This window comes from Oryx dammah, unplaced genomic scaffold, assembly GCF_014754425.2.
Source record: "Oryx dammah isolate SB20612 unplaced genomic scaffold, SCBI_Odam_1.1 HiC_scaffold_26, whole genome shotgun sequence".
NCBI classification, from domain to species: domain Eukaryota; kingdom Metazoa; phylum Chordata; class Mammalia; order Artiodactyla; family Bovidae; genus Oryx; species Oryx dammah.
In genome coordinates this window covers 43112128-43180566 of record NW_024070210.1, presented here as the reverse complement: position 1 = coordinate 43180566, position 68439 = coordinate 43112128, and the positions used below count along the sequence as shown (strand labels likewise).

At 38.8% G+C, this 68439-nt stretch overlaps 1 pseudogene; it reads right to left on the bottom strand.

Annotated features, from left to right (window-relative positions):
- Positions 1-17016: 17016 nt before the first annotated feature.
- Positions 17017-67893, bottom strand: LOC120853640 (annotated as a pseudogene).
- Between the last annotated feature and the right edge of the window lie 546 nt (positions 67894-68439).

Below are 68439 nucleotides of genomic sequence, written 5' to 3'. Positions count from 1 at the left end.
ATTTATCAAATATCTATTATATACTTGGCTGTAAAATATGACTGAGACTTTCTAGATTCTTTGACACTTTATTATCCAAGGTAAATCTGGTTACTACTAACTCTGTAGGTGGGAGAGAGCTTACTGTAGATATTTGTACTTCAAAAGAGCTGTCATCTTCTGAATGCTTCGTAAGTTACCTTCATATCCTGCCTAACATTTGGCTAACAAATGACAATAACAAGAAATAAAATGAGATTTTTCTGTTTTCTCAGAATTTCCCTTAAGGGCATAAAGTTGAAAACAAGGGGTAATAAATACTCCATACTGAAAGGAAAGTGCTAGATACATCTCTGCAGGATTATGAAAAGATAAAACCCTTATCCACACATACTCTAAATATGAGGGGAAAATGTTCGTTAGAAAAAAGTCATTGAAAGGAATTCATAGAATCAAAGGTTTCTATTCTTGGGAACACTCCCTACAGCTGTGCTAAGTGTATACTGCACAACCACAGGAGGCACCATTCACCTCACAGTCAATAGAGATTTGTATAGTACTACACCAGTTTACCAGCAGATGGCAGTAAAGTATCTTGAGGAGTAAGATATTTTTCCTAATTTTCACAAGGGCATATGTGCTAGCAAAGGCGGTATTTCTTTTCCTTCTTCTCTATACCCTCCCCTAAGCCAGTTCAAAGAAAATTTCACAGAAGTCAGGATAGCCTGCAACAGGAGAGACTAACATATCAGTCCTTGAATGAATACTGGCTAAGTTACAGAAACTCTCAGGCCTGCACCAAGCTGTTTACTATCAGAGCAGAGCCTGGGAGTCCTGGGAGAGTCTGATAAGTGTCCCAGGAGTCTTAGGCTTAATGCTTGCTCTCTGTCTGGAGAGGTCTGAAGGCAGGAGACTGGCTAGAGCTACCATGATAGAAAGTCAAGGGGAGGGAGTCAGAACTTGTCAAAAACTGCTCTTCTGCCACATGGCATGGCAAGAATACAGGAATTCACCAGGCCAAACGGACACCTGGGTACAGGTAGCCAGGTGTGAGCTATCTGAAAGAACCTGTCTGAGAGAAGTGGCAGATCTCTGAGTGACAGTCCCCACCTCACCAAAAAGAGGGAATGCACAACAAGAAAAACAGAAAAGTTGAGGGGAGATCACCAAAGGTCACCCAGAGAGATCACCTTTGGCACAGAAAAGTGTGAGGAGGTCCTCCGCAGGTGTGCCAAAGAACCCATAAAAGTGCCTGAAAATATTTGGTCACCTGCTGTTATAGAAGGCATTCCACAGCCAAGAGAAAACTATAAACAGCACCAGCCTTTGCTCACTGACCTGTCACCCATTCATTACCCCCTGTTCTGGAGAAGTCAGAAACTGCAAGAGTAGGAGCAAGAAAAGTGAAAAATAAACCATGTCCCACCTCCCCTTCCTCAGTGTGGGTTCCCATGACACCAATCAAAGCCTAAGAACTACTCACTGTATAACCTTTTGTTCTGTCTGAAGAGAATCTAGATTTTTATTTGTTAGTCTCCTTTCCCCCATGCAACTCATGTGCATTAGGGGAAGCTAAAGATCTTACTACTAGCAACAACCTACATTCCACCAACCTAGCACTAGTTCTCATACTCTGAAAACTACAAAACACTGTTAAAATAGATTTTTTTAAAGATCTGACTAAATGGAAAAACATCTTATGTCCATGAATAGAAGACTTAATATTGTTATCAGTAAGCAACCCTCAGGACTTCCCTGGTGGTCCAGGGTCTCCCAGTATAAGGGGCCTGGGTTCGATCTCTGGTCAGGGAACTAGATCCTACCTGCTGCAACTAAGAATTCATCCCCAATGCCACACTAAAGATTCCACATGCCACAACTAAAAGACCCAGTGCAGCCAAATAAATAAATTTAAAAAAAAAATTTTTTTTTAAGAGTAAGCTATTCTCATACTGATCTACAGATGCAACACAATCCCTGTCAAATCAAAGTTGGTTTTTTTGCAGAAATTGACAAGTTGATCCTAATTTTCATATAGAAATATAACGACCTGAAATCACTAATCTTTGTTAAAAAAACAAACTTGGGGGACTTCACTGGTAGTCCAGTAGTTAAGACTTGTCACTTCCACCACAAGGTAGGTGTGGGTTTGATCCCTGGTCTGGAACTAAGATTCCCACATGCTGCCAGGTGTGGTCAAAATGTAAAAAAAAAAGAAGTTGGAGGACTCACATCCTGATTTCAAAACTTACTACAAAGTTATAGTAATCAGACAGTGTGGTACTTAGAACAGACATAAAGATGAATGGGATAGACTTGAAAGCCCAGAAATAAATAATCTCATTTACAGTCAATTGATTTGGTATAGGATGACAAAACAATTCAATGAGGAAAAGATAGTCTCTTCAACAAATGGGGCCAGGACAACTGGATATCCACATGCCAAGAGTTAAATTGGACCTCTTCCTTATACCATATGTTAAAAATAACTGAAGATGAACCATAGACATAATTATAAGAGCCAAAATGATAAAAACTATTAGAAGAAAATAAAAGAATAAATCTTTGTGACCTCAGATTTTGCAAAGCTTTCTTTGATATGACACCAAAGCACATGTGGCAGAAGAAATGGATAAAATTGGACTTCATCAAGATTAAAAATCTTTATGTTTCAAAGGATAACAACAAGAAAGTGAAAAGACAACTGACAATATAGGAGAAAATATTTGCAAGTCATATATATGATAAGAGACTTGTATCTAAAATATATAAAGAACCTTTACAACTCAGTGAAAAGAAAACCACCCAATCTTAAAATGAGAAAAATCTGATGTAAACAGACATTTTTATAGACATAAAAATGGTCTATAAATACATGAAAAGTTGCTCAATATCATTAGCCACCAGGGAAATGCAAATCAAAACCACAAAGAAATATCACTTTACAGCCACTAGGAATCGGACACGACTGAGCGACTTCACTTTCACTTTTCACTTTCATGCATTGGAGAAGGAAATGGCAACCCACTCTAGTGTTCTTGCCTGGAGAATCCGAGGGACGGGGGAACCTGGTGGGCTGCCGTCTCTGGGGTCGCACAGAATCGGACACGACTGAAGCGACTTAGCAGCAGCAGCAGGATGACTACAATTAAAAAAAAAAAAAAGACATAATTATTGACAAGGATGTAGAGAAATTCAGAGCACTCGTATATTGCTGGTGGAAATACTAACTGGTTCTGGCACTTTGGAAAACAGTCTGGAAGTTCCCCAGAAGGTTAGGACTAGAGTTATCACATGACCCACCAATTCTATTCCTAGATATACACCCAAGAGAAATGAAAAATATGTCCACATGAAAGCTCATACACAAATGTTCATAGAATCATACATAATAACCAAAAAGCAGAAACAACCCAACTGTCCATTAACTGATGAATAAATAAAATGTAGCATTCCACACAATGTAATATTATTCAGTCATAGAAAGGAATGAACTACTGATATATGCTACAACATGGATGAATCTTGAAAATGTTATGCTACGTGAAGAAGCCAATTACAAAAGCCCACATGTTGAATAACTTCATTTTTATGAAATGTCCAGAATAGACAAATCTACATAGAAAGAAAGATTAGTGATTGCCTAGGACTGACGGCTTAGGGGAAATGGGGAATGACTATTAATGAGACCTTTTGGAAGTGATGAAAATGCTGTAAAATTAAACCATGGTGATGGTTGCACAACTCTGTAAATATACTACTAGGAATCACTCAATTGTTCACTTTAAATTTTATATCTCCATAAAGCTACTATGAATATATCTATGTGTGTATATGAATTGTTGGATCCATCCCCAGAGACTGGAATTTAATTGGATTGGGGCATATTAGAATTTTTAAAAACTTGTTAGGTGATCCAAATGTGCAGTGAAGCTTTAAAACCATTGAGCTGAGCTAATCATAGTTAGTTTTCCAGGGATTGGTTTAGGCATGGGCACCTCTGGCCAATAAGATGTATGAAATTTGCCTGGGATTTCTGGGACAGCTTTCTATGAGTTACAGGAAAAGAAACCTCTTCTTCCTTTGACCATTATATCTGGAATTGCAGCAGCTGCCTTGCAATCATGAAAGGAGTTAGTCCAAGGACAAAGTTAACAAACTAAGGATGGCAGAGAAGAAGAAATATATAAAAGAATCTGGGACTTCAGTTACTTAATTGAGCCACTAAATTAAGCAACCCTTAAATCACCTGAATTCTGAAACTCCTTATTTTTCAAATTTCTTCATGGGTTTTCTGTTGCTTGTAGTCCAAAGTATTCTCACACACTGAGGCACATTTAAGTGGAAATTGAAGAAGACCAGCCTATGAAAAAGAATGAGAAGGAATGGACAAAGAAGCAGAGAGAAAACCAGAAGAGTGTAGTATCATGAGAGCCAAATACAGAGGACAGTTTAAGAAAGAAGGAATAGTCAACAGTGTAAAATGTTTCAAAGTAGTTAAGATGAGGTTGAGAATACTGTGAAATCTAATTCATTTTGGCCTTTATCCAGCTGCAACAGTACATTGGCATAGTTGGCCTCCACATATAGACCTGCACCATCCAATACAGTCTCTAGAAGCCACAAATATCTCTTTAAGTTTAAATTAATTAGAATTAAATAAACTTTAAAATTAACATACTCAGTAACATCAGCGAGGATTTCCATTTGGGCAACAATCATGTGTTAATCACTTAGTCGTGTTCAACTCTTCTGTGACCCCATGGACTGTAGCCTGCCAGGTTCCTCTGTCCACAGGATTTCCCAGGCAAGCATACTGGAGTGGGTTGCCGTTTCCTTCTCCAGGGGATCTTCCCGACCCAGGTATTGAATCCAGGTCTCCTGCATTGCAAGCAGATCCTTCATCATCTAAGCCACCAGAGAAGAAACAGTCATAGAACTGGGCAAATACAGAACATTTCTATCATCACAGAAAACTTTCCTAGATGGCCCTGAATTAACAGTTTGGAGCTTTTGACTTCTAGCCATTTTGAATCCCAAGGTCAAGCTTGTTATTCCTTCCATTCACATTTCTTTCTCTAAAGCCTAATCTTTGGAGAGCAACCACTGTACTATCCACCTTAATTTTCAGAGATAAACATAATTATTCATTCTTTCTTTCTGTGTCAGATAGTTTTTATTTTTCCTTCAAATGTACCCTCCACTCTTTTTCACCCTGCTCTGTAACCAGGAGGCAGATCAACAGCTTCCTTCCTTCTAATTTCTGGTAAGTTTTGGCCAAATGGGAAGCACCCACAGAAGATCAGAGGGAGGAGAGAGAATGACACCAGGATATTTATGCCCTGGCCCACTCCCTGAAGGATTGTTATGCATCAGGTATGTCCCTCCATTTAAGGTCTCAACCTCAGTCAAGTGGCTCTCTTCATTTATCCCTCTATCTCTAGCATCCATCTAGCTCCAGATACTCTCACTCTCTTCTTGAAGCCTTCAAGTACTACTGAACAAGTAGTACTGCTGTAATCAGTCCTAAGGTACTACACTCTCCCTTGTGATTTTCCTGCAACATGCCCACACCTTTTAAAATACTTTATTATACTCTCCTATCATTATTATGGGCTTCCCTTGGGGCTCAGCTGGTAAAAAATCCACCTGCAATGCGGGAGACCTGGGTTCGATCCCTGGCTTGGGAAGATCCCTGGAGAAGGGAAAGGCTATCCACTCCAGTATTCTGGCCTAGAGAATTCCATGGACTGTATAGTCCATGGGATCACAAAGAGTCGGACACAACTGAGCAACTGTCACTTTCACATTTCAACATTATTATAATTTGAGTGTACAGTGGGACCCTGCCTCACAGACTTTCTTATATTCATTAATTCTCCAAGAAGATGGACCTATAGGTAAGGTGACCTACTCTCTCATTTTTGCTCAAGATTAAGTACTTTCTCAATACAAGAGATGTTCAGTGTTAAAATCAGGACAGTTAACAGAGATGGCTGATTATTCTACCTGCAAATATCTTTTAATATGATATTTATCCACATACTAGTATTTAAAAATTCCTGGCTACAAATAATTATCACTCCTTTATAGAACTACCTGTTTAATTTTTGCTCCTTTCTATCCTGATTTTAAATTGAGAGCTATGGGTTACTGTCAGATTTTTTTCCATCTGCTTATATTCAGTGCCTTTGTTTCTTGCTGTGTTGTGCTTTGATACCCCAGTGTTATCTTCTTTCCAATGTGAGTAGAAGTCATACACGGTAACTATTTGGAGATACAAACCATGTAACATTTTAAGATGTTTTCTTAATTCTATAATGTTAATGGAAGTAAAATTTAGATTACTTTCTTGCTAACCTCCTTCTTAGGATCAGTGAGTGACCATTAATCCAGGATGATCAGTGTCTAAAAGTTGCTTGATTACTTCTTGTATAGATAAAGAGAATACCAAACTTGCTCTAAAGGTCACCGTAAGTATAAAGTGGCTTCAGCCCACTCAACCTTTATCCTCCAGGGTGCTAGCTCCTGCTGTTGTTCAGCCACTAAGTCATATCCGACTCTTTGCAACCCTATGGACTGCAGTACGCCAGGCTTCTCTGTCCTGCACTCCTCCCTGAGTTTGCTCAAACTTATGTCAAATGAGTCGGTGATGCCATCCAACCATGTCATCCTCTGTCTCCCCCTTCTCCTGCCCTCAATCTTTCCCAACATCAGGATCTTTTCCAGTGAATAGACTCTTTGGATCAGATGGCCAAAGTATTGAAGCTTCAGCTTCAGCATAAGTTCTTCCAATGAATATTCAGGGTTGATTTCCTTTAGGATTGACTGGTTTGATCTCCTTGCTCTCCAACGGACTCTCGAGGGTCTTCTCCAATACCACAGTTCAAAAGCATCAATTCTTTGGTGCTCAACCTTTCTTATGGTCCAACTCTCATACCTGTACATGTCTACTAGAAAAACCATAGCTTTGACTATACAGGCCTTTGTCAGCAAAGTGATGTCTCTGCTTTTTAATATGCCGTCTAGATTGGTTCCTAGTTAGAAGATAAATATCCCCCTAAATGGGTACCATGTTTTCTAGGGACTATTCTCATTTTTGATTATTCTATATTTGACCCCAGGGTCCAAGACCCCAGAACTATAAACAGGAACTGAAATGGGATGCATTACTGCTTTAGCCCTGAAGGTGAACATGGGGTTAAATAGGACTTGGGGAGGCCCTGGGAATGACAAGTTCCCCCTTTTCTGGAAAGATTGCACAACAACCTTCTGACTCTTCCTGACACTCCTGGGTATTGTCTACTCAAAAGATCAGGCCACACTACTTTATGAAATTTCCCTTAGGAAGAAAATCTTGATTTTCCACTCTATGATACTTCCTGTTCATTTTATTTTATTTTTTTCCCTTTCCCCAGATAGAGGCTTTGTTTCCTGTCTTTTCTCTTTGCTGAGAGCTAGAATTTCTACCTATCAGACCAATTGATCAACCAAACTCTAAGTATATGCTCCTCTGCTGGAAGAATGTAAAAATTCAAGGAGTTGGAAACCCTTATGGGGCACACTTGCAGGGAAGGAAGAAAAAGTTTCTTCCCAGAAGCTTAGTAGGGCTTAACTCACAGTTCAGGCTGTCCTCCCACTCCATGGTTCTTGATTGCATATTTAGAATCACCTGAAAAGATTTCCACTTCCAGACAAGTGAGTCAGACTACCTGGTGTTGATAAACCCAGGGTGGTTGTTTTTTAATCACTCTCCAAGTGATTCCAGTGTGAAGACAAGGTTAATAATCCCAGCCTTACATGTAAGAATATAAGTTCATATGCATACTATGACTGTCTCTATGCGTAAGCAAACGTCATTGTTCAACTTAAGAAACACACGGAAAGACTTTAATTCTCTTTGTTTCTCACCATATTAAAAAAAAAACCAACACTGCTCAGCACGGCACCAGGGGACTGACACAGCACGTTCCTGACAACCATATGCTGAGGTCCCTGTGAGTCATGCACTGGTTTCTTTCATCAGTCCTATTTTCTTCCCACAAGTGGGCACAGGAGCAGCTGTCTACGTTGTAATAAACAGTGGATTTAGGAAACAAAAGGTGTGGATTCTGACCTCACTCTGCCCCTAACTAGTTGTGACACCTGAGGCAGGGCATTTAATATTTCTGAGACTTTATTAAATAGCATCATTTAACTATCTGGCCTATCTACTTCACACACTTGTATGAAGATTAAATGAAATGTCAAAATGATGCATTTTTGCAGTGTTTACAAAGGAATACCATGTACTCACTGCAAAAATGAGATAACTCTATACAACAAACATGGGATGATGCTAATGATATATTGTTAGGTGAATAAACTAAGTTGCAGCACAGTATACAGGGTATGATCTATCTAAAAAATATATAAGGAGATGTTTGTTAGTGCATAAATAATGTCTAGAAGGATACATTCCAATTTGTTAACAGCAGGATTGACTGGGGAGACTTTTATTTTTCATTTGTACATTTTGGTAATATTGGAGTAGTTTAATGATAAACATATATCATTTCCATAATTTTAAAATACATACTAAAGTACCAATCAAAGGGAAGAAGAGGTGGTCAGGGTATTACATGCTACAGTTAGTAAAGAGTCAGAGAAAATGTAATTGCCTTAAGGCCATTCTGATGCCTGCACCCAGACAAAGCAAGCAACAAAGTGAGGAACAGTCCAGATATGTTTAGTTCTCACTGTCTGTTATCAACAACCTTAAGAATTCACAAAAATAAGAGTTGGCAGAGCTGAAAATAGTCAAGGGCTCTGGTTTCCAGAAAGAAGGAAAGAATAGCTTCTGAAAATTGCAAACCACAAAGCTTCAGACTGATCAGTAAAAGTCTAGAATTGGTTATTAAGCAGTTGGTTTGTGAACATTTGAAAAAGGCATGTGGTGATTATCAGCAGCCTATGTGGATTCACTAAGAACAAACCATGACAAAATAATTCATTTTCTTTTTGGTAGAGTAACTAGATTAGTAGCTCAGGGGAATATCACAGATTTCAGCAAAGCTTTTCACATATATTTGGACATTGTATCCAACAGAGAGCCAGATGCATGAAAGAGAATAGGTCATTTCAGGATGTCATAAAGCATGGAAGCAGGACTAACATGGCAATTTCAGAGTCAGAAACTGACCGACCTGGCTAAGGCTTTGGTGAGTAAGAAAAAATAGGTGGAGGTGGGATCACAGAGGATACGAAACCAGGAAAGTTTATATGCTTTGTATGATAGAGAAGGAATCAGTCAGGTTCTGCCTGCAAGCATCAGAAACCAACTCTTGCAAACTTCAAGAGAGTGGTTCATTGGAAAGATACCAGGAGTGCCTAGAATCAATGCGATGGCTAGAAAACAGAGTTTGGAAACATTAGAAAGCAGTGTGGGCTCCAAGGGCTAAAAAGCAGGAAATAGAAGAGTGGTCTTAAAGCAGACTAAAAGTAGGCTTCCCTTGCGGCTCAGCTGGTAAAGAATCTGTCCGCAATGCGGTAGACCTGGCTTCAATCCCTGGGTTGGGAAGATCCCCTGGAGAAGGGAAAGACTACCAGCTCCACTATTCTGGCCTAGAGAATTCCATGGACTAAAGTTCATGGGTTCACAAAGAGTCGAATACGACTGAGCGACTTTCACTTTCTTAAAGTAAGCCAGAGCTACTTGCTAGTGTGAATGAATACACAGCCTTGTTTGATCTCTTTGTCACATTGCTAACGATTCAAACAGAGGGATAGACTGGTCCGTAGCCCCAGTAGGTAACTTGGGTCACATACCCTTCTCATAGCTGAAGAAGGTGAGAACTAGATTAACAGTTTTTCCAAACTATAGCCAATGGGAAGAGATAATTCCTCAAAGGGAGTTGAGGTGTGAAAGAGAAATAAATGCTGAGCAGCCAAAAGACAACATATTGGCACCACTGGGGGTTTTAAGCAAGGTAGCAATATGATGAAAACAGTGCTAAAGATAGATTTGGCAATTTGCAAATGGACCACAGGGATGAAAACCTAAAGGTGGTGGGTGGAGGGTGAAAAGGTGAAGCACTGAGAATTTTTAAGGTAGTGAAATACTCTTGCATGATACCATAATAATGAAGACATGTCATTATGCACTCATCCAAACCTATAAAATGTACACCAACAAGAGTGAACCCTAATGTAAACTATGGACTTTCAGTGATCGTGATGTGTCAGTGTAGGTTCATTAATTGTAAAAAACATACCACTCTAGTAGGAGATGCTGATAATAGGGGAGGCTACTCATATGTTGGGCAGCGGGTTATATGGGAAATCTCTTACCTTCCTCTCAACTTTGCTTTGAACCTAAAGCTACTCTTTAAAAAAAAAAAAATTGTCTTAAAACAACCTAATGACAGATGGTGAGTTCTCCGGGTATAGAGTGTTGCAATGAGAAAAAGATAGCACTGATAATCAAGGTAAAAGCAGCAAGTCTTGATAACTGCTGAGATATTAAGGAAAAGGAGAGGAGAGAATCAAAGATGACTATAAATGTTCCTCTCAGAGACTGAAGGAATGATGGTGATAGAAGCAAGTAATCTTAGAAAGATCAGTATCTAGGTTGAAGGTGAAGATAATGCTCATGGTGTTAAGTTTAGCTAATAGTAAAAACGTGCAGTGGGAGGTGAGAAGATTAAGTAGTACAAGAGAATCTTGTTGGAGATATAGATGTAGGAAGATTTGGCATAGAGAAGACTATTGAAGCAGATAAGGCTGTCTTAGAGAATAAAGTGGTGAGCAGGAATGGTGAAAACTCTCGTCCAAATTACAAGAAAAAAAAAAAAGAGAACTTCCCAAAAGGAATCAGTAGAAGAGGTTTGGGGAATTTAGAATGAGGACTTCTATACTGTGAACTTTTTTTTTACCATAAGCAGTATTATATTTTTCCATTTTTATTCCTGATCTGTTTTCTCCCCTCTACCTCAGATATCCACTCTCATCATATGTCCTTAAATATGTATATATTCCTGTAAAATGTGTGGGGGTTTGTAGAATTGTGTGTCTGAATGTAAATAAATGGTATTGTGCTATAAAATTCATGTTATTTTTTCTCTCACTGCATCATGTTGCTGTAAGCACAAAAATTGACATGTAATGAAGTGTAAAATATGCACCGAATATTAAAAACACATGCAAAAGCAATGTAAAATATCTCCTTGGTTATGTGTTGAAATGTGAAAGTATTTTAGATAAACTGCTTTAAACAAAATATATTGTCAAAATTAATTTTACCTGTTCATTTTTACTTTTCATAATATGGCTATTAGAAAAATTAAAATTTCATAAGTGGCTCACATTTGTGGCTCATATTACTACTGGGCATACTGTTATAAAGATAAATTCTTTTTTTTATTTTTATTTTTACTTTATTTTACTTTACAATACTGTATTGGTTTTGCCATAAAGATAAATTCTTAGTTGGTTTCAAACATTGGAAATATTGTCTTTCACTCTGTGTTCCATTTTGTTTATAGTGTCTTTTAAGAAATCCATCCGTTTTCCACCAGACTACCACATTGTACAACTCTGGGAGAAGCATTCACATCAAGATCTAGGTAAATGGTCCCCCTGGAGTTGTGCAGTAAATAACATATACAGCCATACATAGCCCTGATTTTTTTTTGTTTACCTTGTGGATTGCACTTTGTGTACCTTGTTTAAAAAGTCCTTCCCCACAACCAGATCACAATGATATTTTCCTGGTATTATTTTTACAGTTAAAAAAGAAAAACAGGATGATGTTGTACCATAAAGAAACCATCGAGAGAGTGGATTTTTTGGCATCATGAAGATGACTATAGCAGAAATCATTTATATTAGATTTTATAATTTGACAGCAATGTTATCTTTCTAGTTCTGTTTTGGATAGGCAAATGTTAAAATTTGAATTTCAAAGAGCATGTTAACAGATGATGAGGAAGGAAGGCCACAAGCATGCTGAATGACAGGCTGATTCCAGTTTTTAGTCTAAATATCTACTGAAGTTAATTCTCACGATAGGTAGATAACTTTGATATAGATCATAAAAAAAAAAACCCTGGCAGTAACTGCGAAGATCCTAAGATAATGTTTGGATTTATACTTATGTCACTCTGAAACATCATTTTGGCACATCACTTGCTTCCTCTGGCAAGTCACAGGTCTCCATTCCCTATCAGATCAAATCCAATTGCTCAAGTCTGTCAGTGGAGACACCTGTAAACTTACCTCATTCGGTTTCCCATTTCTCTTATCTCCCCAGCAGATTGTATATTCCACATAGATAGGTGTATGTACCTATCTATGTGGTGAGGATACCTCCTCACCAATATCCTGGGAGATGTCATGATTAAAAACTGCAGCACCAAGTATTTAGGACACTCTATTTCTTTTCTTTTCTTTTTTTTAATTTTTATTTATTTTAAATTTAAATTTATTTATTTTAATTGGAGACTAATTATTTACAATATTGTATTGGTTTTGCCATACATCAACATGAATCTGCCATGGGTATACACATGTTCCCCATCCTGAACCCCCCTCCCACCTCCCTCCCCATACCATCCCTCTGGGTCATCCCAGTGCACCAGCCCTGAGCATCCTGTATCATGCATCGAACCTGGACTGGCAATTCATTTCATATATGATATTATACATATTTCAATGCCATTCTCCCAAATCATCCCACCCTCTCCCTCTCCCACAGAGTCCAAAAGACTGTTCTATACATCTGTGTCTCTTTTGCTGTCTCACATACAGGGTTATTGTTACCATCTTTCTAAATTCCATATATATGCGTTAGTATACTGTATTGGTGTTTTTCTTTCTGGCTTACTTCTCTCTGTATAATAGGCTCCAGTTTCATCCACCTCATTAGAACTGATTCAAATGTATTTTTTTAATGGCTGAGTAATACTCCATTGTGTATATGTACCACAGCTTTCTTATCCATTCATCTGCCAGTGGACATCTAGGTTGCTTCCATGTCCTGGCTATTATAAACAGTGCTGCGATGAACATTGGGGTACACGTGTCTCTTTCAATTCTGGTTTCCTCAGAGTGTATGCCCAGCAGTGGGATTGCTGGGTCATATGGCAGTTCTATTTCCAGTTTTTTAAGGAATCTCCACACTATTCTCCATAGTGGCTGTACTAGTTTGCATTCCTACCAACAGTGTAAGAGGGTTCCCTTTTTTCCACACTCTCTCCAGCATTTATTGCTTGTAGACTTTTGGATAGCAGCCATTCTGACTGGTGTGAAATGGTACCCCATTGTGGTTTTGATTTGCATTTCTCTGATAATGAGTGATGTTGAGCATCTTTTCATGTGCTTGTTAGCCATCTGAATGTCTTCTTTGGAGAAATGTCTATTTAGTTCTTTGGCCCATTTTTTGATTGGGTTGTTTAGCTTTCTGGAATTGAGCTGTAGGAGTTCCTTGTATATTTTTGAGATTAGTTCTTTGTCAGTTGCTTCATTTGCTATTATTTTCTCCCATTCTGAAGGCTGTCTTTTCACCTTGCTTATTGTTTCCTTTGTTGTACAGAAGCTTTTAATTTTGATTAGGTCCCATTTGTTTATTTTTGCTTTTATTTCCAATATTCTGGGAGGTGGGTCATAGAGGATCCTGCTGTGATTTATGTCGGAGAGTGTTTTGCCTATGTTCTCCTCTAAGAGTTTTATAGTTCCTGGTCTTATGTTTAGATCTTTAATCCATTTTGACTTTATTTTTGTCTATGGTGTTAGAAAGTGTTCTAGTTTCATTCTTTTACAAGTGGTTAACCAGTTTTCCCAGCACTTGTTAAAGAGATTGTCTTTTCTCCAATGTATATTCTTGCCTCCTTTGTAGAACACTCTATTTCTTAAGTCAACTAAAATTTACTCAGTTGTTTGAGTGCTCTATGCTCTGTGCTTTGCATGAAATAACTAAAATTCACTTGAGCAACTATTTTCACCTTTAACTAACTCACCTGACCTCATACGAAGAAAAATACTAATGGCAGAAGCAAGTAGAAAATAACATGTTCAAAATGAGATATCAAATGATAAGGTATTTAAAAGTTGAGGTCAACCTCAGAACTGCTAATATGCCCGTTACAACCACAGAAATATAGGTTTCCAGTAGTAAGTATTGTAGTCTTCTTCAAACCCTTTAATTCAAGAAAGAAGTTGAAAGTTTACAAAAAGTCAAACGTAATGAGGATAGGCTCACCTTGGACCAAGTTTAGGACATTTAGAGATTGACGTCATTTATTCTTGATTAATACTGGGAATTCTATCTCACTTTAGGTATTAACACTTACTAGAATTTATAACAGTTAAGTCCAAAATAAAAGCTGACCCTTCTTTTTTTCTCAGCCTCTAGCTATACACTTAATTATGACTGTGTAAATGTATAATTTTCATTTTTAAGAGTTTGTGATACTCGTAGTACAAGTCTGGGCATTATGTTAAGAAAAAAAGATGTTTTTGATCCATCTGATGACAGCTATAACTTCAGTGTTTACTGGAAAAATTTGCAGAAGCAAGAATTTGTCTTTCAACATTATATTTGACATTGAATAGAAATGCACTTCCCAAGGCAAAATGGAAAGTTACACACTTTTTAAAGTTTAGCTGTGATTTTTCCCAAATTCAGTGCTTATATAGGTCCACTCTTCCTTTTGTATTCATTCTCCTTGCAAAGCACATTCTTCCATAGTTCTTTTATCCAGTATCTGTAGATATGGGACTTCCCTACTGGTCCAGTGATTAGGACTCCATGCTTCCATTGCAAGAGGTGTGCATTTGATCCCTGGGGTTCAGGAAACTAAGGTCCCATATGCTGTGTGGTACAGCCAAAATTTTTTAAAGAAAGGATCTATGGATGACAAACTCTCTTAGTATTTGTACATATGAAAAAGTCTTTTGTGTTTATTCTTCAGTGATAGGCCTGGTACAGATTTTAAATTTGATAATTATAAAAAATGAAATTATACAGTCACACAATCATATTGAAATCTCAGCACATTGAAGATATTATTCTACTGTTTTCTAGCATTTATTTGCTGATGAGCAATCTGATTGTTTTTCCTCTCTAGTCAATCTCCTTTTAGTTTTAGGTTACACACATTTTTATGTTTGTTTCTTGATTTGGGCCATCCAAATTTAGGGTAACTCTCACTCTGAACAGTACCCCAGGTCTCCATCCCTTGGGTGTCATCTTGTTTTCATCCATGGCGAGTTGGATCACGTTTACAAGGGTTTCCTGGTCCCCATTCTTGGACAGTGTAGTAGTTTCACAGCTCCCTGAAGGTGCAGGACCAACAGCCTCAGCTTCCATGCCTAGATGTGCCCAGCCCAAAGGCATAGGTCAGTTGGGTCGCTCCCATGGGCGGCAAAGTGTCAACTCCTTCTCCCTGCTATGTCTACAGACTTCTGGAGAATTTTTTTTCTCCAATTTTGAACTTGGATATGTATTTCTTAAGTTATTATTTAACCTAACATTCTGTGTGCTGAATAGGGTAAAATGTTTCTATTTCAGTTCACTATCTTGGCTGAATTCCTCCACATTACTTCTTTTAGTTTGGTTCAGATGATCTTGAGAAACCAGAGAGTAGGTCCAGAAGCAGATATTAACTGGTGCTTTCTGTCTGTTTGCCTTTCCATGCTGGAAGTTCTTAGTTAACTATCAAAACCATTGAAACAAAATTGAAAGAGTTTTTCTTTTTTTTTATTCAGAGTAGGTAACTTAAGGACCACAATGAAATCTAAAGTGACAACTATATGACAGTAGAAGTACATGAAAGCATTGGCAGTTATACATGAGTTCAAGTGGAAGATTGATCTGGGGACACAAAAATTTCTGAGCTCCATATACTGTCTGAGCCACCAGGGAAGCCCAATAATTCCTGTTAGTTAAGACCAAATCAGAAGGGAATAAAAGCCAATCCTCACATCAAAATTAATGCAATGAATAATCATCTTTTCTGAAGCACTGCTCAGAGGTTAAAGCGTCTGCCTCTAATGCGGGAAACCTGGGTTTGATCCCTGGGTCGGGAAGATCCCCTGGAGAAGGAAATGGCAACCCACTCCAGTATTCTTGCCTGGAGAATCCCATGGACCGAGGAGCCTGGTAGGCTACGGTCCACGCAAAGAGTCGGACACAACTGAGCGACTTCATCTTTCTTTCTGAAGCACTGATGACAGGCTAGTCCAAACAGAAAACTGTCAATCTCATATTGTGGTCTATATTTAATAAAATCTTTGTTTTCAAGTGCACAAATTCTAGAATTCAGTCTATGATTTACACATTGCTGACTCAAGTATCATCAACTTGTAGCTTTGAAGTTTTGTCTGCTGGTCCATAGGGCATGTGGACATGCGGGTCTACACAAAAGTTCACCAAAATTTTATCAACAGTATTTTGAATATAAATCAAAGAAATACAAACTAAGAAAGCTTTGAGATACTATTTTATATCTATAAAATTAAACACAAAATCAATACTTAAGACTAGAGTAAATTCCATATTCAAATCTTACTGATAAAACCCTATAATACTTTTGAAAAGTAATATAGCAACATAGGAAGAAAAACCCATAATGTTTATTTCTTGAAACATTAAGACCACTTCTGGGAGTTTATACTATGGAAAATAATTTAACCAAAGATTAAAATTATAAGCATGAAGCTGTTTATATGGAATAGTGAAAAACCAGAAACAAATGGTAAGTTATGCTCTTCTAAGTTTCAAGTCATGTTAAATAATGGAAATTTATTGAAAGATAATAGCATGGCTTATAGCAACATCACAGTTTCAGAACTGCAAAGTCTTAAAGTATAAGACATTAAGTTGTATTGTCATCAGGAAGCAATATTAACATCTCAATCCCAATTTTGGTATTCTGCTTTTAAGGAGATTTAGATACTCTGTAACTTTGCTTCTATTATTTCTACTACTACCAAACTATTTCTCTTATGTCTCAAGCTCACATGCCCTCAAAAAGAGTGTCTGATAGGTTTGGACAGTCACTATGTCATATTGGGGTGAGGGGGTCTTTGTTCAGCAGAGCTCTTATACAAGACTGTATCTGAGATCTCTGACCGGGATCCAATGTCCACAGCCCTAGTCCAATTAATAGTAGCAAGGACAGCAAGTTTGTACCAGATGCTTTTTTTCTTTAATCTTGAAGTTACATTATTTTTGCAACCTGAAAGACAAAATTAGAAGTTTGTTAATGAGTAATATTTAGTTATGCACTTAACACAAGTTGCCCTTAAGTGTTCATTTTTTAAATAAAAACAAGACCATACTTGGTTTATCATAATTCATATTTGCAGAGAGACTTATGAAATAAGAAAAGGTCATAGGCCAGCAGGGAGAGATTTCATTATGTAACAATTATTGTGATTTTATGGTAAGAAAATATAGTATATTTATTTCTCATTTCATAGGTCTTAATCTGTTCCTAATAATAGACTTTTGCAAAAGTAATTGTGGTTTTGCATTGTTGAACTTTGCTATTTGGTATTGAAATACATTCTTAAATAAATGTGGTTATGTTATACACCAGGCTTCATTTTAATACACATGTCTCACTTTATTATTTTTTTTCTTGCTAATGACTTATTACTTGCTGTTTATTTATGTATTTTAGACTATAGAAATTATGTGAAACAGAAAGCAAATTTGAGCATTTTTTAAAATTCAAGTTCAAAATGGATAGTAAAACAGCAGAGACAATTCACAACATCCACAAAGCATTTGGCCCTGCTAATGAATGTACAGTGCAGTGGTGGGTCAAGAAGTTTTGAAAAGGAGAGAAGAGCCTTGAGGGGCATAGTGGCCAGCCATTAGCAGTTGACAACGACCAATTGAGAGCCATCAGTGAAGCTGATCCTCTGACAACTACATGAGAAGTTGCCGAAGAACTCAGTGGTGACTATTCTACAGTGATTCAGCATTTGAAGCAACTTGGAAAGGTGAAATAGCTCGATAAGCGGGTCCCTCATGAGCTGACTGCAAATCAAAAGAATTATCATTTTGAACTATTGTCTTCTCTTATTCTATACAACAACAACAAGCCATTTCTCAATCGGATTGTGATGTGCGATAAAAAGTAGATTTTGTATGACAACCAGTGACAACTGGCTCAGCAGTTGGACCAAAAAGAAGGTGCCAAAGCACTTCCCAAAGCCAAACTTGCACCAAAAAAAAGATCATGGTCACTGTTTGGTGGTCTGCTGCCCGTCTGAACCACTATAGCCTTCTGAATCCTGGCAAAACCATTACATCTAGGGGTGGGATGGGGAGGAAGATGGGAGGGAGTTTCACAAGGAAGGGGATATATGTATACCTATGGCTGATTTATGTTGAGGGTTGGCAGAAAACAGCAAAATTCTGTAAAGCAATTATCCTTCAATAAAAAATAAATAAAATTTTAAAAATACATCTGAGAAGTATGCAGAGCAAATCAGTGAGATGCACCAAAAACTGCAACGCCTGCAGTCAGCATTGGTCAACAGAAAGGGCCCAATTCTTCTCCACAACAATGCCCCACTACAAGTCACACAACCAACACTTCAAAAGTTGAACAAATTGGGCTACAAAGTTTTGTTTCATCCACCATTTCACCTGATCTCTGGCCAGTCAACTACCACTTCTTCAAGCATCTCAACAACTTTTTACAGGGAAAATGTTTCCACAACCAGCAGGAAGCAGAAAATGCTTTCCAAGAGTTCAACGAATCCCGAAGCACAGACTTTTACAGCACAAGAATAAACCAACTTATCTCTCATTGGCAAAAATATGTTGATCATAATGGTTCTTATTTTGATTAATAAAGATGTGTTTGAGCCTAATTACAATGATTTAAAATTGACGATCCAAAAACACAATTACTTTTTTACCAACCTAGTATAAATTCTCAAACTACAGCTACAGGAAAAGACAAACACTTGTCAGATAGGAAGAAAGGCTGCCAAGAGAGAATCACCCAAACAGTATCAGAGCAAAACATGTCTAGAAAAGAGTTCCCATGTTATGCATGGGCAAGATGAAAGAAAACACATAACAGCTAGGCAAATATACTCATTAAAAATAAAAGCCCCCCAAAACAAACAAACAAAAAACCCCAGTAACAAGGAAAGGAACATGGCAAACCAAATGCAATCTGGAAACTGTAACTCAAAGTATAGGAAAAATGTAAGAATTCTTTTTGCTGGCATGTTTATTATAAAATTAACACCTATCATAAAATGATAAAATAACAAAATGAGTTTTGTAAAAGAGAGAGAATAGAATTTAGGAACAAATTAAGACAGTTTTAGTCAGGATCCAATCAGGAGCCAAAAACCATACTAGCTATTTTAACCATGATAATTAAAGAACTATTGACTAAGTACTGAAGAACTGAAAAGGGAAAAAGAGAACACTAGGATTATAGACAGGTAAAGATAGATATAGACATAGGTATAGACATATAACAAGAAGGAGCTTCCACGCTTGTGGCTGGGGAACAAAGGGAACAGGTTAGAGTAATTAAAACTTAGAGGCTTTGAGGAGGAAACCCAAGAAACTGAGCACCAGACTTGTGAGAAGGGAGCATTGCTTAGCTGGTTCTAATGTTCAGGAGAGGAGTTCAACAAAACCATGACCCAAATATCTAAGGAAGGGGTGTTGACCAGCTGGTGCTAAGGTCTTTGAGGAGCTGCAATGAGGCTAGTTCTGCAAGGTTAAACAGTAACTGTAAATGGGACTCTGTAACTCTGCATCTCCTGGATCTAAGCAACACTGCCATAGTGAAGAAGTAAGGCCAGGGTGCCACTGAAAAGAGCAGGAAACAACCAGAAGGGAGGAAATCCATTCTGCAGTCTTTAAGTCTCTTTCTGACACTCCCTATTATAAGCACCTAATAAAGAGAAATGGGCAAAGTAGGAGTGTGGTTTGCATGTTCCCAGCTCCAGCATCACAAAACAGGAGTATTAAAAGGTGGTATGGAGGGGAGAGGGACTTCCCATATGACTCAGTGGTAAAGAATTCACCTGCCAATGTAGAAGACTGAGGCTCAATCCCTGGGTCAGGAAGATCCCCTGGAGAAGGAAATGGCAACCCACGCCAGTATTCTTGCCCGGAGAATCCCATGGACAGAGGAGTCCAGTGGGCTACAGTGCATGGGGTTGCAAAGAGTCAGATACAATTTAGCAACTGAGTACAGCACAGCATGGAGGTGGAAGATGATATTTATTAACTGGCACAAGAGCCGAAACAGTATCATTATGGAATTAATAAATAAATTTGGAATGGCAAGAAATAGTTCTAAGGACAGGGTCAGTCAGGATACAATCAGGAGACACAAACCACACTAGCTATTTTAACCAAGAGAGTTAAAGAATTGTTAACCCTATATCCAGTGCTCTACCACAGTCCTTGGCCCATAGCACACGTCCAATAAATGTGGAAAAAATGAATGAATGAATGTTCACGCCACCAATGACCCAACTCACACAGGTTTTGTTAATGTACAGTAATTCTAACACTGAATTGTTTGAACTGCTTTTCTACAGTTTTTTTGAGAATGGCTTCTCCAGTACTTTTATTTGTTTTTAGCAGTCATTCTTCACACTTTGCAGTGATTAACTTGGCAAGACTTCTTTCCATGTTCATCCTGTAGCCCTGTGTAACAGGAACAGTCAAAAGAGGAAAAAAAAAATATATATATATATATATATATTTGGTGTCTTTTCAAAAAATTGAAAGGTGAAAATCCACTAAGACCTTACATATAAATGTTAGAACTCAGCAGTTTTGGCTTTTATATTTTATACAGCAGTGTTTTGGTTTTGAGTATATACAATATGGTATTAGCAATATGGTTCCAACAGAGAGGAGTTAAATGTACATATTATTAAAGGAGACCTGTAGCAGTCAAATATTTCATTGATTTAATGGCAGTGGACATTATGGGCAGCAGATAGCCATCAATAATAGCCTGATCCTGAATTGCCAAAACAGACCATATCTGAAACTTAGAACCATCATCCTCTGTATTAAGGGAGACATGGAAAAAATGAAATGGACAGACCCTGACAATACCATGAAGTGTTCACATTCTACATCATCAGTCATGAATCTTATCGATCTTATAGAATGCATTTCAAAATTTTTTCTGTGGTATTCTTTACTTTAATTCTAATATAATTCAATCCTCTTTTGTTTTTTTCCTACAGTGTGATCTACATCATTTATTACTATCAATGGTACCTCCTTCTTATTCTGTGTAACATTAGTGTGTCTCGCAAGAGAAACAATAAACAATCAGGGCTTCTTTTATGGATATTTTTTTAAATGTGTATTTTTAGGGTGGGCAGTTTTTGTATCGATTTGATGCATTCCTTCTGTTCAGGTTCAAAATCAGACTTCATTGGAGTGTACAAACTGTCACAGTTAAAGCAGAGATTCATTGTTTTACCATGGTAACTTCTCACAGTATAGACTCTATTGAGTGCTGGGATCTGTTTCTCAGCACGTTCAGAAGGATGCCAAATCAGAAGTCATAGTTTTCATATTGGCCTGTTTTTTCATCTTCTTGGAATTCATATAATCCTATTGACTTTGCACTTGAAACAAACAAATGTAAATCAATCTTACTGATATTCTTTTATTTTAAAGTTCTGTGGAAAATATGACCTGAACTAGGACATTTTGACATAGCAGAATATGTGCATCAAAAAAGGTCATCATGCTCAAATATGCAGTTGCACATTAGCAACTGATAACTGAGAGAGAAAGAAAGCTAGTAAGATAAGAAGAAGTGGGGAGGAAGAAATACATGGCTACTTTTAACACCTCCTTCTCCTACCACAATTACCAGATAAAAACATCATTTCTGCTGTGAACATCATTGATACTTAGCCATGGAATTCCTTGAAGGATAGGACAGATGGTCAGTCAGTTGAACCTACTCTATTCCCCAGCTTCCCAGATCTTGGAGGGGGAGATGACAGCTTAGGTTCACCTAAGGACTCCCAGGCTTAGAGCTTTAAGGTAGAGGGAGCATAAACACAGCTAGAACCACTGCCCACTCCCCTCTGACACATCTTCTCTTTTCTTTATCCTCTCCTGTTCTTATGCTCTTTCTAGAAAAACTTCTAAAAATTTCTCTGACCCTTGGAGATCTGGGTGTTGGCAAGCTGAGATATTTAGCATTTCGTGGTTATCTCTCTCTGAATTCTAGGCGGCAGGAATTCATGTTACTGGAACCATATCTCAAGGTTGCCCAGTGTTGCACCACTGGTGAAGGATATACACTATCATGATGATTTACTGTTGATTTTTCTGACAGCTCTCAGACCACCTGATGGTACATCAATCGCTTGTTGTCTGAGGGTCACTGTTCCAGAATGTTCGTGATCAACTATAGTTCACATTTGAGGTGAGGGCAAGAACTCCATCATGTTCACTGCTTGTATCCCAAATACCTAGAACTGTACCTGGAACTTACTCAGTGCCCAATAAATAGTATTTCTTCTCTCTAAGCTTTATTGTCCCACTAATGGAATTTAATTGGTGTGTTCAAATCTGGGGGCTCAGTGGTAAAGAATCTGCCTGCAATGCTGGAACAGCAGGAGGCATAGGTTCAACCCCTGGATCAGGAAGACCCCCTGGAGGAGGGAATGGCAGCCCACTCCAGTATTCTTGCCCAGAGAATCCCATGAACAGAGGAGCCTGGTGGGCTACAGTCTGTGGGGTCGCTAAGAGTCAGACACGACTGAGTGATTGAGCACATGAAAATTTAGTTTGAGAGTTCCTTGGAAGCTAGGGCTATGAGAAAGCCATCTTCCAGAGCATTCCTAACTTTTACACTGTATATAAAAATCCACTGAATGTTAGTTATTGAACAAAATCCAATGAGAATTTTTTTAATGTTTCTGTATTACAAATAATTTTTAATAAGTTTTAGCAAGAAATATGTAGTGTTAAAAATATTGACATGAGACAACTATATGGTGGCTCTTCAAAAACTTAAATATAAAACAACCATGCATGCGAACTCAGTCGTGTCCAATTCTTTGAGACCCCCTGGACTGTAGCCTTTCAGGCTCTTCTGTCCATGGGATTTCCCAGCCAAGAATACTGGGGTGGGTTGCCATTTCTTCCTCCAGGGTATCTCCCAAACCCAGGGATTTAATCCATTTCTCCTGCATCCCCTCCATTGGCAGGTGAATTCTTTACCACTGGGCCATCTGGGAAGCATAAAAAAAAGACCCATATGATCCAGCAATTTCACTTCTGGATATACACCCAAAAGAATTGAAAGCAGAGGCATGAATAGATATTTGTATATCAACGTTCACAGTAGCATTATCCACAACAGCCAAAAAGGTGAAAGCAACTCAAATGTCGATTAACAGATGAATGGATTTTTTTAAATGTGATAATATGTACAATGGAATATTATTCAACTTTAAAAAGAAATGAATTTCCAACACGTATTTTAATGTGATCAACCTTGAAAACACTGTGCTAAGTGAAATAAGCCAGTTACAAAAAGATGAATAATGTATGATTCCACTTAAATGAGGTACCCAGAAACAGTCAAATTTAGAGAGACAGAAAGTAGAACCCTGGTTGCCAGGGTTCAGAAATGAGGGAACAGAAATGTGACCAGTTCTTGTTTAAGTACAAAGTTTCAGTTTGGGAAAATGAGAACATTTTGTATATGGCTGGTGGTAATGGTTCACAATAATGTAAATGAATTTAATACCACTGAACTATATACTTAGAAATGGATAAGTGTTATATAATATATATTTTACCACAATAGAAAAATAAAAGCTTTTGACAAAAATTCTTAAAGAATATTGGCCATTTAAAGTGTCTGATATTGTTTTAGCTCTCTATTTTGTAGCTTTGAACTATGAATAACATTTTTTTCCAGTTGAGGGGCCCTTAACATGTGATCTGGGGACACTTGGAGGTCTCCAATACCTTTCCAGGAAACTCATAAAGTCAAAATTATTTTCACAGTAATACAGACATGCTATTGGTGTTTTTTTAGCCTTCATTCTCTCATGAGTAAATATTGGAGTTCTGCAGAGGTCACATGACATATGTTATCACAAAAGATCGAATTCAGAAGCAGAAACATGAATTTAACTCTATCCTATTAAGTCAGACATTAGAGAGATTTTTTGTTTGTGAAATAATGCCACTTTTCTCATGAAATTATTTTGTTTTGGAAAATATAATTATTTTCATAAAATAATTATATTAATATGTAACAGAGTTATTAATTGTTGTTTCAGTTGCTAAGTCGTGTCTGATTCTTTGCAACTGCATGGACTGCAGCATGCCAGGCTTCCCTGTCCTTCACTATCACCTAGAGTTTGCTCAAACTCATGTCCATCGAGTCAGCAATGCCATCCAACTGTCTCATCCTCTGTCACCCCCTTCTCCGCCTCCCTTCAATCTTCCCCAGCATCAGGGTTTTTTTCCAGTGAGTCAGCGCTTTGCATCAGGTGGCCAAAGTTATCAGGGCTTCAGCTTCAGCATCAGTCCTTCCAATAAATATTCAGGGTTGATTTCCTTTAGGGTTGACTGTTTGATCTCTATAAGTATTTTTAAATTTTCTCCATTTTAATTTATTACATAGAAAATATAGATTGATAAAATACACATGAACAAAAGCTCTTTGGGGTTCTCAATATTTTCAAGAGTGTAAGTGTCCCAAGATGCAAAAGTTTGAGAACTGCTGGTCCAGTCTATAGGGTGATCAGACTAAACCCATTGAAATGCCGGCAAACTGACATTTGTCTCCTAAAATTTATCCATTACCTCAAGTTAATCAGGCTAATCTCCAACCTCTTCTAAATTCAGATAACCCAAATTGTCCATGAACATAAACCGTTCTTTCAAATATGGGTTAAGTAATACTACTTTCCGATAAATAATTCTGAATTTGCAAACTTCTGGGCCTGACCTCATTGCTACTGGATCAAAATTCATGCCTGCACATAGAGGATGGCAATTGAATACTCTAACACAAATTAGGGGTTTGGAAGATGTGTACTCTTTAATTGTGCACCTTATCTACTTTGTGGTTACTTAAATATAACCCACTAACTACAGAGTTCTTAGTCTACTTAGACATGCAATTTAAAATTCATTATCCAGCAGTATAATTCGCAAAGACTGGATAAAGACTAGTTATGCAATAGTGACATCAGAAATATAGTCACGGTTTAAGAAAGGTCACTCAATCTTCTCTTAGTCTGTATAACCATGTTTTGCTTTCCAAAAGATCCTCAAGAAAAGATGTTTCTGATAAATGCTGAGTGAAAAGAAATCTCTTAATTATTTTGCTTTGCAGGAAATCAGGTCTTATCAAATCACCTACAGGCATAGTGCATTTCTTTTCCATGGGGATGGTCTTGATCCCAGTCTCCTGCACAATGTCTCGAACCTCATTCCATAGTTCATCAGGCACTCTATCTATCAGATCTAGGCCCTTAAATCTATTTCTCACTTCCACTGTATAATCATAAGGGATTTGATTTAGGTCATACCTGAATGGTCTAGCAGTTTTCCCTATTTTATTCAATATAAGTCTGAATTTGGTAATAAGGAGTTCATGATCTGAGCCACAGTCAGCTCCCGGTCTTGTTTTTGTTGACTGTATAGAGCTTCTCCATCTTTTGCTGCAGAGAATATAATCAGTCTGATTTCAGTGTTGACCATCTGGTGATGTCCATGTGTAGAGTCTTCTCCTGTGTTGTTGGAAGAGGGTGTTTGCTATGACCAGTGCATTATCTTGGCAAAATTCTATTAGTCTTTGCCCTGCTTCATAGGAGTACGTCAAGGCTGTATATTGTCACCCTGTTTATTTAACTTATATGCAGAGTACATCATGAGAAACACTGGACTGGAAGAAACACAAACTGGAATCAAGATTGCTGGGAGAAATATCAATAACCTCAGATATGCAGATGACACCACCCTTATGGTAGAAAGTGAAGAGGAACTAAAGAGCCTCTTGATGAAAGTAAAAGAGGAGAGTGAAGAAGTTGACTTAAAGCTCAACATTCAGAAAACAAAGATCATGGCATCCAGTCCTATCACTTCATGGGAAATAGATGGGGAAACAGTGGAAACAGTGTCAAACTTTATTTTTGGGGGCTCCAAAATCACTGCAGATGGTGACTGCAGCCATGAAATTAAAAGATGCTTACTTCTTGGAAGAAAAGTTATGACCAACCTAGATAGTATATTCAAAAGCAGAGACAATACTTTGCCAACTAAGGTCCATCTAGTCAAGGCTGTGGTTTTTCCTGTGGTCATGTATGGATGTGAGAGTTGGACTGTGAAGAAGGCTGAGCTCTGAAAAAATGATGCTTTTGGACTGTGGTGTTGGAGAAGACTCTTGAGAGTCCCTTGGACTGCAAGGAGATCCAACCAGTCCATCCTGAAGGAGATCGGCCCTGGGATTTCTTTGAAGGGAATGATGCTGAAGCTGAAACTCCAGTACTTTGGCCACCTCATGTGAAGAGTTGACTCATTGGAAAAGACTCTGATGCTGGGAGGGACTAGGGGCAGGAGGAGAAGGGGACGACAGAGGATGAGATGGCTGGATGGCATCACTGACTCGATGGACACAAGTCTGAGTGAACTCCAGGAGTTGGTGATGGACAGGGAGGCCTGGCGTGCTGCGATTCATGGGGTCGCAAAGAGTCAGACACAACTGAGTGACTGAACTGAACTGAACTGAAGTAATGGGTAAAAGGGGATTTTCCGGTGGAACTAGTGGTAAAGAACTGGCCTGCCAATGCAGAAGACATCAAGAGTCGAGGGTTTGATCCCTGGGTTGGGAAGGTCCCCTGGAGAAGGGCATGGCAACCCTTTCCAGTATCCTTGCCTGGAGAATCCCATGGGCAGAGAAGCCTGATGGGCCACAGTCCCTAGGGTCACAAAGTGTTGGACACGAAACAACTTAGCGCACACACACACACAATGGGTAAAAAGCAATTAGCTCAGTGCTGGATCCATATTAAGTATCTGATCAATATTAGCTACTATTTAAAATACTATTATTGGCCTCCATTACATGACTGAGCTATTTCTCATTAGAAATAAGAGACAGAAAGACTAAAGCCTTGTTGTTATAATTTTCCCTCTTTTCTTAGGAAATGCCGAGACTGACATTTCATATTATAACAACTCTGAAATAGGGGTATGTCTTACATTGCTTGATTGACAGGATTTTTTTTCTTAATGCTAAATAAAATAATGGTGAAGTCGCTCAGTCATGTCCGACTCTTTGTGACCCCATGGACTGTAGCCCACCAGGCTCCTCCATCCATGGAATTTTCTAGGCAAGCATACTGGAGTGGGTAGCCATTTCCTTCTCCAAAATAATGGTAAATCTTACAACTCATGGCATCTTAAATTCAATGAAATAGAGTAATTGACCTTTCCACTCAAAAATACAAATAGCACCCAAATAATCTCCCAAAGTACACACTTTATTACTGTACTTATCATGGTATCTTATGATTCCTTCTCCCCAGCCCTCACATGCCTACCATCTGGCACAAGGACGTCACTTAGATTGGTTGAGTCAGTGCACACACGCATGGACTTGATCTGACCTTATTCACCACTCTTCCTATGAGTCTCTGAAAAAAAATGTATCCAAGGGAAGTCTATTTCCCTTTTCTCAGAATCCAACAGTAATTATAAAGTGTTGATGTTGCTTATACTTGTTTCATGCTTGTGAACTTCATCTACCCAACTATAGTGTAAGCATCTCAAGATAAGGACTGTCTGAGTCAGATAAGTGGTTTGTCTTCCCTACAGGGCTGATGATATGGCATATACTTAGTGATCAATTGCCTAAAGGGTTTTTTGTTTTTTTTTTTTTAACACTATATAAGGATATATGCCCGAATTTCTGCAAATCTGACTTCCCTAGAATTTTGAACAGGGGATTTTTTAAAAATTCCTTTGGGGATTCCCTGGCAGCCCAGTGATTAGGACTCTGTACTGTCACTGCACAGCCAGGTTCAATCCATGGCTGAGAAACTAAGTTCCCACAAGCCATGCAGTGTGGCCAAATAAAATAAAACTTGTAAACTGTTGGATCTCTTAAAAATTCCCTTCACTGCTCTGAAAATTCAAACTACTTAGAATTTCCTTCTCCACCACTTACTGGTTGTTAATAGACATTTTGTCTATTGATCAGAACAGACAAACATATATTGAAAGAATAGCAAACTGCAGAAAAGATGGTCAGTGGCATAGCTGATGCTGGTGTATCACTCACAGCCCCTCTGATCACTTTTGATCATTTCTGGGGTATGTTTCCTAACTTATGTTTGCTTTGCTTCCAAACAAGCTGCTTTGTTTATATTTGCAGAAATGTTGCCCAGGGAAAACAATAGCCATTGATTGATTGGTGCCAACCTCTTCTGCCTCAAGGCTGGGTAAACCCTGGGGTATAATTTATGCTTCAGAGTTCCTCACAAGATCAAGCTAAGCCCAGGGCTTCATGAAACATGGGCACTGGCACCCCTGCTTGATTACTTTCCCCTACCCCTATCCTACTTCCTCTACACCTTTAAAAAAGGGTGTCTTTGAGACAGTTAGGACCTGAATTTAATAGTGTCTAAGTTTTTGCATAAAAATAATGGGAAAAAAGTTCTGAGTTACATGATTTAAAAGTTTACAGTATAGTAAATCCTTGTTTTTCATCCTATGTGTATATTCTTGAGACTCAAAATGAGCAATAGTATAAAATTGATCCTTGGCTTTCTGTGCACCAATGCCAAACAGAAATATGCAGACAGACTTCTGACGAAAGAAAGAGTGACTTTATTTCTTTGCCAGGCAATGAGGAAACACAGTATGCTAAAGCCTCAAGAACTGTGCCCTCTTACCTGGGGAATTTCTTTGGAAGGAATGATGCTAAAGCTGAAACTCCAGTACTTTGGCCACCTCATGCTAAGAGTTGACTCATTGGAAAAGACTGATGCTGGGAGGGATTGGGGGCAGGAGAAGAAGGGGATGACAGAGGATGAGATGGCTGGATGGCATCACTGACTCGATGGATGTGAGTGTGAGTGAACTCCGGGGGTTGGTGATGGACAGGGAGGCCTGGCATGCTGCGATTCATAGGGTCGCAAAAAGTCAGACACGATTGTGCAACTGAACTGAACTGAACCTGGGGAATAGGGAGAGGTCTACAGGCAGAGGATCAAGGCAGTGACAGGCTTGCATTCTTCTGATAGGTTGGTGGTGAAGTAAGAGTTGCAAAGAATAGCAAGGAGAGATAAGAAAGTCTTAAGTGAACAATGCAAAGAAATAGAGGAAAACAATAGAGTGGGAAAGACAAGAGATCTCTTCAAGAAAATTAGAGATACCAAAGCAGCATTTCATGCAAAGATGGGCACGATAAAGGACTGAAACGGTAAGGACCAAATAAAAGCAGAAGAAATTAAGAGGCTACAGAAGAACTACGCTAAAAAAGGTCTTAATGACCTGGTTAATCACAGTGGTATGGTCAGTCACCTAGGCATCCTGGAGTGTGAAGTCAAGTGGGCCTTAGGAATCATTACTATGGACAAAGCTAGTGGAGGTGATGGAATTCCAGTTGAGCCATTTCAAATCCTAAAAGATGATGCTGTTAAAGTGCTGTACCCAATATACCTGCAAATTTGAAAAACTCAGCAGTGGTCACAGGACTGGAAAGGTCAGTTTTCATTTCAATCCCAAGGAAGGGCAATGCCTAACAATGTTCAAACTACTCACAATTCCACTCATTTCACATGCTAGCAAAGTAATGCTCAAAATCCTTCAATCTAGGCTTCAGCAGTATGTGAACCAAGAACTTCCAGATATACAAGCTGTATTTAGAAAAGGCAGAGGAACCAGAGATCAAATTACCAACATCCATTGGACATAAAAAAAAGCAAAGCAATTCCAGAAAAGCAGAAAGACTTCTGCTTCATTGACTATGCTAAAGCCTTTAACTGTGTGGATCACAACAAACTGTGGAAAATTCTTAAAGTGATGGGAATGCCAGACCACTTTACCTCCTGAGGAACCTGTATGCAGGTCAAGAAGCAACAGTTAGAATCAGACATGGAACAATGGACTGGTTCCAAATTGGGAAAGGAGTACATCAAGGCTGTATATTGTCACCCTCCTTATTTAACTACACAGAGTACATCATGCTAAATGTCAGGCTGGATAAAGCTCAAGCTGGAATCAAGATTGCTGGGAGAAATATCAATAATCTCAGATATGCAGATGACACCACCCTAATGGCAGAAATCAAAGAGGAACTAAAGAGCTCCTTGATGGAGGTGAAAGAGGAGAGTAAAAAAGCTGCCTTAAAACTCAACAATCATAAAACAAAGATATGGCATCCTGTCCCATCACTTCATGGCAAACAGATGGGGAAACAATGGAAATGGTGACAGACTTTATTTTCTTGGGCTCCAAAATCACTGTGGAAGGTGACTGCAGCCAGGAAATTAAAAGACGCTTGCTTTTTGGAAGAAAAACTGTGACAAACCTAGAGAGCATGTTAAAAAGCAGAAACATCACTTGGCTGTCAGAAAAAAGGTCTGTTAGTCAAAACTATGGTTTTTCCTGTAGTCATGTATGGATGTGAGAGTTGAACCATCAAGAAGGCTGAGTGCCAAAGACTGGATGCTTTCGAACTGTGGTGCTGGAGAAGACTCTTGAGAATCCCTAGGACAGCAAGGAGATCTCAGTCCTGAATATTCATAGGGAGGACTGGTGCTGAAGCTGAAGCTCCAAAACTTTGGCCACCTGAAGTGAACAGCAAACTCATTGGAAAAGACCCTGATGCTAGGAAAGATTGAGGGCAAGAGAAGAAGTTGGCAACAGAGGATGAAATAGTTGTATAGCATCACTGACTCAATGGGCATGAGTATGAACAAATTCCAGGAGATAGTGAAGGGCAGGGAAGCCTAGCGTGCTACAGTCCATGGGGTCACAAAGAGTCAGACATGACTGAGTGACTGAAGGACAACAAAAAACACAACCTGGGAGTCTTTCAGCCCTGCCCTTTAGGAGGACACATTCTGCCCTGAGCAAGATAATAGGCTATCAGGAAACAAGAGGATAGCAAACATTAAGAACTAACCAAATGGCATTTCACAATCAATTCTATTTTATTTAGAAGTGATATTTTTCTAATTTTATTTTATTATAATGTCTGGCTCTTTTGCTGAGCTTCTTAAGGCTTTTGGGAACTAAAACAGTAGTGCAAAGTGAGTTGATCTGTTCGTGAGTCCAAGCTTGCTCTGCTCTCTGCGCACAACAGGCCAATTAACAGAGAGGGAGTGTTGAGGCAAGGAATATGACGTTTTTCGTAAAGCCAATGGACCAAGAAGATGGCAGACTAATTCTCAAAGTAAACATTGTGTTGGGTCTGGATGCCAGGTTCTTTTATAGAACAGAGAGGGGGAGGAGTTGAGGAAGTAAAGAAAAAGGCCTATTATCTTGCAAATCTCTCCTGGACTGGCCAACTTTGGGGATGTTTTAATGTCTTTTACAGGGTTATCTCCCTGTGAGCTAAAAAAAGTCACTTTAAAACTCATGTACAGAGGCAGGGTTCCCTGAGGTAGGCCATTATGTATGACTATAATTACGAAAGCAATGACAAGCAAAGATTAAAGTCAAGGAAACAAAAAATAAATAAATAAATAAAGTCAAGGAAACAGATCCAACACAGCCAGAATTGACTCTTCTCTGCAACAGATCCACATTTTGATAAAATGCTACTAGATCACAAAACAGAAATGCATCCTCTAATAGGCTGCAATTCCTCTCTCTTTTCTCATAATATAATAGTCTTCCTTTAGCCATGGTTTACTTCACCTGTGGTTAACCAAGATCAGAAAATATTAAATGGAAAATTACAGAAATAATTCATAACTTTTTATGGGCACGATTCTGAGTTGTGTGATGAAATACTGTGCTGTCTTGTTCCATCCACCTGTTCCATACATCTGGGATGCAAATTATCCCTTTATCCAGTGTATCCTTGGAGTATACACTACCCAGTGGTTAGGGAAAAAAAATAGCATACATAAGGTTTGGTACTATCTGCAGTTTCTGTCACCCACTGTGGGCCTTGGATGGTATCCCTGTGAATAAGAGAGGGAACTACTGTACTCTGGAGTGTCAGAAACAAACTTCAGTGTCGTGATCCATGCATGGGTTGGAAGATAATTTTCAGCCATGAGAGAGGGAAATAAAGTTTATTAGAGTGGGAGACGCTGTTAGAACAGCAGGCCAGTTCAAGGGAGAGCCAACGTTGAACACCGGTCCTTAGTCCATTTTTGTAGCCAGGGTACGAGGAGTGGGACAAGGGTCTTGTGGGTTGTTTGCTGATTGAATGAGGCAGGTATACTGGGTGGGGAAGAGTAAGGCAAATACTTTCTCCCTGTGGGGTAGGAAAGGAGACAGTTTATGCTGCTCAGGAGGACCTGAAATCCGCTTTTAGTTACAACATGGGGGAGGGAAGGACGATAAGGGTCTGGTTTTTTCGGTTCCTGCATTCCAAGACTCTCCTTGTTTTTTTTCTGTTCTGTCGTTCTTGAGATACTACATTCAGGATCTATTCTAGTGACTGGAATAGTTATACAACATTGTACACTTTGGCAGGCAGTTTCACAAATTTGTTTCTGAATTTCTTCAAAGCTCTTAGAAGTGGTAGCTGGAAGTGTCAGTTCAGTTCAGTTGCTCAGTCGTGTCCAACTCTTTGCAACCCCATGGACTGCAAGCGTGGATGGTGACGACTGAGTCTGAATTCTTGTTCTTCTGCTTCTTCTACGGCATGCAGCAAGTTGTTTACTCTTCCTGAGCTCCAGTTGTATTTCCTTAATAAGACTGTTAAAAAGAAATGAATGAGATAATATGTATTCAGTTGGGCAACTGTCTGAGATGTTAATTTATATCTTGTTCAGGTTGCTATAGGTATTTCTGCCTCCCCAATACAAAGAAAGCAACCAATTCTGCCTCAGGGAGTAGTTATTGGCTTTAATGGTGCAGGATCAAAATTTAAAGTTTTCTGACACTCTGAACAAAACCTTTGGTCTAGTCTTAAAGGTGATATAGCTGGATTGCTCCAAGTGGCAGGAGTCATCAAGGGTTAGGAGAAGAAGTGGACCAACACTGGAGAGAAAGCTCTTTGGGAAACACCTCCTCACATTTAGAAGAGATTTCAAAAGAGTCAGGGACATGTGGTCTCTTCCCATACAGTAGCAGGATCAGGGCCCCTGATAGTGGCCAGCTTGTTACAAAATTGTGTCAAGATAGAATGATAGAACCTATTTTCTTGAACAGATTCTCAGCTTGGTTTATAATTTAAAGATATTTAACATAGGATATATGAACTTCCTCCATTTGTCTTCCATATTTAATATTTTTATTTATTTTTTTATCTTTGGCTGTGCTGGGTCTTTGTTGCTTTGTGCAGGCTTTTAGTTGTGGTGAGCGGGGGTTACTCTTCCTTGTGGCGCACGGGATTCTCGTGGTGGCTGGTGGTTTCTCTTGTTGCAGAGCACAGGCTCAAAGGCCTTTGGGCTGCAGTATTTGTACCATACAGGCTTAGTGGACCCAAGGCATGTGGAATCTTCCCAGACCAGGGATCAAACCTGTGTCCCCTGCATTGGCAGATGGATTCACATCCACTACAGCACCAGGGAAGTCCCTCCATTTGTATTTTTGTCCTGTGTGTGTGCTAAGTCTCTTCAGTTGTGTCTGACTCTGTGCAACGCTATGGACTGTAGCCTGCCAAGCTTCTCTGTCGCTGAGATTCTTTGGGCAAGAATATTGGAGTAGGTTGCCGTTTCCTCCTCCAGGGGATCTTTGTGACCCAGGGATGGAACCGGTGTCCCTTATGTATCCTGTATTGGCAGGCAGGTTCTTTACCACTAGTGCCACCTGGGAAGCATTCTTGTTCTAGGCCCTGTAAGTATTAGGGGTGGCCTGGGCCAGGAACCATAAGGACTTGGATCATGAACATTCAACAGTGATAGCTAATGGGTCTGAAGACCAGAGGGCTCATCTCAGAATATTATGCAGTGTGTAGGACCCTGGGTTGGTATGCTTAGTTGCTCAGTCGTGTCCTACTCTTTGCGACACCACGGCCTGCAGCCTGTCAGGCTCCTCGGTCCATGGGAGTTCTCCAGGCAAGAATACTGGAGTGGGTTGCCATACCCTCCTGCAGGGGATCTTCCCAACCCAGGGATCAAACCTAGGTCTCCCTTATTGCAGGCAGATTCTTTACCGTCTGAACCACCAGGGAAGCCCTGGGATGATATCAGTTCAGTTCAGTTCAGTTGCTCAGTCATGTCCAGCTCTTTGCAACCCCATGAATCGCAGCATGCCAGGCCTCCCTGTCCATCACCAACTCCCCAAACCCATGTCCATTGTGTCAGTGATGCCATCCAACCATCTCATCCTCTGTTGTCCCCTTCTCCTCCTGCTCTCAATCTTTCCCAGAATCAGGGTCTTTTCAAATGAGTCAGCTCTCCGCATCAGGGGGCCAAAATATTGGAGTTTCAGCTTCAACATCAGTCCTTCCAATGAACACCCAGGACTGATCTCCTTTAGGATGGACTGGTTGGATCTCCATGCAGTCCAAGGGACTCTCAAGAGTCTTCTCCAACACCACAGTTCAAAAGCATCAGTTCTTCGGTGCTCAGCTTTCTTTATAGTCCAACACTCACATCCATACATGACTACTGGAAAAACCATAGCCTTGACTAGACAGACCTTTATTGGCAAAGTAATGTCTCTGCTTTTTAATATGCTGTCTAGGTTAGTCATAACTTTCCTTCTAAGGAGCAAGCGTCTTTTAATTTCATGGCTGCAATCACCATCCATAGTGATTTTGGAGCCCAGGAAAATAAAGTCAGCCACTGTTTCCACTGTTTCCCCATCTATTTGCCATCTATTTCCACTGTTTCCCCATCTATTTGCCCCATCTATAAGTGATGGGACCTGATGCCATGATCTTAGTTTTCTGAATGCTGAGCTTTAAGCCAACTTTTTCACTCTCTTCTTTCACTTTCATCAAGAGGCTCTTTAGTTCTTCTTCACTTTCTGCCATAAGGGTGGTGTCATTTGCATATCTGAGGTTATTGATTTTTCTCTCGGCTATCTTGATTCCAGCTTGTGCTTCCTCCAGCCTAGCATTTCTCCTGATGTAGTCTGCATATAAGTTAAATAAGCAAGGTGACAATATACAGCCTTGACATACTCCTTTTCTTATTTGGAACCAGTCTGTTGTTCCATGTCAATTCTAACTGTTGCTTCCTGACATGTATACAGGTTTCTCAGGAGGCAGGTCAGGTGGTCAGGTATTCCCATCTCTTTCAGAATTTTCCACAGTTTGTTGTGAGCTACACAGTCAAAGGCTTTGGCATAGTCAATAAAGCAGAAATAGATGTTTTTCTGGAACTCTTTTGCTTTTTCGATGATCCAGCAGATGTTGGCAATTTGATCTCTGGTTCCTCTGCCTTTTCTAAAACCAGCTTGAACATCTGGAAGTTCATGGTTCACTTATTGCTGAAGCCTGGTTTGGAGACTTTTGAGCATTACTTTACTAGCGTGTGTGATGAGTGCAATTATAGATACCCCTAATAAATTATCTTCCCCCAAAAGTAAACATGACATATCCTGAAGTTCTCATCTCCCTAAACCTAGGTAGCTTGGAAGCAGATTTAACGTCATTGAAAACAAAATAGGGGCTGGATTTTTTTCTGTCTTCTTCCCTGCTTTATCCCTAGCACCTAGAACAGTGCCGATACACTTTGTTGAATGAGTGGATTCTTGCTTTCAGTGCCAGGGACCAGTCTCACACATCACATTGTGTAAAGCTGCTGGTTTTGTGCTGTCATGTATTCGGTGTTGGTGTTAGGTGCTCATTTTTGCCAAATACCACATGATACCTATTTGTATCTGATGTGTCAGATGAGCCTAGAACACCCTGTTTATTTATCAAATCATTTGAGCAACTTCAGCACTGTCTGTTATGCCCAGAAAACTACGTACTCTGCCTGCCAGGTTCCCTCACTCCTTTCCTATTGAAAGTGCTCATCCCACTTATTTGATGGAGCCTCTATCATAAATCCAGGGTTTCTGGGTCCTGTATGCGAAACCAATTCTGTTTCAAAGACCAGAGGCTTAGGGTTCTAGATCCTTCTCCATCTATATGCGACTTTTCTGCTCTTCAGAGTATAATTCTGTTCATTGGTTGGGCCTACATTTAACATAGTATCTGCCTCCTCTCCCATCCTAGATGTAATCCCAGAGTTAGAAATTCCCTTACCAACATCATCAGATGACTGCACAAGAGATACTCTTTGATCTCTGGGCCAGAAAGTGATGCCTCTACTGTCACTCTTCAGGACAATTTCTTTAGGGAAGAGTTACAGAATGAGAAAATCCATCTAAAACCAACTTTCTTTCTTGGCCACTGAGGACTGAAGGATATTGTTTTAAAAGCCTTCTTTAAGGCTCCAGGTAACTCTGTTTTTTAGTTTCTGCTATCTATAGAGAATATACTTTCTCTCAGAGGACTAAAATACCATATGGTCTCTACCCTGTTGTTGGGGTTTAGTTGTAACCACAGCTAGAATTTTATTAGTCTGAGTTTGATCTTTTCCTGTGTCTGTTCACTAGCTTAGCGATTTAACTATTCTGAAATTACCAGAACCAAGCTCAATAAGCTCCGGATTTGTACACTTGGAGGCTCCTTACAGGCAAGAACTGTGCTTTTTGGTTCTGTATCCCTAGCACTTTAGTGCCCTACCTGGAATGTAGTATTGTTCCATGAAATCACTCCTAGAGATAGATTCTGTCAAGAACTGTAAAGGATCTGAGTTTTACCCTACTTGCAAGTTAACAAATTAGCCTGTCACAGTCTCATGGATGCTACTAGAAGACATAAGACTCCTGAGTCAGAGAGAAAGTAGCTAGTAGTATCTGCCTCTTTAAGTTGGTTCCCCAAGACCTAGTTTTCAGAGGGTGATGGGAATAGGGCCAGTTAGCATCTATACATGAAGAACTCTGAGCTTAGGGAATCAGAATCTTTGTTTTCCTTTGCAGAATTGTTATGGCTTTCCATAACCAAATAAAACTCACACATGAGCTCTCTCTTCATTTCTTCACTGTGCCTCCTGGCATTAGGATTGGTGACTCACGGCCAGCTGGGCTGCTCTTTCCATGATGGCTTTGAGGTTCTTGAAGGAAATGTGAGTCATCTCAGCACAGTAAAATTTGTTGCACATCAGTAGCACTTCCAGCTTTGTGATGTTACAGACCAGAAACTTCTAGAAACCACTAAGCAGCATGTGCTTCATTTTCTTGTTGCTACCATGACCAATCTTGGGCATCAAGATCTGGCACTTGAATCTTCTCTGTACCCTGTGGTCAATGTCTCTGGGTTTCCGCCAGTTATACTTAATTTTGATATATCAGGCTGACTGGTGCTGGATGAAATTCTTGGTCTTCTTTTGGATGATTTTGGGGCTTCATAAAATATCTGAGAGCAGTCATGATGCTGGGTTGGAGATGGATGCTACCTCCTCAGAACCGCTTATAATGGGTAGTCAACATGCCTACCCTTTACTCCAGAAGGACACATTATTGCCATCAAACATTCTTGAAAAGGTAGTCTGGCACTTTGTCCCATTTATAAGACATGCAGGGATGGGAGTGGCCCTTAGAGAAATGTCTCAAGAGATGGTTGAAGTGAGACAGAGGCAGCAGCAGTCTGAAGTTCACTTGCTCTTGCCCACTCCAGTCTCAGAAGCCTCCAAGAGCAAGCAATTTTTTCAGTGTTTCTGAAAAAAGATGCACTCTGCTTCTTCTACCTTCTACTTCTTTGGTGGGCTAATACTCTCTGGCTTGAATGCCTTTTCCTTACTTCTCTACTATGTAAATATTATTCATCCTTCCAGATCAGATTCAAACCCCAGGTCTCCTGTAAAGCATTCCCTGACCAGCCCAACTCACAGTGATTTCTTCTCCAATATTATAGTGTGATTATAATTATCTATATCAATCATATTGACACTTAGGAAGTAATAATAATATCAACAACTCTAACATTTGTGCATCATTTTATGTTTTACAAAGTATTTTTACACAAAGTATTCCCTTTGACTCTCATAGCAATTTAAGAGACATGCATTGAAACATGTATATTATCATATGTGAAACGGATCGCCAGTCCAGTTTGGATGCGTGAGTCAGGGTGCTCGGGGCTGGTGCACTGAGATGACCCAGAGGGATGGGATGGGGAGGGAGGTGGGAGGGAGGTTCAGGATGGGGAACACATGTACACCCGTGGCGGATCCAAGTCAGTGTATGGCAAAACCACAACAATATTGTAAAGTAATTAGCCTCCAACTAAAATAAATAAATTTATATTAAAAAAAAGAGAGACATGCAAAGGAAAACACTGTATTTTCAATTTACAGATAAGGAAAGGCAGAAATTCAGAAGTGCATAAGATTACCTAGTTAATAAACAGGTCATCAGATTTAGCATTAGTTTCCAGGTTCATAATGGCTGCACCATGCCATTTCTTGTTGCTCTTTAAACCCCCAAATGGATTTATTTCACACAATGTTAAGTTTCAGAGTGACTTGATAGTTTCCCTCCAGTCAAAGAGTAGAGGAGGAGTTACAGCGGAGTCTAGTGGCTAAGAGTTCTGAGCAAGACAAAACTGCTGTGGCAGTTTCTTGGGTCACCAGGTTTCCTTGCCTTCCAGAACACAGAGCTAAACCACATTTCCCAGGTTCTCTTGTGCCGGGGTCCAGCCCCGGTGGATCCAGGGTAATTCAAAGGTGGGGATGGAGTCGGCGCCCTTGGAAATAACTTATTTAATTACAGATAGAGAGGGATTAGAAAATTAGCAGAGAAAAAGAAGCCGAATAACTTGGTTTACATGGAATACCAATCACCACCTACGTAGGCCGCAGGCGTCTTTCCATTCTCCTGAAGGAGAGGAGGCACTGAGGCCGCCTCTGGTCTGATCTTAGAAGCCCAGGCAAAATTAGCAGGCTTGGTGGGTACCCATGCACCAGATGGGAATTCGGCCAGAAAAAACAGAGAGCAAGAAAGAAGCGACATGGGGGAATCAGTCTTTCCGGAAACTGATCCCATTTCTTTATTTTTGGGTTTGCTTATATACCTTTTGTTACACATAGGGATGAATGTAGAGTCATGTGGGGGTCAGCAGTCCTGACCTTTATCAAAATCAGGTGCCTTACATAAAAAAAAGATCTTAGAGGTTTTACATCATCTTCTGGCCATGAGGCCTGCTAACATTTTACGACCCTTTCTTTCTGATAACCAAAAAACTTATTTTTTCCAAGGGTGTTTTTTCTTAAACCAGGCACCACCCTCCAAATAAAGTTGCCTTCCTATAGGGTGAGGGTGTAGTGAGTTACAATCAAGAAAGGAATTTATTTAACCCAAGGTTCAGTTCAGTTCAGTCACTCAGTCGTGTCCGACTCTTTGCGACCCCATGATTCGCAGCACGCCAGGCCTCCCTGTTCATCACCACCTCCCGGGGTTCACTCAGACTCACGTCCATCGAGTCCGTGATGCCATCTAGCCATCTCATCCTCGGTCGTCCTCTTCTCCTCCTGCCCCCAATCCTTCCCAGCATCAGAGTCTTTTCCAGTGAGTCACCTCTTCTCATGAGGTGGCCAAAGTACTGGAGTTTCAGCTTTAGCATCATTCCTTCCAAAGAAATCCCAAGGTTGATCTCCTTCAGAATGGACTGGTTAGATCTCCTTGCAGTCCAAGGGACTCTCAAGAGTCTTCTCCAACACCACAGTTCAAAAGCATCAATTCTTCGGCACTCAGCCTTCTTCATAGTCCAATTCTCACATCCATACATGACCACAGGAAAAACCATAGCCTTGACTAGACGGACCTTAGTCGGCAAAGTAATGTCTCTGCTTTTGAACGTGCTATCTAGGTTGGTCATTACTTTTCTTCCAAGGAGTAAGCGTCTTTTAATTTCATGGCTGCAGTCACCATCTGCAGTGATTTTGGAGCCCAAAAAATAAAGTCTGACACTGTTTCCACTGTTTCCCCATCTATTTCCCATGAAGTGATGGGACCGGATGCCATGATCTTCGTTTCCTGAATGTTGAGCTTTAGGCCAACTTTTTCGCTCTCCTCTTTCACTTTCATCCAGAGGCTTTTTAGCTCCTCTTCACTTTCTGCCATAAGGGTGGTGTCATCTGCACAGCTGAGGTTATTGATATTTTTCCCGGCAATCTTGATTCCAGCTTGTGTTTCTTCCAGTCCAGCGTTTCTCATGATGTACTCTGCATAGAAGTTAAATAAGCAGGGTGACAATATACAGCCTTGACGTACTCCTTTTCCTATTTGGAACCAGTCTGTTGTTCCATGTCCAGTTCTAACTGTTGCTTCCTGACCTGCGTACAGATTTCTCAAGAGGCAGGTTAGATGGTCTGGTATTCCCATCTCTTTCAGAATTTTCCACAGTTTATTGTGATCCACACAGTCAAAGGCTTTGGCATAGTCAATAAAGCAGAAATAGATGTTTTTCTGGAACTCTCTTGGTTTTTCCATGATCCAGTGGATGTTGGCAATTTGATCTCTGGTTCCTCTGCCTTTTCTAAAACCAGCTTGAACATCAGGGAGTTCACGGTTTACGTATTGCTGAAGCCTGGCTTGGAGAATTTTGAGCATTACTTTACTAGCATGTGAGATGAGTGCAATTGTGCAGTAGTTTGAGCATTCTTTGGCATTGCCTTTCTTTGGGATTGGAATGAAAACTGACCTTTTCCAGTCCTGTGGCCACTGCTGAGTTTTCCAAATTTGCTGGCATATTGAGTGTAGCACTTTCACAGCATCATCTTTCAGGATTTGAAACAGCTCAACTGGAATTCCATCACCTCCACTGGCTTTGTTCATAGTGATGCTTTCTAAGGCCCACTTGACTTCACATTCCAAGATGTCTGGCTCTAGATTAGTGGTCACATCATCATGACTATCTGGGTCGTGAAGATCTTTTTTGTACAGTTCTTCTGTGTATTCTTGCCACCTCCTCTTAATATCTTCTGCTTCTGTTAGGTCCATACCATTTCTGTCCTTTATCGAGCCCATCTTTGCATGAAATGTTCCCTTGGTATCTCTAATCACCTTGAAGAGATCTCTAGTCTTTCCCAATCTGTTGTTTTCCTCTATATCTTTGCATTGATCGCTGAAGAAGGCTTTCTTATCTCTTCTTGCTATTCTTTGGAACTCTGCATTTAGATGCCTATATCTTTCCTTTTCTCTTTTGCTTTTTGCTTGTCTTCTCTTCACAGCTATTTGTAAGGCCTCCCCAGACAGCCATTTTGCTTTTTTGCATCTCTTTTCCATGGGGATTGTCTTGATCCCAAGATTAACATGATTAATCTTAAAGGTTAATACTTATTTCTCCTATATGTTAGTTATATTCATTATAAGAGCAGGGAATATGGAGATTTAGGAGCAAACATCAGCCCAACAAATGAAAATCCTTTCACCAATGTTCCCCTTAAGATCTATTTAGAAAGTTACATTTTTACATAGCAAGGACACAGTGATTTATAACAAAGTACAGTGATCTATTACAAAAGAGAAAATTCATTAACTCAAAAAATCTAGTATTGTTAACCTTAAAAACTACTATATTTCCTTTTCTATATTCCGAATACATTGATTAATATATTCCCAGGTGCTCAAGGATATGGAGGCCTGGCGGCAATCATTGACTCAACGAGAAAAGCCCTATGCTAATTAAGACTCTCAAAATACTCCAAAACTCTCTGTGCTGTTTATGGTTGAGAGGCAGTAAACAATCATGTGGTAGTGGCAGGAGTATGGATAATCCTGTCACATAAGCTAGTTTGCCAGCAGAGAGGTTTGACCTGAGACACCCTTGTCCCACTCAGGGCAGGGAATTAGCAGCAATTATTGGCACAACAAATGAAAAACCCTTCACCAATATAATTCCTAACCAACCCACTATACTAATAATTTCTAACTTCCCAAAAGAATTTGCCTTTAGTAAGTCTAAAACATCTCCTGCCTCTCATGGTTAGGAGGCTGTAAACAATCACATGTGGCCCGACGAAACTATACAGGCAGGCTAGATAACCTTCAGAGGAGTTCATAAGTTGAAACACTCTTGTCACGCCCAGGAATTTTTATTGACTTGGAGCTGCACGTTTACTCCTTCCCTGAGAGAACCGGTGGGGAGCAGCCCCCCGTAAAGTCAGAGGTGTAGGCGAGAGCATGAAACAGTAAAGTAGATAGACTCTGGTTTGGGGGTAGATGCTCGGGAATAGGGGGTTTCCTGAGGCTTGATCACACCTTTGCGTATGCCAAGCCTCCTTCCTCATGACCTTTGCCATGGGCGGAGTTCCTCACGCTGGCCCCCGGCACCCTTGCATCCCAGATTTCTATCTGACTTGGTTCTAGCCCATAGAACCAAGTAATGTCACTACTTCTAGGTCTGACCTTGAAACATCCTATTCAGTCTTCTATGCTCTCTTTCCATCACTCCAGGCTGATTGATGGTGAAGAGATCTTGAAGCTACAACATGCTTAAGTCACAGGATGGAAGGGGCCTGTGTATATGAGTCACTGGTTAGAGGTGAGCTGCTTAAGAGAGCCATCTAATGAGGACCATATACACTGCTCTTTGCCCCAAACAAGAAACATTTACTGTGTTATGTTGCTTATGATTTGGGGATTGCTAATACACTTGGGATTAAAATCCAGTACTGCAATCTACCAGTCTGGTGTGAACTTCTGTGTGGTACTTAGCCTTTATTTACCCATTTTTAAGATAGAAATAATAACAATACATATCTTATAGAATGCTTCTGAGAGTCAAATGAGATAACACTTGCAAAGGACTAAACACAATGTCTGGCATAGTATAAATATTATTTAATCAATAAGTATTAACTTTTCATGTTATTATTTCTAACACATTTTCTGCTGGTTGCAATCAAAATTTTGAATTTCTGTCTTTCCAACTTGTCTTAAAAGAGAAAAGACAGTCCTTCCTCTCACTCTGATTACTTTATGAGAATGAGAATGAGAATGGCTCAGGGTTAGTCAGGGTTAGAGTCAGTCTGCCCACAGACCTCATTTTCTAGATGTCCTGCCAATCCATTCTCTACTGCCCCTATGGATTTAAAAGCAGGGGGAAGGGAAGTCACCAGGTTGCCTAGTGGTTAGAACTCAAGGTTTTCACTACTATGACCTGGGTTCAATCCCTGGTTGTGGAACTGAGATTCCACAGGCCATATGACAAATATATATATATATATATATATATATACAAAAAAAAATTACAAAGCTATTTCCATTTGAAAAAATCAAAATCTTCTGAAACTTTCTGAAGATCATACTAGAAATACATATTTCTAACTAAAGGTGAAATTTGATAATTCTTAGTCTTAATATTCACAACAAATTCACTGTGGTTGGGTCATTTAAAATGATACAACTAAATCTTTGAAGTCAAAAAATTCTATTCTTTGGATGATAAGGATGTGTCAGTGTAACTTCATCAATTGTAATAAATGTATGACTCTGATGGGAATTCCCTGGTGGGTCAATGGTTTGGACTCTGTGCTTTCACCAAGTAGGCCCAGGTTCCATCCCTGGTCGTCTTGCAAGCTCTGCAATGTAGCCAAAGTGGAAAAAAAGTATGACTATGGTGAGGGATGTTCATAACAGGAGAGGCCAATGATGTGTGGAGGCACGGGGTATATGGGAACTCTCTGTAACTTTCTGCTCAATTTTGCTGTGAACACAAAATTACTCTAAAAAATAACATTCTATTCACCATTACTGAATTGAACTTATCGTTGTAAATACTTTCTCTAATGGGATAATCATGTTATTAAAAAGACATTACAAGAGTTTTGTCTTGAGGTGGTTGGCACAGAGTATTCCCAGTACATTTTTTGTTTCTCTAGTTGGTGACAACATAAACTGAAGTACAGATTGAGCCACCTCTCTGACACTTGGGAAGCTGATGACAGGACAGATGAAGGCCTGTCATGGTTGATTTCATTTTATGACTTATAAATGTGTCCAGCCCACCCACAGCAGTTCAGGGAATTAAAAAAGGATCCCAAGGGTATGCAGCAAGAACATTTCTTGCATGATCAGATTGGGAAGGTAAAGAAAGCTTCTTTGAAGATTATGCTTAATGGCCCAGGGTTAAATATAGGCCATAGGATAAAGAGCACTTTTTATCCACCCTCTTGTCAATTATCCTGTTGCTTGCTCTCATCTTGTCTACTGAACAAGGAAACATGGGGAAAGTTATAGGCTCTGAAATCAGTCAGCCTGGATTCAAATTCCAGCTTGACACCTTGGCCAGATTTTAACTTTTCAGACATTTGCTTTACTCATCTGTAAAATAAGAATACCATAGCACTAACCAGTGGTGAGTATCTAGGAATTTTTTTGTGCTTTGCTGTTGAAAGATTAAGAACCAGATTTTAATATAAATTTGGAATAAGGAAAGTATACCAACCCAAAAAATCCTCAGGGACTAATCACAAGACTGGTAACAGGATATTTGAGTACAAATAATCAATTTCTCGATTTCCCCAACCTCTCCTTAACCCCTTCACCCTTCTAATACTAAAAGTTATACACACAGTTTTGGAATATGAAATATTTTATCAAAATATACTCATTTTCCATGTTTTTAAGGAACTATCACCTTGGGATTGCTGGTGTTTTTTTTTTCCGTTGTTTACCGTTAAACAGAAAGCCTATTGAGATATTTATAAACCCATTCAATTTGAAAAATCATTTCTATTCTCTTTTTTTTTCCTGGCTAGTTTCATTTTAAAACTGATTTACCATACAGTCTCATTCTAAGAAAAACTTTCAATGTACTTACGTAAAATATTCTGAAGTTATAATTTAATACATTTTTATCTGGTCCAAGTACCAAGAGGTTTAGTCCAGTCCAGGTTAATCTGTGTTCCACAAAGCATAGTGGTTCAGTTCTGGACCTAAGGAAGGTTTAATCTAAAACTTTGGCACTCTACCAGCTCAGAGAGACTCAAAGCCTTGGTTTGGCCTAGAATTGAACTAGTCCCTCCAGAAATCTCCAATGAGAATTTACCTAAAAGAAGATAACATCAGACCAAGGTCTAAGTCAGGAATGAGAATTTTTAACGTTGATGCGTTCTACCTTCATTATTTTATTTATTTATTTGGCTGCACAGCATGAGGGATCTTAGTTCCCCGACTTGGGATAGAATCCAAGCCCCTTGCGTTGGAAGCATGGAGTCTTAACGACTGGACTGCCAGGGAAGTCCCTACCTTCCTTATTTAAAAAGAAATTTTTTTTTTTAAGAAATATTTTTTAAAGTAAATGCCAGATGCAGCAGACAGTAACACTCACACAATACTCATTTTCTCCCATCTCTGTCCAGCTTATAGCAGGTAGTTGGAGCCATGTGACTAGTTCTGGTCAGTGGGCTTTGAGGGGAACTGACATGTTTCGCTTCCAGGCCAAGGCAGAAAAAAACCAGTGCTTGATTCTCTAGATTTCCTTGTTTTTCCACTCTGACTCACGTGATCTCATGGATCCTTGAATGATCATGTGGAGGAAAGCCCGCTGCCTACCTTCTTGGAACAGAAACAAATTTTTGTTGTTTTAAACCACTGAGACTTTGGGGATTGTTTTTCACAAGAATTTAATTTGTTTGTCCAATTCACAACAATTGTTTAAATGCAACCCGTTCTTACACTCATCATGCTTTGGCACACAGTGTTCTAATAACTGGAAGGTCCTAACACCTCAACCATCAGACCAGTTCCAACTGCAGTATCTTCTTAAACCTAATTAAAGGCAACATGGCGCATCAAGGAAAGGGTATGGGTTTCAGAATTTGCTAGGTTCAGGTTCTAATTTCTTAAAAGCTAAGTAACATAGGAAAACTTAGTTAACTTTTTTTATGCTCTGGTTTCCTCATCTACAAAGTGACAAAAATAACTTCACTGGGTATTTGTAAGATTAAATCACATTGGGGATTTAAATTGCTTAGTGCAATGTTTGGCACGTAGGAAAAATACTAACTGTATTATTATTTCCAGGCCTCTACCACTCTAATGGAGAAGGCAATGGCACTCCACTCCAGTACTCTTGCCTGGAAAATCCCATGGACGGAGGAGCCTGGTGGGCTGCCGTCTATGGGGTCGCACAGAGTCAGACATGACTGAGTGACTTCACTTTCACTTTTCACTTTCATGCATTGGAGAAGGAAATGGCAACCCACTCCAGTGTTCTTGCCTGGAGAATCCCAGGGATGGGGGAGCCTGGTGGGCTGCCGTCTATGGGGTTGCACAGAGTCGGACACGACTGAAGCGGCTTAGTAGCAGCAACCACTCTAAATTCAGGTGTGTTTTCCCCTCAGTTCACAGAACACTTCTATTACAACATTTACTGTCTTTCATTGTGTTTTTTTGCACCCATGTCTATATCCCCCATTAACCTATGAATAACTAGAAGTTAGCGGCATCGTCTGATTTTGTTTGCAGTTCTGTTCCCAGCCTTGAGGTCCTCCCTCACCATTTGTCCCTTCTATTGGATGCGGAGGAACCAGAGGAGGATACTAAGACCGGAAAAGGTGCTGGAGCCACCGGATGGAAAGGACTTGAAGCTTGAGTGCCTGAAAGACTGTGTGGGGTAAATTGCTACTTACTTCATTTACCTCAGGCCAACCAATCAAATTGGACTGCAAGATTAATAAGAAATAATTACTGTGTTTGGCACTGGGATTTTGGATTGTTAATCACCTTCAGAGCCTTTGATTCATCCATTCAGGGCTGGGATAAAAAGCACTTAGGCAGCTTTGTACACCCTAGTCATCACTCCCAATCTGTAAGCGCTTGAAAGAAGTAGATCCTCTTGTAGTGTTGAATCCTGGCTCCTGTTTTTTCCTCCACTTGCTCCCTGACTGAGATCTAGCATGGGACTTGGTCAGTCTGCCACTGGAGAACTAAGGAATTGCAGTTATATATGCCCACAAGGTACCCTGTTCTGGTAATAAACACTGCTTCCTGAGCCTGAGTTCCAATACTGTGTATAAAACTTAGTCCAACTTTGGAGGTTTTTAGCTTAACATCCCAGAAGTGCCTAAGAATGAAACTTTGCTTCACTTTTGCTGTGACTTGCACCAGAGTTATACCCCCTAATCTAGAGGCCATTACCTGCTAATTAACCATGGTGAGCATCAAAAGTCGGCTTTCTGTCTGATTGTAGTCGTGAGATGGGTGGGTCTGGACAAAGTATCCTCCTAATGGTCCTCTCCAGCCTAGAGTAACAGTGCAGCCTCACATGGGCGTTCTGAGATTAGCACAGTTCAGGTATCATCAGGTCTGTTTTTCCATTGGCATTTACTATTTCAGTGAATGCTTTTTATTGTGACAAATGTATTTCAATTGTAGAGTATAGCAAATAGGCTAATGGTTTTAGGGCCTTATTTTTTTTTATGAGATATGGGATATACTACATTTAGGGCATGCTTGGCAGGCACGCACATTATTTTATTGTGCTAAGTCAAGTCTATTGGGACCTCAGCTTAACATTTGATGATTTAGTATGCAAGTTTGCTAAGGTCCGAGCAGTTGTCCTATTAGTCACAATGTACACAAGCATTTAAAATACCTTCCTTCTTTAATCTCTTTTTTGTCCTGTCGTCTCTCCTAATGTGCCTTGCTTCTATTTGCTGGCTTATATCTTTACTGTCCAGCCAAATAGACCAAGTCATTTCCAAAGAATGACTTTTATTATTGAGTTTAAGGAAGTTACAATATAAAATCAAACCTGTTGCAAGTAGGTACAAGTTGCCAATAGTCAATTTTCAGGAAAGCAGCTACTAGAATTAGTCTGTCCTATGCTCCTGGGCTTCCCTCATAGCTCAGTTGCTAAAGAATCCACCTGCAATGCAGGAGACCCCGGTTTGATTCCTGGGTCGGGAAGATCCCCTGGAGAAGGGATAGGCTACCCACTCCAGCATTCTTGGGCTTCCCTTGTGGCTCACCTGGTAAAGAATCCGCCTGCAGTGCAGGAGACCTGGGTTTGATCCCTGGGTTGGGAAAGGCTACCCATTCCAGTATCTTGGCCTGGAGAATTCCATGGACTATATAGTCCATGGGGTCAAAAAGAGTCAGACGCGACTGAGTAACTTTCGCTTTCACATACTCCTGGCAGCAACAATGACAATAAAAGTCTTGCCCCACAGATGTCCTGGAAACACCCAGTGTCCATCCTGGAAGGACAGAGAATTGCATTTTCACTCAAACTTTATTATCTATACTAAGAATGTTTGCAGATTCCAGTGAGATAGCTAACAGTGAGTGTGAACTATATGCCAGACATTGTGCAGCACATTTTTACATACTCTTTTACACATTGCAGCATTTTCACAAGGTAGCATTTCACAGCATTTTCACAACTATTATTATCTCCCCTATTTTACAGATAAAGAAACTGAGGTTTGGATGCTTTAGGTAACTTGGTCAATGTCATAGGGTATCAATTAGGATGAATTTGACTGCAAGAAATAAACACATATGAGGAGTGGTTAATACCAGTGCCTCTCATATTTTAATATACATAAGAATTATCTAGGATCTTGTTAAACTGTAGGTTCTAATTTAGTATACTGGGAATTGGGGGTGAAATTCTACTTTTTCAATAAGCAACCATGCAAATGCTGGTCTGCAGACCATACACTGAATAGTAAGTGTTTAACCACAAGAACACTCATTGTTTACTTATTAGTGAGAGGCTTGGAGTTAGGCAGATCCCGGATTGATTAAGCAGCTCTACAGTGTCTTTTAGGACACATGCTCTTTCCATTTATCTGATGTGCCATCATAAATAAGTTTTCTTATCCTAGGCCATTTCCTCAAGATGACCATCCATGCTCCAAAGATGTCACATTTGTATGTGGCTAGAAATGCAGTTCATTCCCCCTGAGACTGGGCACATTGCCAGCTCAAAAAAAAATCTAGCAAGGAAGATATGGAAGTGGGTGAGAATGGAGGTTGGGGAAATGGAGGGTAGGCATTAAACTTGTATGGCATAGCTAAGAAATAGTATAGCCAGAATTCAATCCATCTGTGTCAAAAGTTAACTACCTCACATCTCTTGAATTAACTGTAGCAGTTGTTGTTCAGTCGCTAAGTTATGTCCAACTCTTTGTGAGCCCATGGACTGCAGCACACCAAGCTTCCCTGTCCTTCGCTATCTCTAGGAGTTTTCTCAAATTCATGTCCATTGAGTCGCCAATGCTATCTAACCATCTCATCCTCTGTCGCCCCTTTCTCCTTTTGTCTTCAATCTTTCCCGGCATCAAGTGTCTTTTCCAGTGAGTCAGACTTTTCCAATGAGTTGGTTTTCTCATCAGGTGGCCAAAGTATTGCAGCTTCAGCTTCAACATCAGTCCTTCCAAAGAATATTCAGGGTTGATTTCCCTTAGGATGAACTGGTTTGATCTTGCTGTCCAAGGGACTCTCAAGAGTCTTCTCCAGCACCACGATTTAAAAGCATCAATTCGTCAGCACTCAGCCTTCTTTATAAGGTCCAGCTCACATCCATTCATGATGACTGGAAAAACCATAGCTTTGACTATATGGACTTCACTGAGATGATTCAAAATCATCTCAGAAGGCAAAACTGGAATGCCATTGTTTTAAACAATGACTCTGATTACTTGTACCATGACAGCCTGAAGAATGAATGTGCTTTATATATGTATATTTAAAAAGGGAATGGATCTGTTTGGAACCTAGAGGTGAAGAGCCAAATAAGCACAAGTCACAAAGATTCATCTCAGTAGAAACCTGTTCTGTGGAGCAGTGATTGTTCAGCTGGATTAGATGTACACATAAAAATATCCCTTAAAATAATGTCTCTTGACTCCATGCTTACCAGGAAATTTTCTGGTCCTTCATTTGATCTGCCAAGTAATCTGAAACCAGGAAGGGAGAGGGAGCTCCCCTGAAGTCTACAAGAGTTATTGTTTCTCTGAGAATACAGTTGCACTTGGATAAAGAGAAGAGCTCAGAGACATACCCATTTTCAAGTTGAAACTTACTATGCAATAAATGTGGAGCCACTGATCATTGTAAAAGGAATACGTTCCTTAGGAGACATTGGGAAAACTGGCTCCCATTTTGGAGAAAATTTTTAAACAAAATTTCATGAAGACAATATGGTATGAAGTTTACATCAATTAGGCTGGTCTCTTAGGGGACACATAGGAAGGTATTCACTAGAGCATTGTTTGTGGTGCTGAGGAGTTGAAGGTAACCTGGGCGACCATTACTGAGAGAGTGGATAGGTTGAATGTGATGGCTTAGAGGTACCATATAACAAGAAATCAGCTTCCCTGGTGGCTCAGAATCCAACTGCCAATGCAGGAGATGCAAGAAACACAGGTTCGATCCCTGAGGCAGGAAGATACCTTGGAGTAGGAAACGGCAACCTGTTCCAATATTCTTGCCTGGAAAATCCATGGACAGAGGAGCCTGGCAGGCTACAGTCAATGGGGTCACAAAGAATCAGACACGACTGAGCGACTGAGCACACATAATGAGAACAGACCTTTAAAATATAGTACTTAATAACAAAAGATACAGAATGCAATATGATTCATGTAAACTAAAAACATAGCAGCACATAAAAAATATACAGCTTGTATAACATTCAAATAAAAGACACACATTAAATTACCTACAAGGATGGGGAGTGGGAATAGAGGATGATTATCAAAAAAAAGAAAAAAGAATGGATAGATACATAAATAGGACAGAGGAGTCTTAGCAGGACCAATAATGATAACAACCAGTAACCGAATAATGTCATTAACTGAACCTTCTGCACTTGAGATCCAAGTAACTACATTAGCACATGCAGGCAAGCACATACACAGACATAGTTATCTACATCTACATATATAGATATAAATTATTAAAAGTTAAAAATGAACACATGATTCTTGTGTGTTCACTACCTTTCTTATGATTTTTTATAGATGTTACCTTCAAAAATGAATCTCAGGGCCTGCAGTGAGTCAGAACCCAGGTGTGAAGACCCAGCAAAGTCAACCCCCTAAGTAATCCACCTTCCTAGTCCACAATCAACACGTCTCTCTAACTGTAAGTTTGGAGATGCTAATTAGCTAATTGTTAAAGCTGTATATCACCTTTCTGTCTAATTAGAATGTATTGTCCCTTTACTTCAGATGGAAAATTCATTTTTATTTCTACTCAGTTACTGTTTCTTTGTCTAGTTAAGTTCTTCATTTAATGGAATGAGTTAGACTGTTAATATCTTCTCATTTGCACTGTGTTCAAATTGTCACTGCTATTACTACCACAGGGCTTCCTTGGTGGATCAAACAGTAAGAATCTGCCTGCAGTGCGGGAGACCTGGGTTTGATCCCTGGGTTGGGAAGATCCCCTGGAGGAGGGCATGGCAACCCACTCCAATATTCTTGCCTGGAGAATCCCCATGGACAGAGGAGCGTAGCAGGGGCTACAGTACACAGGGTCGCAAAGAGTCGGACTCAACTGACTGACTAAGCACAGATTACTATACCACAGGTAATTTTCCTGGCCAAGGTAGATTTTTGGGGGTTTGTGATGACAGATATACCTTTTTTTGTGTTTTAGAAATAACTTCTGATACTATTTGAGGGAGTCGCATTTAAGGTGAGGAGACTATAAATAGAAAAGTAGCTCACTGAATTGTAAACTGGCATTTGGAATGGAAAAAAAGGGAGGGGGGAGTGTGTCCTTGAGTGGAAGAGACTGTTTGCATAAGAGGCCAACTGTTGTTTTAAATTAACCTTGATGCTATGATTTAACCCTTTGCTTCCAAGGGCACTAAATAGGTTAATTTCTAACTAATGGGAATTCAAGGGTTACAGGGACAAAATTATGAAAATTCTTATGTCATGCTTGCATTTGAAAATTCTATAATCTAAAGTGCTAAGCAAAGAATCCAGAGAAATCCTTTTTTGGCCTGACTTTTTATAAAGGTAACTTGTAAGCTATATAATGAAAATTTTAAGATAAACAGCTGTACAAGAAAAGAGAACTGTCAGACTATCTCCTTGATATAAAAATCCAAATGAATACAGACATACTTTCATAAAAACCGACAGAGAACCTAGAACAGCTAAAAATGTAAGTGCCTACATAGTGTGCTTTTTATAGCTACAGTCCAGCTGTAAATTAACATTATGACTGTGTGGCTTTATGCTTTCTTCTTCTTAAAACGCCATTTATATGCATGCAGGTATAGCTCATGCTAGTGACTGATGTTCTAGTTTGCCTCTAGGCTAGTCTAGCTGGGAATGAATTTTGCAAATGTCAGAAACTCCAGGCTTTTATCTCAGATAAGATATGGGACCTAAATACAAGATTATAACAAATCCTAACTGTCAACATTCCATACAAAAATCTGTAAATAAACTCACAGCTGTTCTAGAAATAGAAAGTAGAATCAATCCAATCAAAATGCCAATATGAGGAAATCATTCAATAAAATGAGTTCTTAGAGGAAGCATGATTTCCTAGACAAACAGAAAGGAAAATATTTGAAATCAGGATTACTAAATCAATAGGACGAAAAGATGTGCCCCTTTAAGATTTTATTCAAGGATCAAGACTTATTACATTATTTAACCATTTGCTGAAAAAAAAATTAATACTCTACATGCTGTCATTTGTTTCCTGGTACTTCCCTACTTGAGAATGAAATTTGAAAATGGAGGGGAAAGGCTTAGAGATTATTAGGGGCAGCCAACTCATGAAAATTACTTTGAAAAGATTCTACCTTGCACCTATTCTCCAGGCTTTAGGTAGAGAAAGGGTTATAAATAAGTTAACTAATTTATTACCCAGATATTTTGAGTGAAAGGAAACACTGTTAATAAATATATAAGAGTAATAGATATAAATCAAGACTGTTCCAATCAAATTGGATGCATATAGTTTCTCTATTAGTCACCATGATGTTATTTCTGAGGGAGTAGATAGATTCTTAGCTGATGTCTGAAATTCCACAATCAAAGCTTTATTTCTTTGCCTTAAACCAACAAGGGATTAATTCAGTTTCCATAAAATTACTCCTAGGAAAAGTAATTTATATTTTAACATGAATAAACCTTTCAGATTCTTCCCAGAAGGAAAGTTTGGAAGGAGAGAAAAGGCCAGTCTAGAATTCTGGACTGTGTTGGGCTGAGGAAAAAGAGAAAATACATGACCTGAGGGAAGCTGGAGAAGTCTGAGGATGCTCCTGACCTTAAGACCTAGCCTCAACTCAGAGAGTCACCCACAACGAACCACAGTGGCCAGCCAAGCCTCAGTGGCCTAAAGGATCTATGCTCACCATCCCTAAGGGACACATCTCTAGCAGAATATAAAGAATGAACTCCCACCTGCTGATGAATCACCTTGCTCCAAATAAGCTAGCTTAGAAGCTCACAGGATGGCTGCCATTTTTATGAACTTTAGAGACTCCTTTATCTTCATCACACAGAATCAGCTATAGAAAAGTCCAAGACCACCAAGTTTTGATGGTTCCACACCCTGACATTCAGGAAGCCCTAAGAAGTAGGAGGTGAAGAATTCCTGAGTTAACTCTACAAAGCATCCTTTCTTTTAAGGGATTGTTTTGTATTTCTTGACTCTGAGCAATTTACATCTTAGATTTAATCACTATTTAAGGTGAATCCTTAGTATTGAAAACAACCACAAAATAAATAAATGAATAAATTAAAGTCTCTAGGCTGTAATTTGGGCCATTTTTGACCAGTAATTTGCATCTACCTCATCCTTGCTTTTCACAACAACAGGTTATACAAGCCAGGTAATAGCCAGTGACCACTCACTTTTTATGAATATATAAATGAACTGGAGGATGTCTCTGGAGAAGATTATAGGTTTCATGTAAAGCTGCTTTCAGAAATAAGGTCCTGAAATAGAAACTTACAATCTGAGCAGAAATCAAATGGCTCCAGGATGCTTGTGCCAAGTTGTCCTTGCCAAAATGTCTGCTAGGGTAAGCACACCATCCATAAGTCACTGGAGAAATCAAAGAGTAAACAGAAAATACCTGAAGAAAAATGAAAATAGAAACATAACAATCTAAAACTATGAGATTCAGCAAAAGCAGTTCCAAAAGGGAAGTTTATAGCAATACAAGCCTATCTAAAGAAACAAAAAGAATTTTTAACAAAAATTCTAATGTCACATCTAAAGGAAGTAGATAAAGAAGAACAACAAAACCCAAAGACATAATAAAGATCAGAGCACATAAATAAAATAAAGGCTAGAAAAATAGAAAAAAATCAATTAAACAAAGAGGTAGTTCTTTGAAGAGATAAACAAAATTGATAAGCTTTTAGCCAGACTCATCAAGGAAAAAAGAAATGGCCCAAACCAACAAAATTAGAAATAAAAGAGAAGTTACAACCTATACCACAGAAATACAACAGATCGTAAGAGATTGCCACTAACAATTACAAGCCAATTAAATGGACAGCCTAAAAGAACTGAATAAATACCTTAAAATGTACAATCTCCCAAGACATAATCAGATGGAAATAGAAAATATAAAGAGATGGATTACCAGTAATGAAATTGACTCAGCAATTTAAAAACTTCCAACAAACAAAAGTCAAGCACCAGATAGTTTTGCAAATGAATTCTACAAAACATTTAAAAAGGAGTTAACACCTGTCTTTCTCAAACTATTCCAAAAAACTGAAGGCGAAGGGACACTTCTGAACTCATGGCCTCTATGAGGCCATCACCCTGATACCATAACTAGGTAAAGACACCATAAAAAAGAATTATAGGCCAATTCCATTGATGAACACAGATGCAAAAATCCTCAACAAAATATTAGCAAACCAAATGCAACAGCATATTAAAGGATCACACACAGAGATCAAGTGGGATCTATTCCGGGGAATTAAGAATGATTCACAATTTGAAAGTCAATCAGTGTGACACACGATATTAATAAACCAAAGAATAAAAATCATATGATTATCTCAATAGATGCAGGAAAAGCTTTTGACAAAATTCAACATCCATTTATGATTAAAAAATTCTCAACAAAGTGGGTATAGATGCAACATATTTCAACATAAAGAAGGCCATATATGACAAACCCACAGCCAACATCATTCTCAGTGGTGAAAAGCTAAAAGAATTTCTCTAGATCAGAAACAAGACAAGGATGTCCAATCTTGCCAATTTTATTTAACATAGTATCGGAAGTCCTAGCCACAGCAATCAGACAATAAAAAGGGATCCAAACTGAAAAGGATGAAGTAAAACTGTCATTGTTTGAAGATGACATGACATTATATATAGAAAATCCTAAAGATGCTGCCGAAAGTTATTGGAAACAATAAATGAATTCACCAAAGTTGAAGGATGAAAAATTAATATACAAACATCTGCTTTTCTATACAATAATAACAAACTATCAAAAAGAGAAATTAAGAAAACAATCACATCTACAGTTGCATCAAAAAGGATAAAATACCTGGGAGTAAAGCTAACCAAGAAAATAAAGCACAGGTACTTGGGAAACTATAAGACACTGAGGAAAGAAACTGAAGACAGTACAAACAAATGGAAAAATATACTATGCTCATGGATTAGAAGAGTTAATATTTTTAAAATAACTAAACCAACTAAGGCAATATACAGATTCAATGCAATTCCTATCAAAACGCCACTGGCATTTTTTGCAGAACTAAAACAAGTAATTGTAAAATTTGTAACACAAAAGACCGTGAAGAGTCAAAACAATCTTGAGAAAGAAGAACAAAGCAAGAGGTATCATGCACCTTGATTTCAAACTGCAGTACAAAGCTGTGTGTGCTCGTGCGTGCTCAGTCGCGTCTGACTCTTTGCAACCCTTTGGACTGTAGGCCACCAGGCTCCTCTGTCCATGGGATTTTTCAGGCAAGAATACTGGAGTGGGTTGCCATTTCCTCCTCCAGGGGATCTTCCCGACCCAGGAATCAAACTCGCATCTCCAGCACTGGCAGGCAGATTCTTTACTGCTGAACCGTCAGGAAAGCCCATAGTACAAAGCTACAGCAATCAATACAATCTGACACTGACAAAAAAATAAACACATTGATCAGTGAAACAGAAGAGTCGAGAAATAACCCCACACACTTATGGTAAATTAATCTATAACAAAGGAATAAAACATAGGTAATACGCTCTTTGACATCAGTCTTAGCAATATGTTTTTGGATATGTCTTCTCAGTCAAGGGAAACAAAAGTCAAAATAAACAAATGGAACTATATCAAACTAAAAAAGCTATTGCACAATGAAGGAAACTATCAATAAAACAGATAGGCAGCCTACTGAATGGGAAAAGATATTTACAAATAATATATCTGATGAGCAGTTAATATCCAAAATACACAAAAAATTCATACAATTCAACATCAAAACAACAAACAACTCTTAAACTGAGTGAGGGAATTCCCTGATGATCCAATGGTTAAGACTCGGCGCTTTCACTGCCAAGGGACTGGGTTCTATCCCTGTTAAGGAATGAAGATTTCACAAGTCATGCATCAAGGCCTCAAAAATTAATAATTAATTAAAAAACAAAAAATGGGCAGAGGACATTAATAAATGTTTTCCAAAGAAGACTTAGAGATGGTCAACACACATAGGAAAAATGCTTGACACCACTAATCATTAGGGAAACACAAATCAAAACCACAATGTGATATCACCTCATACCTGTTAGAATGACTATCATCAAAAAGACAAGAAATAACAAGTGTTTGTGAGAATGTAGACAAAAGAGAACCTTCTGTTGGTAGGATTATAAATTGCTACAATTGGAAAACAGTTGGGAGTTTCCCCAAAAATTTAAAATAGAACCACCATATGATTCAGAAATTTCATTTCTGAGTATTTACCCAGAAACACTAATTCAAAAGAGATACATGCATTCTAGTGTTCACTGCAGTATTATTTACAGTAGCCAGCATACAGAAGCAACCTAAGTGTCTATCAACAGATGAACGGACAAAGAAATTGGGGTACATATGTATGTACATACATACACGCACACACACAGAAATACTACTCAGTCATGAGAAATTTTGTCATTTACAACAACATGGATGGATCTAGAGGATAGCAAACAAATAAAATAAAATGAAAACAGATTTATAGATACAGAGAACAAATGGGTGATTTCCAGCAGAATCAGGTGAGTACTGGTTAAAATAGGTGAGAGATTAAGAAGTGCAAACCTCTAGTTACATAACAAATGTAACATACAACATAAGGGATGTGGCCAATAATATTATAATCACTTTATATGGGGGCAGATAGTTACTAGATTACATGGTAATCATTTCCTAATATATACAAATGTCAAATCATTATGTAATACACCTGAAACTAACATAACATTGTATGTCAACTATATTTCTAGTTTTAAAAAATGCACCATCCATGAAAAGGCTAAGAACCAGGACCCAGCCTATAGTTAACCCCACCTTGGTCACTGCCTAGAGCAGCTCCATCCAGCAGAAACTTCGGCAGTGATGGCCATCTTCTACATCTGTGTTGTCCTACATGACAACTGTTAGCCATTTGTGCCTGTGGCACACTTGAAATTTGGCCACTGCAACTAAGGAAGTAAATTACTAGTTTATTTTATTTTAAATAATTTATATTAATTTTATTTAACTTAATAGATTTAAATTAATGATTTATGTTTTAATTAATTTAAGTAGCCATCTATAACTAGCAGCTACCAAGGAAAGTCTACAGGTTAAAGCAGCTGAATGAAAGCAATTTGGAAGTCACCTTTGAATTCAGCAGGGAATCTAACAAGTTAACATTTGATAAACCATATTCTAACCCTGTAAAAAACTGCAGTTGCTTCTATTAATTTCTCTCAAGTCTTGACATGGCCTTCTAGACCCTTCATGGTCTAGCCTTCTCCCCTCCCCTGCTTCTTCATCCATTCCTCTAGGATCTCAGCTCCTAGGACTCTTCTCCTTCCATACTTAGCTCCGGCCCTACTGGCTCCTTGCAGCACTGCTGTTTCAGGGCCTTTCCACTGATACTTCTTTCTGTCTAGACCACTCTTTTCTTAGCTATATGTGTGGCTTACTCCCTCCCATCCTTCAAATTAATGCTAAAATATTATGTTCTCAGTGAGGACCTTCTTGATCACTTTATTCAGAATTGCAATGCCCACCACCACCCAGACTCCTTAGTCTCTTTCTGCAACTTTGTCTCTTTAGTGTTTATCTCCTAAAATATACTTGTAACATAGTTCACTTACTTATTTTGTCTGTCTCCCCAGTTAGAATATGAGTTCCATGAGGGCAAGAATTTTCATTTTTTTGTTCACTTCTGTAGTCCATGGTATGCTCATAAATATTTGCAACTGGCTCTTTGCAGGGGGAAATGCCCTGATTTGTAGCATTTGCCAATCTCTGTAGTATAAATACACCTACTATGACCAATTTCAATTTACCAAGAAGAGTTGGTTACCCAACATGAATCCAGGAAGAGATATGGTCAATCAGCCTACAATTCAAGCCAGCCCCAACACATCATTAAATTATACCCCTGTTTTAAAACACTTAGAATTTCTCAAACAGCATTTCCTACACTTTGCTCTTGATCACATGGGGCTCTTAAAACCAGACTAAAACCTAGGCAATCCCCTCCCCTGGAGATTTTGATTAAGAGGCTATGGATGGGAATTGGGAATTTAATTTTTTTTTAATTGAAGCATGGTTTTGTTAGTTTCAGATGTATAGCATAGTGATTCAGTATTTTTGCAGATTATAATCCACTATAGTTTACTATAAGATAATGGGTCTAATTCCCTGTGCTATAACAACATATCTTTGTTGATTATTTTATATGTAATTGTTTGTCTCTGTTCATCCTATACTCCTAATTTGTCTCTTCCCCTCTTCCCTCTCCCCTTTGATAATTATATGTTTTTTCCCCTGTGTCCATGAATCTGTTTCTGGTTTGCATATGCATTCATTTGTTTTTATTTTCAGATTCCACATGTGAATGATATCATATAGTATTTGTCTTTCTCTGACTTATTTCACTAAGCATAATATTTTGTTATAGATAGATAAATAGTGTGTATGTTTTAATCCAGTCATCTGTTGATGAGCATTTGGGTTGCTTCCATATCTTAGTTATCATAAACAGCGTTGCCATGAACATTGGGGTACATGTATCTTTTCAAAATAGTGTTTTCATTTTTTTCTGAATATATGCCCATGAGTGGATCATATAATAGCTCTACTTTTAGTTTTTTAAGGAAACTTCATACTGTTTTCCACAGTGATTGCACCAATTTACATTGTGAATTTATATTTTTACAAATACGCTGAGTGGTTCTTATCATCAAGGAAGCCCAATTCACATCCACCTTCCACTTGGGTTATTCCCTCCAAAGTTGAAGACCAGCCCTATGCCAGAGGATTTGGAGAAACCAGCCCATCATCCAGAAAAAAGTACAGAGATTCAGTGGTAAAACTGACAATCCTTCAACACACCTCTTTTACCACAGGACATGGAGGCATGAGAGTACTGCAGACATGTTTTGAATCTAGACTAACAAAAGTTCCAGTTCTCTAACCAGCAAGTATAAAATACCACTGTAACAGCAGGGCTTATAGAATTTTGTGTTTCAACAGTGATATTTGAAAAGAAACATATTTTCCTTTTGAAAATGTGCATATTCAATTTCTGTATTCACTACAACTGAGGAGAAGTCACAAAATAACCAGATCATATCCTGTTTTTATGAAAGTTTACTAGGTCTTAAAATGGTTAGTGGCTATTACTGGATGAAATTACCTATTAGATTATAAAAAATAATATATTCAGTCAAACCTGTGCCCACTCTGCAGTAAGCACCAGAGATAGAATTCACAGAGAATAAGACAGCCTCTGTCTGACAGTCTCCTGGGGACACATTTGAGTAAACTGGCAATGGAGAAGAATAAACTAATTAGTAGTTTAGAGGGAGGTGGTTGTTTTCTAGAGGAGGAATCTTCCAAACTGAGACAGGAGTGGGTGTTTTCCAGGTTAAGGCATAGGTGGTTGGAAACAGCCATTCCTGGAAAAGAGAACAGAATGTTCAAAGGCCAAGAGATAAAGAAAAGAAAGTTCAGTATGATCAGGGATATGATAAGACCTAAGGCTAGAGGAGAAGGCAATGGCACCCCACTCCAGTACTCTTGCCTGGAAACTCCCATGGACAGAGGAGCCTGGTAGGCTATAGTCCATGGGGTTTCGAAGACTCTGACACGGCTGAGCGACTTCACTTTCACTTTTCAGTTTCACGCTTTGGAGAAGCAAATGGCAACCCACTCCAGTGTTCTTGTCTGGAGAATCCCAGGGACAGGGGAGCCTGGTGGGCTGCTGTCTATGGGGTCGCACAGAGTCGCATACGACTGAAGCGACTTAGCAGCAGCAGCAGCAAGGCTAGAACATTTCATGTGAAGACGGGCTCAGTAAGGACAGAAATGGTATGGACCTAACAGAAGCAGAAGATATTAAGAAGAGGTGGCAAGAATACACAGAAGAACTGTACTATACTTGAAGAAAACATTAATTTATAGATGTAGAGAGCTCTTTGTCTTCATAAGTTGTAAAATGTTTCTCTCATTCTTTCCTATTTCCTGTGCTCCACCTTTTCATTATTGAATTTTAAACTCCCGGCCTTAAGTCTGTGTCTCATGACAATGGGTCACCACCCTAAATACACTTTCATTTAAATTGATGTTCTCATCTCAGCTGATCCAAGTGGCTGGAAATGACCGGCTGCAACTGCTGATGGGGTTGCACAGTAATGCCCATACTGGGCTGTGGATATCACACAGCCTTATCATCACAATCTCTGGCACGCACACCTGACGCAGAATGCCAGGTATAGGTTAATGAAAAACAAGAAAAGATGGGGGAAAAGCTCAATACTGTCAAGGCTTGTCAATGAGAAAATATAATTATATACCTTGCATTTTAAGCATATGACTTATGGAGGTCAGCCTACACATTGGGATGAATGTAATGTGTTTCCTGCTAGTTTCCTGCTAACTCAGACAAATGATAAAACATTGACTTAAGATGTTAATTTTTGTGTGTGTGAATTTGTATCATCTTTTATCTGGCAGTGGGGAGGACACTGGTTTATGACCAAAAGTATCCCTTATTCATCTTGCCCATAATAGAGGCTCATTACAGTTTTGTTGTTGAATTGCACTATTAGACAAGAAGTCCTGAGTCTGGTTTCTTCTGAGCAGGTAATAGTTCATAGAATCCCAGCAAAATGGAGCCGGAAAGGTCATGTGGGAAGTACTCTGTTGTATAATGTATGATACTTAGAGGCTTGATAGTATCCTTGTGCATCAAAGAGCATCTGAGGGTGATAGGTTCTTAATCTGGAGGCTCCCGTAAATAAAAATCTTCAGTTTTAAAAGCCCAGAGTAGTCTCAACATGTCAACAGATAATACTGTAGTTTCCAAGCAAGAATACCACATCAATTAATTCATGTGGAGCCAGAGAGGGATTTTAGCAACATGTGAGTCAATCTGCTCTGCCTGGGAAGCTTGGAAATGAGCTGGTCTTTACTTTTCCCAGAAACATCTAAAATCAATCACTACTCCTCTCAGTCACACTGATTTATACAGACAATAGCACCCCTTGTTACGCCTCAACACCAAGAACAATAAAACCCTAGTTTATAAAACGATTCTTTTATATGAATAAATAATATATAATAATAATATATTATATACAATTTTATAATCTTAAAGATATATATATATATATATACCTTTAAGGGTATCTTATGTGTGTATCAGGTTATCTTTTCATTTTTAGTGTAGAAATATGTTCTGGAAGGAAAAAGAAATCAAGCTATTATCAGGGACTCACTTGTAAATTTAAACTGTTCAGAAAGTTGTACAATTGAAAAGATATTTCTGAGATTTAATAAGTCTTAATGAGCAAAATGATTTGTCTTAATATTGAATCTGTAATTTAAGTTTCTTCCTCCTTGGTTCCAGCAGTGAGGAGACTCTTAGATTTTCCCAGGCAATTCAGAATCCAAAGAACTGATTTTGTTTGAAAAATTAGATCCAGCTATTTCTTAAAAGACTAGATTTCTTTAAGATTTAGAAGATGCTTAAGAAGTAATTTAGTTGAACCAAAAAATATTCATAAACCACAATATAGGCTGTTAATTATTCTCAAATTTTATTAATTTAGGAAACATTTATTGAGAACCTATGATAATATACATGGGAATCCAACTGGCAGATTCCTGGTGCTTCCTATTCTGCCCTCTTTCCAGAATCCTATCTGATTGGGTTTAAATTCTTGCTCCATATCTTGCTGGAAGATCTCATATGCATAATTTGATGTCTAAATTTCCTCATCTGCAAAATGGGGACAATAATTTACCTCATAAAATTGCTTCATATGAATTAAATGAAATAATATATACAAAGTACCTAACATGGAAGTAAATATGAGCTTTAAAAAGATAATTAAAAATAGTTTTTATAAGAGATTATTATGAAACTTTGCGTGGTATTACATTCAAGAAGTTCCCTTGCTGGGACTTCCTGAGCGGTGCAGTGGTTAAGACTCTGCGCTTCCAGTGCAGCGGTTTGGGTTCCACCCCCGGTCAGAGAACTAAGATCCCACATGCTATGCAGTGTGGCAGGGGAGAAAACAAAACAAAACAAAGTTCCCTTGCTGACAGCTTACAAAGATTTCCTAAGAGAAGGTGACCAGAGCCTGAATTTTAGTTTCTCACCTTGTTCACATGCTCCCTCAAAATTGTGAGCTTCATGAATTCTTTCTTAGAATATTTCCATCTGTTAACTACTTCTCATGCCCCAAGATTCAAATTAATATGTCAATTTACCTCACAGTAGGAAGTGTCTACCACGTTTCACTTACTGATAAAATTCCAACTGGGAGGCAGCTCTGTCAAGAAGAGTAATAAGTACATGTTGAACAGGTAAACAGAAGATCTAGGGATGAAACCATAGCTGACAGCTTGCGTCTCAGCTCCTAGTCACCTCCTGTGACCCAGGAAGCATTCAAATCACATGTTCTGCTCAAGGATAAAGACCTCATAAACAGGTATTAGAAGAGCAAACTGTTTAACCAAAGCCATATAGTAACTACAAAAAAACACCACCAGGAAACTGAACAGTTTTAAAATCTATGGATGAGATAATTATTGAGCTGAAGTGGTAATTTGATTACTCCTATCAAAAGACTGATAAGCACAAAAATAAATTCAAAATGAGTTAAAGACAAGAATAAGAGCTGAAACTAAAACTCTTAGAAGAAAACATACAGGGAAATCTTCACAAGAGTGGGGGCCTGGTAATGATTTTATGTATATGACATCAAAAGCATAAGGAACAAAAACAAACAAGTGGGACTATATCAAACTAAAAAATGTCTGCACAGCAAAGGAAACAAACAACACGGTGAAAAGAAACTTATGGGATGGGAGAAAATATTTGCAAACTATGTATCTGATAAAGCATTAATCTCCAAAATGTATAAAGGACTTTTAAAACTCTATATAGTTAAAATGGGCAAAGAACTTGAACAGACATTTCTCCAAAGAGGACATACAAGTGCCCAACCAGTGTATGACAAGATGCTCAATATCATTGGCCATCAGGCAGATACAAATCAAAACCACAATGATGTACCATCTTTTATATCTATTAGGATGGCCATTATCAAAAAAACCCAAAAGCTAACAAGTGTGGAGAAATTGGAAGAGTTGCACACTGTTAGTGGAAGAAGCACAAGCTGGAATCAAGATTGCCGGGAGAAATATCAATAACCTCAGATACACCACCCTTATGGCAGAAAGTGAAGAAGAAATAAAGAGCCTCTTGATGAAAGTGAAAGAGGAGAGTGAAAAAGTTGGCTTAAAGCTCAACATTCAGAAAACGAAGATCACGGCATCTGGTCCCATCACTTCATGAGAACTAGATGGGGAAACAGTGGAAACAGTGGCAGACTTTATTTTTCAGGGCTCCAAAATCACTGCGGATGGTGATTGCAGCCATGAAATTAAAAGACGCTTACTCCTTGGAAGGAAAGTTATGACCAACCTAGATAGCATATTCAAAAGCAGAGACATTACTTTGCCAACAAAGGTCCGTCTAGTCAAGGCTATGGTTTTTCCAGTGGTCATGTATGGATGTGAGAGTTGGACTGTGAAGAAGGCTGAGCACCGAAGAATTGATGCTTTTGAACTGTGGTGTTGGAGAAGACTCTTGAGAGTCCCTTGGACTTCAAGGAGGTCCAACCAGTCCATCCTAAAGGAGATCAGTCCTGGGGGTTCGTTGGAAGGACTGATGGTAAAGCTGAAACTCCAATACTTTGGCTACCTCATGTGAAGAGTTCTCATTGGAAAAGACTCTGATGCTGGGAGGGATTGAGGGCAGGAGGAGAAGGGGACAACAGAGAATGACATGGCTGGATGGCATCACTGACTCGATGGACATGAGTTTGAGTGGACTCCGGGAGTTGGGGATGGTCAGGGAGGCCTGGCGTGCTGCGATTCATGGGGTCACAAAGAGTCGGACACAACTGAGTAGCTGAACTGAACTGAATGCTTTCTTGTGTAAACATCTAGGAATGAAATGGCTGGATCGTACAGTAGGTATATGTTTAACTTTGTAAGAAACTTTCAGTTTTCCAAAGTCACTGTACCATATTACATTCCCATTAGCAGTGTATGAGAGTTCTGTTTTCTCCATATCATTGCCAATACCTCGAATGGTCAATTTTTAAATTTTTGCCATTCTAGTAGGTATTTACTTTTTAAAATTTGTATTTCTCTAATAACTAATGATGTTGAGCATCTTTTCATGTTCTTATTTGCTTATACAAGCATATTTTTCTTTCTTTGGCAAACTGTTCAAATATTTTCTTCATTTTTCAGTTGGGCTTTTTGAGTTCTAATTTTTGAGATATGAGAACTTCTTATATATCCTGGATATGCCCTTTGTTGGATATGTCTTACAAATATTTCCCCCTAGTCTGTGGGTAGCCTTAACTTCTGTTAACATTATCTTTCAAAGAGAAGAAAATTTTCATTCTGATAAAGTCTAATTTATCAATTTTTTATCTTTTATAGTTTCTAGGGTTTTGTTTTATTTTAAAAATCTTTGCCTAACAAAAGGTACCAGAGAAAAAGATTTTCTCTTGGAAATTTTTTGGTTTTAGTCTTTTGCATTTAGGTCTATGATGTATTTCAAGTTAAATTTAGAACATGTCATGAGTTAAAAACTAAGCTTCATTTTGGGGGGAGTTTTGTTTTAGGAGGCATGGATACTAAATTTTTCTAATACCAGTTGTTTGTTGAAAAGATTATCCTTACTCCCACAGAAGTGCCTTAGCACCTTTGTAAAAAATCAGTTAGCCATATATGTGTAGGTCTAATTATGGACTCTATTCCCTCTCATTGATGTACGTGCTTGTGTTTTGGTATTAGGGTATGCTCGATTCAAAATATGAATTGGGAAGTATTACCCTCTCTTCAAGTTTTTTAAAGTGTTTGCACAGAATTGATATTATTTATTCCTCAAATGTTTGGTAAAGTTCACTCTTGAAGCCACATGAGCCTGAAGTTTTCTTTGTGGGAGGGCTTTTGATGACAAATTCAAATTTTTAAAAAGATCTATTTCTTTTTGAGTAGTTTGTTTTTCAAAGTTTCCCCATTTCACTTAGGTGGTCAAACTGACTGGTATAAAGTTGTTCATAATATTTACATGTTATCCTTTTAATGTCTTTAGGATCATTAGTAATATCCCTTTTATCATTCCTGACAATTTGGATCTGCCATATTTTAGTTTTTGCAACTCATCAGTTTTCTCAAAAAGCCAGTCTTTTGGCTTCACTAATTATCCCACTTTTTGTTTGTCTGTTTGTTTGTTTACTATTTTGTTGATTTCTGCTGAGATATTTTAATTTCCTTTCTTCTGCTCACCTTGGATTTAATTTGCTCTTCTTTTCTAGTTTATTGAAATAGAAGTTTAGACTATTGATTTTAAATGTTTATACCATTCTATTATAAGTGCTACAAATTTCTTTTAAGCGCCCCCACAACTTTTGGCATGTTATGTTTACATTTTCCTTTAGTTCAAAATATTTTCTTAATTCCTTGTGATTTCTCCTTTGGCTCATGGATAATTTAGAAAAGTGTGGTTATTTTCTGATTATTTGAAAATCTTCACGGTATCTTTCTGTTATTAATTTCTAATCTAATTCTGTGTAGGCAAAGAACACACTTGGATTATTTGGAACTTTATTGAGATTTGTTTTATGACCAAATGGTCCGATGTAGACTTGAAAATCATATGTATTATGCATATGTTGGGTTCTATAAATGCCAATTAGGTCAAGTTGGTTGATATTGTTGACCAAGTCTTCTGTATTTACTGATTTTCTGCCTACTCTTTCTTTCAATTATTGAGAGAGAAGAGTTGAAATCTTTAACAATAATCGTGGATGTGTCTATTTATTTCTTTCAGTTTGATTAGTATTGGAGAACAGGGTTTGCTTTTTTATTTTACATCTGATTCTAATTTTCAGGCAGCTGTAAGGGGTGTTGCTCTATAACCAACAGTTCTCAAACTTCAACATACATCAGAATTGCTTAGGGTGCTTATTAAAATACGCATTGCCAGGCCCTTCTCTGAGTTTCTGATTCTGCAGGTCTGGATGAATTCACATTTCTCACAGTTCCCAGGTAGTGTTGATACTGTGTTCAAGTTGATACTGCCTCAAGTGTTCAAGAGGCCATGTTTTAAAATCATCGAATAAGCCAAAGCTTCTCAACCTTATATTCATATTAGAACCACCTGAGGAGTTTTAAAAATTATGATACACAGACTACATCCAGACCAATTAAATATAAGATCTGCATGGGTTAAGGGGAGTTGTGGGACTCAGACATCAGTATCTTTTAAGGCTCTCCTGTGTGATTCTGATAAAAATAATCAAGATTGAGAATCACTGTGTGTGTGTTACTCGCTCAGTTGTGTCAGACTGTTTGCAGCCCCATGGAAATCTCCAGGCAAGAATACTGGAGTGAATTGCCATTTCCTTCTCCAGGGGATCTTCCTGACCCAGAGATCCAACCCAGGTCTCCTACATTGCAGGGAGATTCTTTACCATCTGAGCCACAGGGAAGCCCTGAGAATCATTGCTCTATACTATAGCAGTGATCTAGATTGCCCAAGGAAGTCTCTGGGGCTCATGACCAAAATTTCATCAATGTCCTCTGAGTAAGAAACACTGTGGAAGTACCAGGAAATTATAGGTTGTATGAATGATCTCTAGGGAACTAGGGTAGGAGACAGAGTTAGCTCCTCCTCCTTTGCTTCATCTAGCAGATTTGTAAAATGGGGCCTATAGTTCCTGTCCATTTCCTAGAACACAGAAAGATTCTGACGACCAATAGCATTCTGTCTTTTATCATTAGGAAATAAATTTCATTAATTCAATATATTTAGAAATTAAAACAATCTTTAATTAATGATATTTGTTTTCCATAATGAGTTTTTATACATATTAATCTAGAGAAGAAAAATATTGACTGAAAGTTATCCAACATAACTTTAATCCTACCTGACACTTCCAAGGTACTTAACTGTGTAACAGAGGTATACTCCAAATCCTTTAACAGTCATTCCAATAGTAAAGTTATTAAACTGTTTTTAAATTTCCATTAACCCTTCCATTTTCCTTCATCATGCACAAGGGCTTTGACCAATGAGAAAAAATTCTGGCAGAAGAATTATGACAAACAGTGCTAACACTACAATAGCAAAGCCTTCTATTTTTTTCTCCTCCTCTCCCTACTTTTTTGTTTTTAAAAAAATGGAGTAATTACACTCAAATTACAAATCCTATAATTTTTACAATACTCATATGAGACAGTCAGAACAGGTTTTACTGTCCATCTTTCAGCTGAAAAAAAAACTAAAGCAGGTAAAGAGAGACTGCACAAGCACTAGCCTATACCACAGGTTCTTTGAATGCAGGTTCAAAATTTTCCCCAACTGAGAGGAAAGAAAAATGGCATAACTCCAGGACAGGAGTTTCCAGGCAGGAAAACCAGAGATTTTCAGATAGACTCAGGAGCCACCCTGGAGATTCACAGGCAAAGAGCCATTATGGGCAGAAGGGAATATTTAGAGATGAAGTCATCTAATCACAGTCATTTTGCAAAAGGG